The 72,089-nt window shown below is 33.9% G+C and overlaps 5 protein-coding genes across 6 annotated transcripts in view; 4 read left to right on the plus strand and 1 right to left on the minus strand.

The window, feature by feature from the left end:
- The window catches only part of LOC7487131 (flavin-containing monooxygenase FMO GS-OX-like 9), a 3,020-nt gene extending 238 nt beyond the window's left edge, over positions 1-2,782 (plus strand). Inside the window, exons 1-7 of the mRNA XM_002317934.4 lie at positions 1-455; positions 695-765; positions 866-1,024; positions 1,104-1,186; positions 1,745-1,880; positions 2,015-2,188; positions 2,340-2,782. The exon at positions 1-455 is cut by the window's left edge and continues 238 nt beyond it. Of these exons, the coding sequence (XP_002317970.1) occupies positions 1-455; positions 695-765; positions 866-1,024; positions 1,104-1,186; positions 1,745-1,880; positions 2,015-2,188; positions 2,340-2,537 (1,276 nt within the window). The 3' untranslated portion in view covers positions 2,538-2,782. The remainder of the gene's footprint in view (positions 456-694; positions 766-865; positions 1,025-1,103; positions 1,187-1,744; positions 1,881-2,014; positions 2,189-2,339) is intronic.
- A 14,001-nt stretch (positions 2,783-16,783) lies between these two features.
- Positions 16,784-20,112, plus strand: LOC112323659 (uncharacterized). Its single transcript, XM_052446061.1, has 5 exons — positions 16,784-16,803; positions 17,422-17,425; positions 17,570-18,596; positions 18,732-19,675; positions 20,104-20,112. Exons 1-5 carry the CDS (start codon positions 16,784-16,786, stop codon positions 20,110-20,112), a joined length of 2,004 nt encoding a protein of 667 aa, XP_052302021.1.
- Positions 20,113-28,404: 8,292 nt separating this feature from the next.
- On the minus strand, positions 28,405-32,499 carry LOC7487132 (probable LRR receptor-like serine/threonine-protein kinase At1g74360). The gene is given in 2 exon segments (XM_024581912.2): positions 28,405-31,768; positions 32,143-32,499. Coding segments are annotated over 2 exon segments (3,327 nt in total). The 5' UTR covers positions 32,213-32,499; the 3' UTR covers positions 28,405-28,511.
- An 11,571-nt stretch (positions 32,500-44,070) lies between these two features.
- On the plus strand, positions 44,071-46,752 carry LOC7484739 (uncharacterized). Its single transcript, XM_002317935.4, has 3 exons — positions 44,071-44,367; positions 44,654-44,776; positions 46,393-46,752. The coding sequence occupies exons 1-3, from the start codon at positions 44,106-44,108 to the stop codon at positions 46,548-46,550; spliced, it is 543 nt and encodes a 180-aa protein (XP_002317971.2). The 5' UTR covers positions 44,071-44,105; the 3' UTR covers positions 46,551-46,752.
- Positions 46,753-65,512: 18,760 nt separating this feature from the next.
- LOC7487133 (protein IMPAIRED IN BABA-INDUCED STERILITY 1) lies at positions 65,513-71,454 on the plus strand. Of its 2 annotated transcripts, none has more exons than XM_024581902.1 (9): positions 65,513-66,046; positions 66,192-66,476; positions 66,676-66,993; positions 67,681-67,908; positions 68,270-68,367; positions 68,914-69,001; positions 69,093-69,620; positions 70,308-70,440; positions 70,921-71,454. In XM_024581902.1, the coding sequence occupies exons 1-9, from the start codon at positions 65,687-65,689 to the stop codon at positions 70,944-70,946; spliced, it is 2,064 nt and encodes a 687-aa protein (XP_024437670.1). In that variant the 5' UTR covers positions 65,513-65,686; the 3' UTR covers positions 70,947-71,454. The 2 variants fall into 2 exon arrangements, with proteins under 2 accessions (XP_024437670.1, XP_002317972.1); XM_002317936.3 differs by having other exon boundaries at positions 65,514-66,046; positions 70,927-71,454.
- The last annotated feature ends 635 nt before the right edge of the window (positions 71,455-72,089 follow it).

Below are 72,089 nucleotides of genomic sequence, written 5' to 3' on the forward strand. Positions count from 1 at the left end.
TGTGGTTTTAGAACAAAGATACGATGTTGGTGGTCAATGGTTATATGAGCCTAATGTAGAGAGTGAGGATCCGTTAGGTAAGAAAAAGTTTTTACAAGTGCATAGTAGTATTTATGCCTCTCTTAGGTTAATATCTCCTAGGGAGATCATGGGTTTCACTGATTTCCCATTTTTGGTCAAGAAAGGTAGAGACACTAGGAGGTTTCCTGGGCATAGGGAACTTTGGTTGTACCTTAAGGATTTTTGTGAGCACTTTGGTTTGAGGGAAATGATCAGGTTTAACACTAGTGTAGAATACGTACGGATGTTAGAGTATGATGAGATCGGGAAAGACTTGAAATGGATGGTGAAGAGCAGAGACAAAAGCAGCGAAGAAATGGCGGTGGAAGAGGTTTTTGATGCGGTTGTCGTGGCTACTGGTCACTACTCTCATCCTAGGTTGCCTACCATTAAAGGTTTGCTAAAAGAAATCCCTCTTCCTTCAATTGTACTACTTCGAAAAAGAATGGGAAAAAGAGCTATTGACTTTAGACGAAAGAATCTATGATCATGAATTTTCTTCACGCTCACGTCATACAGACCGCCACCAAACGAAGATCAATCAAAAGCTATTCTCCCTTTCCTTCTTTTTATGACATGCTCATGTTTACTTTCAAATTAATGATTTTGTTTATTTTCATGCATTAATTTCAAGGGATGGATACTTGGAAAAGGAAGCAAATGCATAGTCACATTTACAGGGTTCCAGAGCCGTTCCGCAATGAGGTAATGCAAAAATGCCTTCTCCTTAATTTCAAGTCCCTCCAAATTCCTAAAAGGGATGATAACAAAATCAATTCTAATTAATTAATTATCACTACTGCAGGTTGTTGTGGTTGTGGGAAATTCGCTAAGCGGACAGGATATATCAATGGAGCTTGTGGAAGTGGCCAAGGAAGTCCACCTTAGTGCCAAATCTCTTAATATTACAGAGGGTTTATCGAAAGTCATCTCTAAACACGAGAACTTGCATCTCCATCCACAGGTGATATATATTACTGTTTTTTTTTTTCACAATCTTATAAATATTTACTATGATATATTTATGATCAATTTAATTGCAGATCGAGACTCTCCAAGAAGATGGTCGAGTTGTGTTTGTAGATGGCTCTTGGCTCATTGCCGACACTATCTTACACTGCACAGGGTAAAATCAAAATTCAAAATGGAATCCATACTTTAATTGTTTTGGTGAACTTCACGTAGAGAGTAGATTAAGTTTTGTGATGCTCAAGTTGTAAATACTGAATATCATTGCTAAGAAATCTGATAAAATCAAATGAGAAATATATGTAGTCTGGAGGATATATATTCAGATCATCAAACTTGGGATCCTGAAAAGCGCTAATTGATTATTTTTACTTATCAACCTTTTTTAAATCATAAGAATACATTTTAAGATTTCATAAAAAATGAAAATTAATTTCATCGAGGTTATGTTAGTGGCAGTCAAATAAAAGGTCTGTCTCCCAGCCAAAAAAACATTGCTTGATTGAATTATCATGATCTTGACTGTGAGATGCTCTTCAGTATTGGGACCCTACATTCACATAAAGCTAGGGGGGCAATCTTGCAGAACTACCCATGTCGCGTATCATGACGAATCCATCTTCTTCTTCTTCGTCTTATTATTATTAATTTCAGGGATGCATTGTTGTAATAAAACAATGATGGTTCAAATTCGGTCGTGTAATTATGCATGTAGGTATTCATACACATTCCCATTTCTTGACACCAAAGGGATGGTAGCTGTGGATGATGATAGAGTGGGACCCTTGTATGAGCACACCTTCCCTCCAGCGCTTGCTCCTTCTCTTTCTTTTGTAGGCATACCCAGAAAGGTAAACATCTTATCATTCCCTTCCAACGTACCATCATCCTTGGCTCACATTATTTATTTATTTGGTCGTTAGAGATTACATCTTTCCAGTAAAGTGGACAGTATAATCTCAAGCGTTTAATCTCGTTAATGCAGATCATAGGGTTCCCTTTCTTTGAGGCCCAAGCAAAATGGATTGCTCAACTACTTTCAGGGAAAAGAACGTTGCCATCACGGGAGGAAATGATGCACTCCATTGAGGAATTCTATAGATCAAGGGATGCTGCTGCCATTCCAAAGCATTATACCCATGACATTGGAGATTTTGAGGTACTCCTCTTGATTTCTTGGATACATGGTCAATTCACTTAATTGGCCATCAGCACTGATCATAAATACAAGATGCTAAGGCCATCAGCACTTTGTAGTCCTCTTGCTCTTGGATACATGGTCATTTCACTTAATTGGCTTTTACTTGCAGTACTGTGATAGATATGGCGATCATATTGGGTTCCCACACTTGGAAGAATGGAGAAAACAACTTTGCTTGTCGGCCTTGGTAAATGCTGATGCCAACTTGGAGGCGTACCGTGACTCGTGGGAGGATCATGAGCTGCTTCAAGAGGCTCTTCAAAGTCCTCATTTCACTCAACTTGGAGCTGAAGACCTCACATTTTAAAGCCATTTGGTTTTGTTTGGACCATTCCTTCTTTTTCCTTTTTCTTTTGGGTTCAATTCGGACCACCATTTCAATTGCAAGAAAAAAGAAGCCCTTGTATTCTTGAAAAAAAGAAAAGAAAAGGGCGATTCTTGTTTAATTAGCAAAATAGTACTTAAGTTAAAAAGAGATATTAAAATATCGACATGCTACTCATTTCCCCCGATCATTTGGGCAAATATACTATAAATGTGTTTGCTTAGCAATGTAGGATTCCTAGAAAAGTATTGTTTTTTTTCTTTGTTTATTGCTTTCTTAAGAATTCTAGAGTTATATGAGGTAAATAATTTTATTATTATTATTATCATTATTATTATTATTAACCAATACAACAATATATACAACTTATTAAAAGAATAAAATAATACCTTAAGCAAATTTGATCTATTATAAAAAACAAATTGTAAGTATTTTTTTAAATAATCTTTTATATTTTTACTTTTTATGATAATTTTTTAAAATATATTTTTAAAATGAAAACACATTCATCACAATATTCAATTTTACTTTTATAACATTTGTAAAAGTTTTCATTTTATAATAAATCATAAAAAAAAAATTGCATTACAGATAATATATTCTACTCCATATTAAATTTTATTTTTCCCAACACTTGAGAATGAGGAGAAAGTGAAATTCTCTTGAAAGTTGGATTCATGTGGTAATCCAAAAATAATAATATTTAAGAATCTCATCTTTCACTTTTCCATCCCATTTTGTGAATTTAAGATCAAGTGAGATAAGTTTCCTTATGGGCCAAAAGAGCATGCGTAATGTTTTGAAAACTTTTCGTGTAATTATTTTCTTTTCAATTATCAATTATCATGTATATAAAATTTGGAGTTAATTTGGGTTTTAGAATTCTATTAATATATTATTTATACTTGATATTAATACAGTTAAAACCTTTATAAATCACATCCATAAACTTGATTTCAATATAATCATTAAAAAATATTAGAATCTATCAGATAAAAAATACTAGATAGCTCGATAACTATTTTATAAGAATTAAAGCCTTAAAAAAAAAACACTTATAAGACACAAAAAATCATAGAAATTTTCATATTTATCTCATCATGATTACTATATTTTTACAATCATCAATTTGTATCATTTTTAAATTAATTTTCTTCATCAATCACTAATGAACTTTTATTTTTCATTAAACACATTATACTATTGTAGTTACATATATAACAATTCCTTGATTTATCATATATTCTATAGCTCATCTCAATATAACTTTTCATTCACTATTTTTATGTACATCAAATTATTATAATATTTCCAAATCATATTGTAATTTATCTATACCCCATTTCATCTCTCATTAGAGTATTTAGTTGATGCCAATTTTTATCTCTCAATTCTCATCTCAGCTCTCACAAGCATTTACTTCATCTTATAAAACTAATTTTATTAGTTCATCTCATCATCCATTATATTACTATTAGCTCATCAATTCTAATTTCATTTCCAATGTTTATTATATTCATTCTAGCTCATTCATATAAATTTTTGAGCTTAATATGTTTTTGGTTCGTTTCTAGCTAGCTTATAAATATTTCTCGTGTTTATTTCAGGCAAATTATATTATTTATTCAACTTAAATATTTATCGTGTCCATTTATGGTATAATTCAATATCTTTCCATCTTATAGTACTTTCTTTATGTCCATTTATGTTGTATTCAAATATCACATAATATATTCTCCTATTATAAACAATTCATTTTTCTCATTTGTAAGTCATAATCTACTTATCTCATTTCCTTTCATTTCATTTTATAAAGAACTTATCAAATTCTTTTACTTTAATAAAAGTTCTAATAGTGTAACAACCCATATTTTGGGATGAAATTTAAAAATTAAATATAAAATACATATGAAAATTAAGGCAATATTTTTATATGTACTAACTTATTCCGACAAATTCTTTCATTTTATATTGTTCTCCTAATCCATTGTTCCTTTTCTTTCTTTCTTTTAACCTTTCCTTTATGTTTCATTTTAACACTTCAAATATATTTCATTTATATTCATAACTTTCATGTTCTTAGACTTACTGAATTCATTTCCTTGGAAAATATCCATATTACCCTTCTACGCTTTTTTTTCCACAATATTAATGGTTTATCAAGTTAGATTGGTAAATCTATCTAATTTAATAAAATTTTGGCAGAGTCCCCTGTACAGGACTCTACCTAAAATTTTATCCCACTAATTCCCTCATTTATTGAATCATATTTGACATTTAATACAACAAAAGGCACAATAAACACAAGACATTAAGGCCTAGTTTGTTTGCTGGAAAGTAGTTTCTTTTTGGAAAATGGTTTCCTTAAAAAATGAATTCCTGAAAAGTGAATTATTTTCTAATGCTTGATAGTGTCATGAAAAATAAGTTGGAAAACACTTTTCAGTGTTTGGCTATGTCATGGAAAATAAACTGAAAAATAATTTATTAATGTTTTATTTTTTTTCAAGTTTATTAAAATAATAAGGAACAAATCTTACAAATTAAAAAGTTGAATGAAAATGAAATTGCAAAAAAAAAAACTTATTTCATAAATTATCTCAAATAAAATAAATAACAATCAAAATAATTGAGATTAAATCTAATAGATAAAAAAGTTGAAAAATGATGAAATTAAAAAAATAATAATAAATAACAATTTCATAAATTATTTCAAATAAAATAAATAACATTTTAAAAAATAAGGATCAAATATGATAGATAAAAAAATTCAATTAAAAAATGATAAGAGAAAAGCAAATAACAATCATAAAAATCAGGACTAAAGTTGATATAAAAATCAAATTAAATAAAATTCTAAGGGATGAAATTGAAGAAAAAAACAAAATATATAGCAATTAAAAGTGTTTTAATTTGAAGACCAAATTTAATATGATCAGCAAATAACATGATATTTCTAATTTTTTCACAACTTCTAGAAAGTGTTTTTCGTCCAAAATAAAAGGAAAACATTTTCCTAGAAACCAAGCTAAATTTTCCTGTAACTAGAAAGTGTTTTCCGTTGACCAATTTTCTTGATAACAAACAAACGTAAAAAAATCTGGAAAGTGGTTTCTAAAAAACCACTTTCCATGAAAACAAACTAGGCATAGAGTACAAAAGAGTTAAGTTAATTATGGTTATAAAATGATTAATTACAACAAAATATGAAATCCTACACATTATACATAAGAAAGTGCACGCGGACAAAAGACATCTAGTTAACTAAACCATTACTAAAGTCAGAATCACCTTGTCCAACTGTAAGTGATAAAACTACAACACATACAACCACGTAATGATAGACTGGTTAATATTCAATTTAATAATTCAAATACAATCATTAAAAGACATGACCAATATTTCTTTAACATATGCATCTATATTATAGCTTTCAAATTCAAACCTTCTTATAATTTCACTCAATTCCAATTTAATTATATTCACATCCTAACCAGGAACCATATACTCATTCTTTAGTATCCATAATTACATTTCAAATGTCAAACTATGATACTTTATTAATCCATTGGTCTACTTTTAAAACAACAGACTACTCATATCATTAGTCTCCATCTAAGACGACAAACTAGTCATATCATTGGTCTCCATTCGAGAAGGAAAACTACTCATATCATTAGTCTATGTCCGAAACGACAAACTACTCATTTCATTGGCCTACGTCCGAGTAGACAAACTACTCATATCATTGACTTTTCACCTTTCTCTTTTCTTTTATTTTTCCTCCATTTCTATACTATTTCATTCTCACCTACATATATCTTTCTGAATCTCCCTTTTAAATACATAACAAATTACACAAAATCAATTTAAGAGAATAAATAAAGAAATTTAAAAAGGATAAGGTGCATAAGCATCTACTTGCTCCTCCATCTCTAGCTAAACGAATCCCTTCAACTACATATGATCTAGTACTTGACGCCTCCCTTGATCAAGGAGATACCAAACTAAGCATCTTATAAAACTCATCATGTATTCATATACATCAATGTTCATGTTATTATATATGATGTGAATCTCGTGATTATGTGGCTCGAACTCATAATCAAGATTGAGATCTGATATAAAAAAGCTGAAAGTAAAGGAGTGTAACATAATGAAAACTTATCTCAAGGCACTAGCACTATCAAAATGAAGTCGAATGATACCACGAAGCTAGTTAATCTTCGATAAGTTAGATTGAGTTTGTTCAAGAACCAAAGAATATAAGAATCTCTCACACACATTAAACTGAAAAGTTTAGACGTGTTATTCATCAAAGTTTTTCCAAAACTTAGGCTTACAAGAGTTTAAGTACTATTGAAAAATTAACCCTAATGAATCTACCATTGTGGGTTGAATTGATCCACTTACAAAACTGACCAAAAACTATACTAGTAAGCCCAAATCCTAATCCAAACAAGCATTGGATCCTAGTAGAAGACAAAGTATTAATCAAGCTCAAACAAGCATTGGGATATAGCTGAAATAATAAAAATAAAATAAATTAATTCCTTATATTGTTGTGAGAAGAGAAGAAAAAAAGAAAACAATACAAGTCTAATATAAGGCTTATTTATAGCTTACAATGTTGCCCAATGATTCTAGAAACTAATTTTTTATTAAATATCATCAGCCCTTCTTTCATTCTGTAGCTAGGATGAATAAGAAATCATTGTAAGAAAAGGATTTTGGAACATTAATGAATCCTTGTCACACTTGAAAATTATGTTGTAGCCCATTAAATATCCTTGTAGAACTAGAAAATTCTCAAAACAAGCCGCCACATCCTTATATGAAAAAGATGTATTAATTATCAAATAATGATGACAACATGTATTAATTAACTACGTCAACTAAATAAATTTGCAAAAATATTGGTTTAGCTCAAGATTATCCAACCTACTTTAATATTTCTCTTAATTCATTATCAATTATCTACATATATACAAATTTATACACATTTACAGAAATTACAACTCAGTAATAAAATTGACAAAATATAAAACATGCCCGTTAAACAAGCCATTATTTATTTCATCATAACACACCTAAATTGGTAATTCGACATAAGTTTCAATAATTTACAAGCAAATACAATTTTACAAAATCTAAAACAAACCATAATATGCACAAAATCATAAATCCATACAACAAGTTTGTTTGAGAAAAAACAATAAAACAAGTAAACACCTAAACAAAATCCATATACTACAAAAATATGCAATAAAAAATAAACATTTTAAAAGTGTTCAAAATTTAAAAAATGGTATATCACTACAAGATTTCACAGTTTTACCGACGGAAAAATTCTGTCGGTCTGTGATTAGAAGTTCGTCGGTGATTTTTTTACCGACGTCATCACCGACGGAATACGTCCGCCGGCTTTACCTTCGTCGGTGATTCCCCATTCCGTCGGTATATCAGTCGGAAAAACAAAAAAAATATTTACCGACGGTTTTACAGACGGAACATGCGCGCCAAAAAAAAAAAGATTCCCGCTTGAAATATACCGACGGATTTTCATTCCGTCGGTGAAGTTACAATTACCGACGGAAAATAGCCGTCGTTAAATCGGTCGGTGAATGTATGAAATACCGACGGAATATTTCCGTCTGTAACTTCGTCGGTAATGGTAGAAGCTACTGTTAAATGGCGACGAAATAATTTCGTCGGTAATTCTGTCGGTGAAAGTTTAAAACACCGACCGAATTCATCCGTCGGTGAAATCCTTGGTAATAGTTTTTTTCTTAATTTGTTTTTAAAAAATTATTTAGGATATATAATATAAAACTATATAAATTAATTGTTATTCAAACCAATTATGCAAATAAAATTTTTATTAAACATTAAAAAAAAAAACAAAGTTAAATAATATTCATTACAAACTGAATATGTTTCAAGAAAAATAATAAATGAAGTTTTAAAGGTAAATAATGTTGATTACAAATTAATATAAAGATGATGGAGCTTGAGGAGGAGGAGGAGATCCTGGCGGAGGCTGGTGGTTATACGGCCAAAAAGGATTAGGCGCACATGTTCCACTATTTGACAATTTCATAATCATTTCGTAAAGCTGGTCATAAGCCGTTTTTTGCTGTTCCTGAGCCGCTTTTTGCTGTTCCTGAGCCGCTTCATACTCTGCTTTTTGTTGTGCTTGAGACGCTTTGAATTGCTTAGACTCCGCTCTTTGTTCCGCTCTTTGTTGTGCATGAGACGCTTTGAGTTGTGCGTACTCCGCTTGTAGGTTATCGTATTTCTCGGTGAGTTGCTGCAAAGCCACGGACTCCTTAGATTGGGAGCTCGATATTGATTGGGAGCTCCCAACGGTTGAAAAACTACGGGTCGACCGCAAGTTGTCGGCCGTAGTGTTGGAGAGCCCGTAAACCCGATTTTAGTGGGTCCACCTGACGAGCCAACCTCCATCCACAAATCCGGATCGAATTCCGGATGGGTCAAAGTATCGTCCCCGTATCTCTCCCTCAACCGATTATTGTAGGTCTCCTGAAAATAAAATAAAAAAGTAATCATCATATTCAATACAATAAACATAATAACTTACAAAATAAAATGGTTGAACAAACATACCACGAAATACTGAGCACGGTTATCAACGAACTGTTGCGCCCCCTTCTGGCGGTCTTGACTCCGCACGTGCGTCTCCACAAACAGCTCCATCGGGCTCGGCTCACGTCCAAGAGACGCAGCCTATAATGAAAAAAGATATATTAACAACAACTGAATTTAACGATATATTTCATTTAAATTAATCTTACCATCCGTTTCGCATGTGCAGCAAACGGAACGGAGCCGCCAGTGTGAGTTGTCACCCCGCCTTGAATTGGCCGATTCCGGTTGCCAGCACCGGACTGTGAGCGTCGTGTGAACCACTCAGACGTCACGTGCTCAAGATAGTGCGGCCATATATCTTCCGGGATGTATATCGGTTTGAAATCCCTCCAAACCGCAACATCGTTCCAGCCTTGGAAACCCCTATCCCTCGCCGTTTTTTTTTGCCTTTTTCTGTGCTTCATACCAAAAATCACGCAACCTGCTTCACGCAACCAAAAATTACATTTCGAAACATAAAATTTTGTCTAAAAAATCCTGTATTGTTTTCGATCTTACCTAGTTGCCGCGTGATTTTCCCACACCCTCTTCACAACAGCGATATGCTCAATGTCCCAGCAGAATTTGTGCTTTGTATAAATAAACAAGTTTAAATAAAAATAATAATTTATTTACAATTATATTAATAAGCTGAAAATTATAAATTAATACCAACCTCAAACCTGTTAAACCATGCATTGATTTGAGGCATCCATTCAGGATGCTTGGATATCTGACTCCATTGAAACAATGGAATCTCCATCGACGATTTAAACGCCGATGATATTACTCGGGCGGCTTCAATGTTTGTGAACCTGAAAATAAATGAAATAAATTCAATAGTGATTACTTGATAAATTATGTTGTAATTTTTAAAAAAAAAAACTAAAACCTTAACAAACTTACATTGAAAGGTCGTCCTTCCACTGTGCCTCGTACTTGCGGGTAAATTGATTCCGCTGCGAAGGCACGCCGCCTCTGCGCTGTGAAGTACCGCTGGAAGAGGCAGCATCGGTTGACGGCGCAGGTGGTGTAGGTGCCTCTTCTTGAGAGGCACCTAAGGAAATATCATCCTCGCTGCTAGACGAACTAGCTGCGACCGCACCTAAGCGACCAGCTCTGGTTTTTGTTCTACGCATCTACACAATTTGATACAAATAATTATATAATTAAATTCAAATGAAAAAAAAAATTCGACAGCACCTCCCCTATAACGGATACTACCCAAAACCACAAACCTGCACATATTAACAATAGCCACAACCAATTTACCCAATCTATACTAATTATTCCAACATATTCAATTACTAATTCTAAGGTAAATTCAACATTAAGAATTACAATTCAAGTAATTATTCAATAATTATGCCAATACAACAAAATAATAATAAAAAAAAACTCTAGAATAACAATCAAAATAAATGGAAAAAATTAAACACAAAGCATGCAATAATAGAGTAAAACTAATAATTATTCCAACATATTCAATTTCTAATTCTACGGTAAATTCAACATTAACAATTACAATTCAAGTAATTATTCAATAATTATGCCAATACAACAAAATAATAAATTAAAAAAAAAAACTCTAGAATAACAATCAAAATAAATGGAACAAATTAAACACAAATCATGCAATAATAAAGTAAAATTAATAATTATTCCAACATATTCAATTACTAATTCTATGGTAAATTCAACATTAACAATAAAAATTCAACAAATTAACTAATAATAATTATGCCAATACAACAATAAAAAATATTCAAAAAATTCAAAAAAAAAAAACTATATACTTTAGCAATGAATTATGCAAAAAAAACTATAGACTTTATCTACATTACAAAAAATACACCAAAACAAAAAACAATAACCAAAAAAATAGCAAAAAAAAACTATTAAAGTAAAATGACATAGAGAAAACACTAACCTTTTAAACTGATGAAGATGATGAAGAAAACTTACTAGAGATTGGAGGTGAAAGCTTTGAAGAATGGAGAGGAAAAAAATCAAAAGCTTAAGGTGAGAAACGAAGGAGAAGAAAAAATGAACTGAACGGGCGGTCACTTGAACTTATATGGCAGTTTTACCGACGGCTTCACCGACGGATATAAAATTAATTATTATTTTAATTTATTCCGTCGGTGATGTGCTAAAAATCCATCGGCAAATTTTGAATTTCGCACCAAAATTTTTAATGACCCTCCATATTTTTCGTTGTCCGTCGGTAATTCCGTCGGCAATATTACGCGGTCAGAGGCGCATTTAATGCGCAACCCTTTGAAATTCGCGCAGTTCGTCGGTAATCTTGTCGGTAAAATTAAACCACCGACAACTTACCGACGTATTTAAATTCGTCGGTGTGTCCGTCGGTGATGTGGTGGCATTTCAAGTAATTATTTTCGAACTCTCTGTGAAACACCGACGGAATTAGTCCGTCGGTGTTGCCGTCTGTAATTGGGTGGCATTTCAAGTAATTATTTTCGAATTCTCTGTGAAACTCCGACGGAATTAGTCCGTCGGTGTTGCCGTCTGTAATTGGGTGGCATTTCAAGTAATTATTTTCGAACTCTCTGTGAAACACCGACGGACTTAAGGCCGTCGGTGTGGCCGTCGGTGATATGGTGGCATTTCAAGTAATTATTTCATGTCACAAAATATATTATCCATCATAATTGTGGCATTTCAACTAATTATTTCAAGTGATAAATATTTTGTGTTTCAAAATATATATATCATTCATAATCTAAATTACATGTAAAAAAGGGTTTTACATAGGGCTTCATTTTGGTAGTTAGTCAGAATTTTCTTCTTCTTCATCATCAATTGAATTGTCATCACCTTCATCGCAATCTTCAATATGAAAACATCAACAAGACTATCATCGAAAACACGAAAATTTGAATTTTCTTCCAATTCAATCGAAGGAGCAACTCGATATGGTTCAACCACCTCACTAACTTGAAAGACTTCATCTCGCACACTTGTGTCTTCGTTCTCATCCTGAACAACCTCGACACGACCCCGGGGTTTCGTTTTTAAAACGGACAACCAATCCACTCTTGATCGATCCTTTCTAAATGAAGGGGTGTATGTGTAATAAACTTGTTGACATTGCTTTGCGAAAACAAAGACATCGTGTATGTTGCGGAGTCTAGCTTTTGAGTTGATTTCGACCAGACCATAGTGCGGATCAACTCTGATTCCTCTGTCAGTCATGTCATACCAATAGCATTTGAATAAAAACACTATATTCTGCTCGTTATGATATTGCAGTTCGACGACCTCTTCTAATCTACCATAGTAGTCAACTTCTAACTCACTACTAGTGGATCCCTTAACACAAACACCGCTGTTGTATCATCAATCAACGGTCGAAGACAAACATCTATATTCCGCCCCGGGCTTCTTGGACCGGGTATGACAGTAGATAAAAACATGAACTCCGGCCTCATACACATTCCCGGTGGCAAGTTATAAACTGTGAGTATGACCGGCCAACAAGAATAAGGAGCAGCAAATGACCCAAATGGGTTGAATCCGTCTGTACACAACCCAAGACGCACATTCCTTGATTCAGCTGAAAAGTGAGGATGAACACTGTTAAAGCGTTTCCACGCTTCGCCGTCAGAAGGATGAACCATCACTCCATCAACCGCATGGTGTGCTTGGTGCCATGTCATGTGCTCAGCAGTCCTTGGTGACATGAATAACCTCTGCAGTCTAGGTGTGATCGGGAAGTATCTAAGTTTTTTATATGCCACTAGAGTCTTTCCCCTGCCAGTTCTAGGTTTGTAACGGGAATGCCCGCATGTCATGCACTCGGTCATCTCAGCATTATAAAGGAAGTATAACATGCAGAAGTTAGGGCATATGTCAATTTTCTGGTATCCTAAACCGAGGGGTTTCATCATGGACTTCGCAGCATAGAAGTTCTCTTTCAGCCTGTTCCCTTCAGGTAAAATGCTTCTTGCCCATTCAATAATCTTGTCATACCCGGCCTCACTCAACCCGTGATCTGACTTGATGGTGAACACCTGTGCTACGGCCGATAATTTACTGTGGTTCGTGCAGCCATCCCATAATGGTTCGTCAGAATCTTTCAACAAATCAAAAAACCTAGCTGCATCTACATTAGGTTCTTCTTCTACGATTGGACATTGACTGCCATTACCTTGATTCATTCTCATTGCATCCATAACCATATTTCTGTAAGGATTAGTGTTGTCATTTGCCGTTTCATGCACGTTGCTAGCACTAGAAGTAGACCCAACCACCGTTTCTTCCATTCTCCTCTCACTCTCGCTAACAAATACTTCTCCATGTGCATACCAACACTGGTAATTCTCCATAAACCCTTTGTGTAGAAGATGCATCATTACAACATCTGGATGCAGATACTTTTTATTTTCACACTTCCTGCATGGACACCTAATACCGCCTCCAGTAAAATTTCTGGGAATAGATGTTACGAAATTAATAAAACCCTGAACCCCATTACAATAATCCATCCTCCGCAATCCTTGGGGTGAATCTCGATACATCCATGAACGATCATCCATGACTTATATCGAACCTCTATAAAATTATGATGACATCATGTATTAATTAACTAAGTTAGGTAAATAAACTTGTACAGATATTACTTTAACTCGAGATTATCCAACAAACCAATCACAACTTCTCATAAATATTAAATATTCATTATCATTTATCAACGTTCATATGAATTAAAAAATATACATTTACAGAAATTACCACTCCGCAATACCATTGATAAAACTTTAAACGGACCCATTAAGCAAGCTATTAATTATTTCAAAATAGCACATGTAATTCGGTAATTCCATAAAGAAATAACAATTTACAAACAAATATAATCTTACAAAATCTAAAACAAACCATAACAGGTACAAAATTATACATTCATATACTACAAGTTTGTTTGAGAAATAACAATAAAACATGTACATCTACTAACAAAATACATATACTTAAAAAACAATAAAATTGACATTTAATTAAATGTTAAAATTTAAAAAGATATAATTACTTACAAAAATTGATAAAATCCGTCGGTAAATCAGAACACGCGCGGATGCTGTGACCACAAAACTTCAAGAAATATAACTTGTTGTGCTGATATGAGGAAGATTTTTTTTTTGGGGGGGGGAGGGGGGCTGGTTGTTTGCAGATGGGGAGAGTTGGGATGAGGAAGAAGAAGGAGAAATACCTCATTTGATGGGGAGTATAAATACAAGGAGGAGAGAGAGGATGATCCATCCTCTTCCCAAACAGCAGCTGCATGTCGTTCTTCCCTTCCTCTTTCACAACAAAAACCTAAACCAAACCAGTAGAGAGTGCTTTGTGAACGTGTGAGGGAAAGATGAGACCTTGAGAGAAGATTGGACAGCTGCCTAGAGGGAAAGGAAAAAGAGGGCTGGAAAACGTGAGAGGAAGAAGAAGGAGGAGAACCAGCAGGAGAAGAGAAAGAATAGTGTCAAACCTTCCTCAAACTTAGTTAGATTTGAAAGGTATGAGTCATGAAACTCCCTTCCTCTTCTCCTTAAGACCAGAAACGGAAATGAAGAAGAAAACCCTAAGAAAATTGACCTAAGACCTAAGCTAGCTGTGAAGGAAACTGAAATTAACTAGGTGGACAAGGAAACAGAAATGAAATGAAGCCAATTTCAGAACATCTAACAAAGAAAAATGAATAAAATGAAAATAACAAATCATCGTAGAGGGCTGGCTTTAACTATGGGGTTGGCCAGCATGTATGTGTGTGTTCTGCTGGGATTTGTTGAAGGATTATGTGCTGAAATTGATGGTTTCAATGTGTGTGTTGTGCTGGAATTTATTGAAAGATTATATGATGTAATTGATGGTTTTCAATGTGTGTGTTTTGCTGGGATTTTGTTGAAGGATTATGTGCTGAAATTGATGGTTTCAATGTGTGTGTTCTGCTAGAACTTCGTGACAGTGTATATGTTGGTGTTGTTACAGCATGTGTGGTGTGTGTTCATGCCAAAATGTGTGTTGTGCAGCAAAACTGTGATTCGCTGCCGAAACTGCGTCGGCTGCAGCGAATTAGCATTCGTTGCCGAAACTGAGTTGTCTGCAGCGAATTTGTGATTCGCTGCCGAAACTGAGTCTTCTGCAGCGAATTAGCATTCACTGCCGAATTGTGTGTTGTGCAGCGAAACTGTGATTCGCTGCCGAAACTGCGTCGGCTGCAGCGAATTAGCATTCACTGCGGAAACTGAGTTGTCTGCAGCGAATTTGTGATTCGCTGTCAAAACTGAGTCTTCTGCAGTGAATTAGCATTCGCTGCTGAATTGTGTGTTGTGTAGCGAAACTGTGATTCACTGCTGAAACTGTGTCGGCTGCAGCGAATTAGCATTCGCTGCCGAATTGTGTGTTGTGCAGCGAAACTGTGATTCACTGCCAAGTGGCGTGTTATGCAGTGAAGTTGTGATTCGCTGCCGAAGTTGAGTTGGCTGCAGCGAAATTGTGATTCGCTGCCGAAACTGAGTTGTCTGCTACGAGTTAGCATTTGCTGCCGAAATTGTGGCGCCAGCAGCGAAACAATTTTCACTGCAGAATTGGCTGCATGCAGCGAACCAGTTCTCGCTGCCGATTTCTACAATAAGCCTCCTAGGCAGAAATGACTTAAATGCTAGTAACAATTTCATGGTATGATGGTGTAAAATATGGAACACTTGAATGTGAACATATGAACTCTTGAAACAAGTGTGATGACGAATGTGATTCAAAAATACAAATGTACTGATTTGTGACCATTGATGTCTTAGGTGGTGCGGTCGGGATTGGACCATCGTCAAGACAAGAACAACCCACAGGTGGAGCAGGTAGGTGACTTGCACCTTCCTTTTTCATACGTTGAATAATGAAATACTTTATCATGAATATTACCATATTGCGTTAGAACCGATATTAGATTGTCGAACGCTTAAATGTTGACAAATGGTTAATTAGCTTTGGCTAATGGCATCCGAATGAATTGTCGGGACAAATGATTGATTAGCTTCGACTAATGGCATCCGAACGGATGATCGGGATGAACGATTGATTAGCTTCGGTTAATGGCATCCGAATGGGTGGCCGGGACGAACGATTGATTAGCTTCGGCTAATGGCATCTGAATGGATGAACGGGACGAACGACTGATTAGCTTCGGCTAATGGCATCCGAATGGATGGCCGGGACAAAGAATGATTAGCTTCGGCTAATGACATCCGAATGGATGGCCGGGACGAACGACTGATTAGCTTCGGCTAATGGCATCTGAATGGATGGCCGGGACAAAGAATGATTAGCTTCGGCTAATGGCATCCAAATGGATGGCCGGGACGAACGACTGATTAGCTTCGGCTAATGGCATCTGAATGGATGGCCGGGACAAATGAATGATTAGCTTCGGCTAATGGTATCCAAATGGATGACCGGGATGAACGATTGATTAGCTTTGGCTAATGGCATCCGAAGTGGATGACCGGGGTGAGTGAACGATTAACCTCAGCAAATGATGCCTTAAGAGGATAGTCGGGTTTAAGATTATGGTTGATTGCAAAAATTGGTGCATTTATATGTACTACAAGCTGTTTATACCAAGTACATGAAGAAATTGTAAATGTTAATGCTTCATTTAACTGCCAGACCGTTTAGTTACCATTATTATTATTATTAAGTAATTGCATTCTCTTAAATGTTTTGTACTGCAGCAGGGACGTCACACCAACGAGATGTCTAGGAAACCCAATACACGGGAACCTACTTTTGCAAGGAATCATGTAGATGCATTCTAAATCACAATGTATTTTGTATGAATCAATGTACTGAATGTATAACTTTTATTAGATCTTTTTGTTTAAATTTGTAATGGCTATTAGTAGGATAGGAATGCAAACTCATGTCTATGTATGTATATTTTTAATATGAACTTCTAATCATGCAACCATAATATTATGTGTTTATGTAAGATTCACTTTTAAATGAAATGTTGATTATATGGATTGTATTTTGATGATGTGAGGGATCAGGTTCGTTGATTACCGGCACCATGTGTGTCAGGTATATATAAAAAAAATTCATTGTTGTTTTGGGCTTGAAAAGCCGGGTTGTTACAGTTGGTATCAGAGCAGCTGGTCTGGATCCTGAGGATCACTGATAATTGTGTTGTTGTGGTGAATTTCAGGATGGTACGCACCCGACAAGGGACATGAACTGAGCCGCCCTCCTTAGAAAGGAGGGGCGGGAACCAAGGTGCCCAAGGTTGGCAAGACGAAGATCCCTTGGATGATACGGCATCTCATGCTCCGGTAATACCACCCGAAACCTTGCAGGGGGAAGCTGCGGTAGCGGGGGAAGGCGAGAGGCCTAACCAGACAGAGGGAGTACCCCCAGTTGCAGCGGAGCAGCAAGAAAGATCAGAAGCACAACCATCAACTATTCCAACTGGTGTGCTCCCACAATATGTAGACGCGGGACTCCTTGTACAAATAGTTAAAGCAGTGATGGAGGGCATGACTGGTTCGGCGACACAAACAACTCCCACCACGCAGATTCCACAGGCAGCCCCTATGACTAGCATGACCACGGATAACGTGGTGCCACTGGTGCGACTAGTCAAGAGTATGAGGGAAATGGGTTGTGAACCGTATATGAGGGAACAAGATGCAGAGATAACTGGAAGATGGATTAGGAAGGTAGAAAAGACCATGATTCAAATAAGCATACCCGAGGGTTTGAGGGTAAATTGTGCAACCCAGTTACTGTCTGATAGGGCCATGACATGGTGGGAAACAGTTCAGCTGAGGCATGCAACCGAGACATTAACTTGGAGTGATTTCAAGACAGAGTTTGAGAATCAGTTTTATTCCAGGTACCATCGCAAGGTGAAAGAACAAGAGTTCTTGGCATTAAGACAGGGTGATATGTCGGTATCGGAGTACGAAAGGAGGTTCCATGATCTCTCATTGTTCACCCCACACTATGTGCCGACAGAGGAACATATGATTGAGAAGTTGAGAGATGGTTTGCGACAGGATTTGAGACAAGGATTGATCGCCTTACGATTTAAATCTGTGAGAGAGTTGATTGAGGCTGCCCAAGCTCTGGAGGCTTGTATTGGAGAAAGCCAAGGGGGACATCAGGGTATAGGCAAAAAGAGAGATGGGGACTATTTCAGCGGCAGACCACCACTCCCGAAGAAAGGAAAAAGTGGAGTGTTTGAGCAGTACAGGAAAAAAGGGAGCTTGATGTTACCGCCCCACCAACAGTCAAGTGGGAGAGTGATGGTTGGACAGTCGCACTCGAGGGAAAACTCTTCAACTGGGACTGGTGACTGCAAGGGTGTTGACTATCCTTTTTGTATAAAATGTGGACAAAAACACCCTGGGGACTGCTCAGTTTCCCCCGGGCGATGCTTTGTGTGCAGATGAGAAGGTCATAGGTGGAGGAACTGCCAGTATTTGAGTCAAGGCTGTCATTACTGTGGTGGAAGAGGTCATTTCAAGAGGGACTGCCCTAAAAGGAACACTGGACAGGTACAAAGCTATAGGCAGCCCAGTCAGAGCCACCAACAGTCAGTCACCGTGAATAGGCCAGTGAGATCTTCTCAATCAGGAGCAAACTCCAGTCGAGGGAGACCGAGAGCACAAAATGATCGGACCCCGGGGAGGGTCTTCCACCTGACACAGGAGGAGGTCAGGGCTGCATCGGATGTGGTGGCAGGTACACTACTATTGAATGATTTTAATATGCATGTGTTGTTTTATCCGGGTACCACCCACTCATTCATTGCTAAGAGAATTGTCATTAAACTGAGAAAGGGAGTAGAAATAGTAGAGAAGGGATTCTTAATTGGAACTCCAATGGGAAACATGGTTGAAACAAATATTGTGTATGTGGATGTGGGGGTTAGTCTATCTGGGTATGAAACAGAAGTAGACTTGATTCCCTTAGAGCTGCATGATTTTGACATAATCCTAGGCATGAATTGGTTGAGTAAATACAAGGCTCGAATAGATTGTTATGCTAAAACTGTTACTTTCCAAACCCCTAAGGGTGAGAGAATGATTTTTAAAGGAGAGAGAATTCTCAAACCGATTGCCTTAATATCGGTGGTAACAGCCCAAAAACTTTTAAGAAAGGGATGTATGGGATACCTCACATACATCTTAAACTTTGATGATGAAGGTCCACGACTGAAGGATATTCCTGTGGTGAAGGAATTCCCAGATGTGTTTCCCAAAGAACTACCGGGACTACCTCCGAAGCGAGAGGTAGAGGTGTCCATAGACACTTTTCCTGGAGTCCCACCCATAGCCCAACAACCGTACCGGGTGGCTCCGGCAGAACTGAACGAGTTAAAGACTCAACTACAAGAATTGTTAGATAAAGGGTACATACGGCCCAGTAATTCTCCTTGGGGAGCACCGGTCCTATTTGTAAGAAAGAAAGATGGAACCCATAGACTTTGTATTGACTATCGACAGTTGAACAAAATAACAATGAAAAATAAGTATCCGTTACCTCGAATAGATGATTTGTTCGATCAATTAAAGGGAGCGAGGGCATTTTCGAAGATAGATCTGAGATCAGGGAACCTACTTTTGCAAGGAATCATATAGATGCATTCTAAATCACAATGTATTTTGTATGAATCAATGTACTGAATGTATAACTTTTATTAGATCCTTTTGTTTAAATTCGTAATGGCTATTAGTAGGATAGGAATGCAAACTCATGTCTATGTATGTATATTTTTAATATGAACTTCTAATCATGCAACCATAATATTATGTGTTTATGTAAGATTCACTTTTAAATGAAATGTTGATTGTATGGATTGTATTTTGATGATGTGAGGGATCAGGTTCGCTGATTACAGGCACCATGTGTGTCAGGTATATATATAAAAAAATCATTGTTGTTTTGGGCTTGAAAAGCCGGGTTGTTACAAATACCAACGGAAAAAATTCGTCAGTGATTCCTTTTGTATTTGTAGATTTTTTGGTAGTGACCGTCATTTTTCTTCGTCTTGGATTACAAAATAAATTTCCTATCTAAATTCCTACCTTTCTAAATTACATAACATTTACATAATTAATTAAGAAAATTCGAGTTACATTCGAGGAAAATTAAATGAGAAAAGAATTTTACAACTTATAAGAAAAATAGAGAAAAGACAAGACATGCAAGCCCTATTTAATATTACCACCATTCAATCATAAAAACACAATCACATTGATCTTTAATGTCCATAATCATCCATCATGCATAAGAACATATTAATATGCATAATAAAATTATTATACAAAGACTAAGGAAATGATGTTTCACTATAGTAATTGCAACATTATTTCATTCTTCTGCTACGTCCAAAATTAGCTTGAGATATTACATGTTTTTATTAACATATATGATCTTTACTATATTTTATTATATATAAGCATCGATTTTTTTATTCACAGTTATATTTGTTACTCAATGTCAAAAAACATGCTAATAACACCTACACATTAGTTCTTTTGAGTAAAAAAAATTATTTGACCTTTGTTTTTTTAAAAAAAAAATTATTCGACCCGCGGCGAAGCGCAGTTAAAATAATTAGTAGAATTTAAATACAAACAAATATCATCGAAATATTATTATATTATAAAAAAATAATGTGTGGCAATTTTGCATAATTGATTAGAAGAAGAATAAGTTGTATGTAGACTTGCATTTACATATTATTAAAATTAAAGAATGAAAATTCAGCAAATACATAACAAGGAATTAATATAATAATAATAATACTATATACTTGACCTCCAAATTCAACTCCAATGGTATGAGCTCTTTGAAAAAGAATGCATCATGACATGGTAATTTGGCAAGTTTTGCCAACTCTTTTTGAATAGTAAGCTCCACTAACATCATCATCATCATCCACAAATCTTCAATATAATAATATTATATATGTATTATTTGTGGTACCAAACCACTTAATATGGGGTGGGTTAACAATTAATCAAGAAAGACTAAAAAAAGAGAGGCAAATTGTACTTGCCCACAAATCCAAATTTAACCAAGAAACAGAGTTTTGTGTGTGTGTGTGTAAGCTAAATAGTGAAGAGATAAACCTTGCAAAACATAACAACTTTAATAACCCATTTTCCAGAGAGAGAGAGAGAGAGAGAGGAACGACATTAGAGGATAGAGTTAGTTTAGCTCAAAGTTTTGTTGTTCACTTCAATCGATACATGGGCAATTTAGTCATTTAGATTGGAACTGTGTATTTGATTCACTTCCCTGTGATAGTAAGTGACGCTACCGCCAATGCATTGTACTTATTCGGAGGTGTTTGAAAATGTATTGGGGCTATATTTTACAGTATTTATTATTTAAAATAATTTTTTAAAAAAAAAAATTTATTTTTTATAACAACACATCAAAACAATCGAAAACTATTAAAAAAATTAATTTAAAACAAAAAAAATCAAAAATTTTCAAATGCATTTTTTTAACGCAAAAACAAATATTTTTTTAGTAAGTTAAGATGTATATAAGAAAAAATATTAATAGGGATACGAGGGGCATACCTTAAGAAATACAATGAATTTGTTATTCGGATTCAAAAGTCATAAAGTCTATAAGATTAGGGGAAATAGACTACAAGAAAGCTCAAAAAGCTAAACAACATCAAACCAAAATGAAACAATATAAATAAATACAGAAATCAAAGCTACCAAGTAGATATGATCTCTGCAGATATCTGGTACTGGGCTTTTATGTCTAGAAGTCGTAATCTTAACAAGCTAAAGATCTTTTCCACCATATCATGCTGTGATCGGTAGCGTTGGTTAAAGACACAAGTATTCTTTTCATACCACATGAGGTAAACTATGGTAGAGAGTGACAATTATGCTAGAATATGTGTGAAGTCCTTTCTCTCCCAAAATCGAAGGGAAGCCCACTAAAGAAAAAGGTGTTATGACATAGAAGACCAAGGAAATAAAGTCATGTCTAAGATCTCTCTCTATATTGAAGCTGAGATAAAGCACTAAAAAAATAGATGAGCATGGGTCTCCAAATGTGAACCACATAAGATACATATTGCAGAGGTGATGATCTGAAAAATATGTAGTTTGTCCATAGTGTGTAGACGACCCAAAAAGGGCAAGCTACAAGATGAAAGAGTGTCGTGGGACATGTCCTGAAAACTAGAGAAGATGGTGCATAGTATTTTTGGGCCGGTATCCCGAAGTGCCTTCCAAGTTAAATCAATAGTTAACCTCCCCGTAGGATGACCTGTCTAGACATAGTGATCCGAAAACTAACTCGGGGTGGGATTTAATGCAGTCCCAGATCTGCTGGAGGTCCTTATTACCTGAAGGAAAGTCCCAGCCACCATCCTCAATAATGTCTACAACCTTTGCATCCCAAGACAATCCAGTAGATGATAGAGTCTTGAAAGGAAAAAGGTCACAAAAACACTATCCATCTGGCAACCAATAATCTAACCATAAAGAAGTTAGAGAGCCATCACCAATGCAAGAGACAAACATACTCTTACATCAATCTCAACTCTGAAGAATCTTCCACCATGACCGAGAAGATATCTAAGGTAGATTGACATGACAAAATGATCAACCTCTAAGCAGTACAAAATGCACCCAAGCTGGCCAAACTAAGGATCTATCTGAAAGTAGCCTCTAAACATACTTGAGGATAGTTATTCTATTCCAAGTCTTGACCCTTTTAATCCTAAGCCCACCTACCTATAAAGGATAATAAACTGAAGCTCAAGCCACCTTTGCCCCTAAAGGGGAAATAGATGAACCTTTCCAGAGGAAGGCAGCTAACAAGCCCTCAATTTTCTTGATAATAGATTAAAGAAGGATAAACATAGTAGACTAATATATCTGGATGGAAAAGAGAACGAATTTGATTAGTTGCAAATGGCCAGCATATGTAAGAGATGTTGAGTTCCACAACCTGATCATAAAGAGAATCCATTCAACTAAAGCCATGTAGTCACTATGTTTCAGCCGGGAAGCAATCAAATGGACCCCCAAGAATCTGACTGGAAGGGAGCCCAATCTAAAACCCAAGAGATCCAAGAGAGATGCTTTCAAATCATCATCCATACTTGATAAGAAAACATGACTCTTTTTTGGGTTGATTACCAATTATGATAACATAACAAAGTCATCCAGAGCCCTCCTCGCAACTCTCATTGAATCCATGTCTACCTGACAGAATATCATAAGGTCATCAGGAAAGCATAAATGAGTAATACTTTCCTACTGACACCTTTAGTGATAATGATATCTTTGTTCCTAAGTAGCCTATCTAAGAATACCCTTCAAGCCCTCCACAACCATCACAAATAAATAAGGGAACAAAGGATCACCCTGTCGAATATCCCTAGCTGACTAAAAAAAACCATGCAGCTCTTGCTCCCCATTCATAGCCATTGAGAAATGTACAGTGGACATGCCGACCTTAATCCATCTAATCATGGAGTTAGGGACTCCAATTATTTTTAAACCTAAGAGGATGAATTCCCAATTGACTGTATCAAAAGCTTTCTTGATGTCTATTTGCAAAGCACATCTAAACATAATATCGGGTAAATAATAGTTATGCATGAGCTCATGTGTCAATAAAATGACATCTGATATCTGTCTCTCAAACACAAAAGCAGTATGAGAAAGCCCTATAACATCAAGCAGTATCAACTGCAACATGCTCACAATGACTTTAGATATGCACTTATACATCACATTACAACAAAATACAGGCCTAAAGTCATTCATAGTAAGAGGATTCTCTATTTTTGGTACCAAAGCTATCCTAGTAGCATTAACATATCTAGGTAGAGTAGAGAATTCAAAGAAATACTTCACTGCAGCAAAAAAATCACTACAAAAAATCCCTCAACTCCTTTTGAAAAACAATGAAATCACTACCAAGAATTCCCCAACTCCTTTTGAAAAATAGTGAAGTATATTCATCCGGGCTTGGTGTATTATCATCTGGTATGGAGAACAAAGCCTCCTTAATCTCATCATTTATAATAATAGTCTCTAGAGACGGTAGCATATCAGGTGAAATATAACAAAAAAAGTACCTAAAGACATCAGTTAAGGGGGTGGTCGAATGGGTAGATAGCAAGCCCTGAAAATATCTAACTACCATCTGATCTAAATCTTATTGATCTGTCACTTGAGATCATGTCTCATCAGTCAAACCATGAATCATATTCCTAACCTATCTATAAAGCAATGATCTGTGGAAGAATTTGGTATTTCTATCACCCATGTTTAGCCATTAAACCCGAGACCTCTACTTATAAAAAGCCTCTTCATCCTTACATAAATGAGCATACTATTTAGCAAGGCCCCTCTTAGCATCCATATACTCTTCATAATAAAGAGACCCATCAAGTAGAACCCGTGTTGCATCCCACTAAGCCTTCATCTCTATCACACTGCTATATACGTGGCTTGTGTGATAATGATGTAGAGACTCCAGTTTAGGCTTCAACAAATTTAATCTTCTGGTGAGCCTATACATAGGGGTACCCTCTACAGGAGTACGCCACACATCCTCAATAATTCCCAAGAAATCAACCTTGTCAGCCCAAACATTTAAGAACTTAAGGAATTTCTTCCCTTAGGAATTGATGTACCAAACTACACCACCACAACACTATGATCTGAATGCTCTTTAAGCAAGAATTCTGAATAAGTAGTAGGCCATATAGTGAACTAGGTAGAGTTGCCAAAAACCTAATCTAACTTCTCTAAAATAGTCTTTGTATCCTGCTGATTATTATGCCATGAGAATTTCAAACCTGTATAAGGAACTTTAACCAGTTCTGCATCTTATATACATGCACCAAAATCATCCATATATCCATGCCAAACAGGATCACCCTCACACTTATTTGAAGAGCTAAAAATACATTAAAGTCACCTAATATCAACCAAGACCTATTGTGATAACCTACTGCATGCAATCTTAAATACTCTCATAGATCTTTTTAGCCAATAAGTGTATTCAAACCATAAACATAAGTCATAATGAAAACACATCCATCATGCAAATTATAAACCTCATAAGTAACTCACTGATAGGATAAGTCCAAACATGCAATATTATAAACTAAAGGATCCCAACCAACAAGAATATGACAATTAATATCAAGAGTGACATTAGATAAATAACATCATGATGTAGGATTAAATGTGGTCTTAAATATCCCTATCTTATTAGAAACAACTTTTGTTTCCAACAATCTAATTAAATGAAGATTAAATTTATTTATCCAAGCCTTAATATCCCTTTGTTTTTTTAAACCATTAAGGCCTCATATATTCCAGCTTCCTAGCATAAATATAATAAAATGGAAAAGATAGATAAATAAATAAATCACTAACCTCTAGAGCCCTTTCCTCTCTTCTCTTTACTCTTTGCTCTAGTACTTGAAGGGGAGAACTTAGTACCTAGAGACATAGCTTGGATGAGGGCTACTGAAACCAAATCATCAAATGAGGTTAGAACATCCCTTGTCGATGAGGATGTGTTAGCCTCACTAGTGCTCAATGTTGGTGCTAACATGCTAACGATGCATCTTGGTATCTCCATCAAAGCTTGTTGGTCTTTCTCAACATGGGTAATATCATTATTAGGGTTATATGCTGATTCTAAACCATAATCTGCCATATCACCCCAGGGGCAGCCAATTGCCTCATTTCCTATCAAAACACTTTGATCCACCTCAATTTTGACCTTAAGCATCCCAGCCCCTTTACCCATTAAGGTTTTCATAACACTGTTATCTGTTAAAAGCATGGCATTAGGAGCTTTATAAACCAAAGACTTAACCAACCTTTATTAGTTGAATTTTGACCATCCACTATCACAACCTCATCCAATATTTGTCCTGCTATCTCACTAGGTCCATCAAGACCCACACTATACTCCTTGGTCGAATAGGTTACAATCCTATTCGTGCTCAAGTTCTCAACAGGAATTGTACTAGTTGTCAAAGCATCACCTTCATTGTTAAACTTAGACAAGTCAATCTTATTCAAATCATGCTTATTAATCTCACATGAATGTCCAAAGACTTGGCAAGTACTGTATATTTTTTGTTACCATTCATATTCAATATGAACTGAGATAGGCTTAGTTGATAAGCTGCAAGTAAACAAAAAAATCATCAATATCAACACATACCCTTGCGAAGTCAAGTCTAGTGCACCCTAAAGTCTACTCATCACATGAAAGAGGCCTCCTAACCATGGTTGACACCTTGCTCAAACCCTTTATTGTCCATAAAGGGAATGGTAAGCCATGTAGTCTCACTCATACTGATAACCTCTTGATTTTGTTCTTATCAAATACAATGTAAGGATTCCATTATTGTAGCACAATCGCCTTCCCTCCAAATATCCATAGCTCTTTTTTAAGAACCAAATAGACATCATCCTCAATTTTAAAATGAAATATCATGAAACCATTTTTCATCATCATGACATCCTCCAAACCTAAGATCTTTCATACTTAAAAAGCTAAAATTTTCATGGCATGATAAGGCATCTTGTAACCAAGGAAAAATCCAACAACACTTCTCTGCCATAACAAATTGCTCTCATTAACAACATCATCCAAGACATCCATAGTTTTCCCTATTTCATGTTTAGGTAATGGTTCCAAGGTACACCTTTGATGGGTACCGATGATTCAAATCTTTCCAGCCTATAAGGACAGGGCTTGTGAGGTGGCAGGGGGCTATTTAGTATTTAGTTTTGTGGTGTTTAAGGGTTGTTTTGTGGTGGTGGTGGTTTTGGGATGCTTGGTCGTGAGGTGGGCTACCTTGGCTGGGGGGTTGAAGTGATGGGTTGGGCGAGTTTTGTGAAGGGTGAAAGAGGTTGAGGGTGGTGGCAAGGAGGAGTTTTGGTCGGCAATGGTGGTGTTTGTAGTGTTTATGTTATAGTTTAGGGGTTGCGGGTTGTTATGGTTTTTTTGGCTAGAGAATGGGGATGGGATATGGGTGATGGGTTGGGGTGGTTGTCTAGAGGCTGGGGCGGGGTTCTGTAGTAGTGGATGAGTTTTGCATAGTGGTGGTGGGGTTTGCAGTGATGGTGAAGGAGGTGAAGGCAGGCTATTCTGGGGAGATAAGGCTTTTTGAAGAATATAAAATTTCAAATATGGCTCCCAAAAGGAATCAAATAATATAATCTCCACCAACCAGAATGAAGGGTATATAGAGATGAATCTTCGCTCAAATTTTGAGGCTGATCAGATGGTGGAGGGTAGTGGAACAGGGCGATGAAGGCAAAAAACCTTGATTTGTCTCCTTTTTTTTCATCAGGTTGCGTAGCTTGTGGTGGCTAGATGGGATCTGGGATTCAGATCTCCACCATTCAAATGGTAAAGGGCTTGATGTTGAACAAAATATCCAACATTGAGATAGATCCAACGATGGTCAGAGTCGGATTAGGGCGGCGAAGATGGTTGTTTAACCACCTATCTTGTTTTTCACTCTTCGCAAAAACAAACACTCTTAGTCATTATACTACTACCAATCCAGACAACAAGTCATTCAAATAGCAAATATACTAAAAGGAAAGGGGGGGTTTAAACAATAGCTTTATTATAGCATTAGAGACATTTTACTATCGATTACAACAATAAAATAATTATTTTGACCCTTAATTATGTAACATTTATCTTGAATGATAGGGGTAATTGGGTAATTGGGTCTTTTTTTAAAAATGAATAGTAAAAATGCTAAAATACATTTAGAGACAAAAAAAATATATTCCTTGCATGTAGGGGTAGTTTTGGTTTTTTAATTTTGGATGAATAGTGAGATTACTTAAGTGCCTTTAAAGTCAAAAATGAAAATTTAGGTTATTTTTGGCTTTTCAAGATAGTTTTTTTGTTGTTTGTTGTATGATTGAGGGTATTATGGTATTTTCATACAAATTGATTAATGTTTAATTTCAAAAATCTATGTGGGCAGCGCCCGCACACTTTGATCACGTGTGTGGCATTGTCCGGTGGTGTAACTTACCCTTCCATCATCTCTTTGGATACCCTGCTGCGTCTTTAAAGAATTATACAAAGTTAAAGAAGATCATATCTTCAGGTAATAAATTTGGGATCGTAGGTATTTCTAAATAATTTTGTTTTATTATTTTTGTTGTGTGTATGATATTTGTGAACCCAATACAGACAGTACAAACGACAACCAACCAACTGACTAGCCTATCTGTTCATTTATCTCATTTCATCTTGAAAATCAGCCTGAGAGAGGAATGAAATCTCCCCGCGGCCTGGTCTGCTGCATGATAATTTTATTAGCATAGCTAGCACCTCCTTCATGTTGGGTCTAGACTGTGGTGCCTCTGCAGTACATCTTATCCCAATCTTTAGTAGCTCAAACATCTCCTCTGCTTCCTCGACTAACCCAGAGCCCAGAAGCACTACTGGTATCATAGCTCTACTGAATCCATATCTCCAGCTTCCCATCACTCTTCTAGCCCATTCCAATAGACATTCTTCCCCTCCATCCACAGCTCGCCTCCCTGTTGCCAGTTCCATTGCCAATACCCCAAAACTGTACACATCACCTTTGGTGGTCGCATGCAAACTTTGACCATATTCCGGCGCAACATACCCAATAGTGCCAGCCACCGTTGTACTAACATGGCTATCCCCAACATCAACAAATCTAGCGAGGCCAAAATCTGTGACTCGTGCTCTGCCATCTTTATCTAGGAGGACATTGCTAGCCTTGACATCACGGTGCACAATAGCAAGGGAGCACTCGTGGTGAAGATATACTAATGCTTGTCCAACATCGATTGCTATGTCAATACGCCTCCTCCATGGCAGCCTCATCCTATCTGATATAACATCCTCCAAGCTTCCACCCTCCATGTACTCGTACACCAATATTTTCTCTGCACCATAAAGACACCACCCATAAAGTGCCACAAGGTTTGGGTGAGGCCAGCCGAAGCCATTTCCGGTTAGAACTTCCATTTCAGCTCTAAACTCCTTTTCACCTTCAATTCCTTCTCTTTGTAGCTTCTTAATTGCTACCTCTCTTCCATCAGGCAATACTCCCCTGTAAACTGTTCCAAATCCTCCCTTTCCGATGATTCTACTTTCTGAAAAACTGTCTGTTGCCTTCAAAATGTCAGCATGAGTGAATGCTGTTCTGTCCAAACGTATGACCTTAACTGTATCTGAAAAACATGGAGATGAACTCCCTGAACTTGATTCAAAGTCATGCTGGCGGTATTTGGTATCCTCAAAGAGGTATCTTGGTGATTCTGGTGGGCTTTTCACCAGCATGCAAACAAAAAGTGAAACCAGTCCGCAGATTAAGAAAGCCATAGTCATTGTTAACAGCACCAAAACTGCAACCCACTTTTTATTCTCCTTCTTCTTGATTTTGGGATATTCATTGGGCGGAGGATCCATCGAGTTGATGATAAAATTGGGAAGTTTCAGGAGTGGATCACCAAGGTAGGATTCTTTCTCAAATGTTGCCATCTGCCCAGTTGTTGGGACTGTACCAGAAATTAAAGGATTGTATGAGATGTTGAACTTGCTCACCTCACTCAAGTTGTTTAAGCTAACAGGAAACGTGCCTGAGAAGTTGTTGTAAGATAAATCCAGATTCTGTAAGCATTTGGTGTTCCCAATTTCATTTGGAATTTCACCTGAGAACTTGTTTTTGGTGAGGTTTAGGACTACAAGTGGCAATTTTCCAATCTGGGGAGGGAGCCTACCATTGAGCTCATTGAAACCCAAATGCAACATACTGAAACTCTGCATCTTACCAATATCTCCTGGGACCTCTCCAGAAAGCTGGTTGCCGCTCAATTGAAGATAACCTGAGATTTGAAACGTACGGACAGTAGATCCTGCAGCGCATACAGGGAAAAGGCCAACCCCTTTAAGCAACCTATCCCATATGCTCCTGCATGTCTTCCGATTTAGGATTGTGTATACAAAACTGAATGGGGGATAATCTGCAGGAATCCACCTCTTCATTGTCAAACACTCACCAGAGCCAGCAATGATGCCTTCATCCTGCTTGTTTGATTCAAATGTTGGTGTGGGGTCCCTTCCAACATTCATCAATTCATGTGGAATACTGCCAGAGAGCTGGTTGTTGGCAAGGTTCAACCACAACAAACTACTGCAGTTTCCCAATTCAGGTGGAATTTCACCTGTCAACTTATTGTTTGCAAGCATTAACCACAAGAGCGACCTCAACTTTCCAAGAGAAGATGGTATTTGACCAGTTAGGTTGTTGAAGGAGAGATCGAGAGCTTGCAAGTTTTGAAAATTTCCGTACTCTTGTGGAATAGTGATGTTAAATCGATTATACGCTAGGATCAAGAACTTCAAGCTGTGCATTTCAGAGATTTCAACAGGCAATGGACCCGTGAAGTTGTTGTTGCTCAGGTCTAATCGAACAAGATTAGCTAGTTTGAGGATGCCTGAAGAATATAAGCCACCGGTATATGAATTCCCATGTAACACTAGAAACTTCAGCTGTGTGAATCTCCCCATTATCTTTTGTATGTCACCCCCAAAATTGTTTCTGCTCAAATCCAAAAAGACCAAGTTACGCAAGTTCAAAAGAGACTCTGGTATGGTGGGAGAAAATGTGTTGTTCCCCAGGAACAAACCTTTAAGACTTGAAATCAAGCCTATCTCTGATGGAATTTGTCCATTGAAATTGTTTCCCCACAGATTCAAAATATCCAAATTTCTGCAATTTGATACGTTGCTTGGTACCTTACCGGTGAAATTGTTTCCTGACAAGTCCAATACTTGCAGGCTACAATTATTCTTAGAAAAGAATGACTCTGAAACTTCTCCGCTGAGATAATTCTCAGATACAGAGAACTCCTTGAGCCTCGAAAAACCTTTCCATATTTCCCCACTGAAAAAGTTCGTGCTTAAATCAAGGAACTGCAATTTCAAACAGCCATCAAAGACGTTGTCAATCCTACCACTGAATTTATTCGCTGAAACATTTGCCACAACTAAGTTACTACAAATTTCTGGAAAGCTGAACTGAATTCACCCAAAAATCCTATTCATAGACAAGTCAAGGGTCTCCAATTTAGACAAGCCAGTCAAGTTGAGTTCACCCTCAAGGATGTTATGTGAGAGGTTGAGATAAACAAGATTCTGACAGTTGCTCAAATCACTAGGAACAGCACCAGTAAAAGTGTTTCGAGAAAGATCAAGGTAAGTGAGTGCCGTCAGAGACGAGAAGTTGTTATAAAGATCTCCAGAGATGTTACTGGCAGTGAAGTTAATGGCACTAACTCTTGAACCATCATGTGTGCATAGGATTCCAGACCAGTTGCAGGGATTTGAGCTCTGCCGGTTCCACTGAGAGTACTGTCCTCTGTTTACTTGGTTACGTTCTTCGAGGAATGATTTCAGGTCTAGAAGGACTTGTCTATCCGTCTCAAGAGAATCTCCAGCCACAACCACTGAACCTGCAATTAATTTGCAGGACAAGAACATTCTAGTCAAGTCAACACCATCTTAATTCCTTGAATATGAATCATTCTTGGGGGTTGCAAATACTCACAACGTTAAAATCCTGAAGAAATCCTATGCATATGCACGTGTACAGTGCATGTAAAACTCTTAGGAAAGCTTTTTGAACACCATGAAAGAATATTAAACACCAACAAATTAATTATTAATAATTAATGATGTTAGAGAAATGTGATGGACTCATGTCTGAACACTCGTACTATCAATCAAAGAAATGATACAGGCATAAAGGAATACTATCATCATCTAATCCTAGAAATTAGAATAAACCAAGAAAGGAATCTGAGCAAATTTTTTAATTAGAACGTACCTGTAATCAAGATTAAGAGCACGAATACTACAACCTGCCAAAAATTATCAGTTTTTTCTTCTTCTTTCATGATTAGTCCTGCTAACTTTTTCTTTTTTATACCTTCAGCTTCATAAAAGATGGAGTTTTGATAACTTCCTTACAGCCCCATTTAGAAAAAAATACAGCCTATTTGAAAATGGTTGAAGTTATCCAAACTATATTAGTCTTGGTTGAAGCAGAGGACCTGCAAGCTGCAGTTAGACCAAACCCAACATGGAAGAAATGATTGCCATACTTTTATGTATATTCTATTTGTTTGTATTTTTTTTCTTAAATAACAACTATTATACTATACCATAGCAAGAGGGATTGATTATATCAAGAGAGTAATTAATAATCAATTTTAAGTAATGATATTCTCTCCTACTTTTTGTATGTGCTCTGGATGGGAGAACGAAAAGGCATAGAAGCAACTATGGGCAGGTAAGCCGCCCCTGTTGACCTGAAAATGTATATTGGCCGCCGTTTGACGACTCGCTCAAAGAAAATTAAGGGGAAACACACAGATTAGATTATGCTTGTCAATGATTCTTCGATTTGTTTCTAGAAATCAAAGTTTTCGCCCTTTTGGTAAAAGTTTGAACGAGGAAAACTTGATATTGAATATGATTAATGAGTGCATGAAGACAATGGTACACAAACAAATATATGATGATGTAGCTTTAGAATTTAGCATATAATAATACTAGACGGTACCGCCTGGGTTCGTAAACAATCATGTTCAGGTGTACAAGCATGTCTTATAAAATGAAGAAAAATTTGCAACGCCGGTTATAGATATAATATAACTAGATCAGAGAAATTAATTTTATTTTAATTAGATAATAACAAAAATAGATATTAATAATTTTTCATTTCTTTTTATTTTTTATTTTATATATATGGTTAAAAAAATTGCACCGCCAGTTATAAATATAATATAACTAGATAAAATAAATTAATTTTATTTTAATTAAATAATAACAAAAATAGATAACAATAAATTTTCATTTCCTTTGATTTTTTTTTATTTTATATATATAGTTTTTTGATGTACTACCTAGTTCGCGGTTGGTGGTTCCTAGCAACTTGAAATTAAAACCTTCCTATAGATAAATTAGAGTGCTAAACATAATTGAAAAATGAATGATAACAGTATTTATTATAAGTCAAGTTCTTCAAAGATTAACTCCTAGTGTACCCTACCTAAGGTGAGTTGCATTGTTGATTGATTGCTAATCTAAGTTATGTTTTTATCTGTTAGTCTCATATAAGACTCAAGGCAAAACTTCCTCTATGATGAAATCTTTATTTTATCAGGTTAAATCATAATTGTTTCAAGGCTTAAATTTTAGTATCGCATTTATTTTCTAGATACAATTGATTCCTAACAAATTAATTGTTATGGGATTTTTAGTATTTTAGTCAAATCCTAATGGATAATCATAAACTAGTTATAATATTCATTTTATATTTTTTTCAAAACATGCTGAAAATACAATTTTGTTTTTTAAAAAAATATGTATGAAAAAACTTTTAAAATTTGGCCGTATGCAATAAAAACATTTGGTTAATTAATTTTTTTAATCTTTTTATTTATTTTTTTTCGTTTTTTAACCATCTATTTAACACATGATAAAAAAAATAAAAAGAAAATGCAGCACACACACTCTTTTTTACTATATGTTTTTTACTCACACACCCCACAATTACATATTTATAAAAAATCAAAAATCAAAATTTAAAAATAAATAAAACACACATCAAACTTCTAGAATTTGCAAAATAAACCTCCTAAAATTCAGAAAATGATCTAAAGAAGTTGTTGGAACATGGGAACCACACTGAAAGCTTCTAGCACTGCAGGAAAAGTGGCAATGCATGGATCTCACGCGCCACCGTCACTGGCAGCGCGTGAGCCCACACATTGTCACCGGTTAAGCGAAAATATAGGTGGATCAAGAATGTCTTTTTCTTCTCTTTCTTCCTGCATTAACGGTGAGTGTCACCGCTACATGCAAAAGCGCAAAATCAAACAAGATAGTTAATTTTATTTTATTTTTCTTTTTTCAGATCTGTTCTTGATTTCCCTTTCTTCTTTTCCTTTGCAAACAATCAATGGGTCTATTATGAAGAAGCCACTAACAGTGGTTGCTGGGAGGAGGTGATGGTGTCGATCGTGATAGGAAAAAAAAGAGATTTTGCTATCATTTGTGATGTTAAGGAGAGAGGGGAAAAGTTGTTGGATTGGTTTTGGGGTTGTTTTAAGGGTTGTTGAAAGATGGATTTATGGTTGTTTTTCGCTGGATATATGGAAAAAATTACTAGCAGTATTGTCTTTTGAAAGTAACCATGCGAGGAGGACAAGATGTGAAGCTAAGTTTCAGTTGTGTTTGGACTGGTGGTGTGGAGAGGGTGGTCACTAGCATTGTGGTAGTTGGCCGATGGTTGAAAGAAAGAGTTAGAAGAGGTGAAAGGGTCTCTTTTACTACTATAGTGAGGAGACATTAGTTGTGAAAAGGGATGTCGATTGGATGTTGGACTCACGACTAGCGTTGGTGGTTTATAACGGTGGGAGGTTGACCAACAGTTGATATTAATGGTAAAGGTTTGGACCGTGTAAGAAGGGAAAGATAGATGAGGGGTTTTTGGTTTGTGTGTGCCTTTTAGGGGGAAAGAGGTTGTGGGTGGTTTTGGTGTACATGTCTCAAAAGGAAGAAAATGGGAAATGTGGTAACTAGGTGGCTACGCAAGGGAAGGAATGGAGCTGTGACTCTTGGGTTTAAGTGGTTGTCTTGAGAGTGTTATTTAGGATAGTGGAGATGGTGCTTGGTCGCGGTGACAATGACTGGTGATTGTGAGGGAGAGAAGGTGTGTGGTAGCCGATGATAAGGAAGAGAAAATGAGAGTGAAAAATAATAGGTTTTTTGGTCTTCCTAATAGTTAGGTTTAAGTTTTTTAGGGCTAGGATTTTTTTTTGTTCCTAACAGCTAGGTTTAGGTTTTTAAGGGGCCAAGGTTTTTTTGTGTTGGAGATTTGGAGAGAAAAGTATAGGATAAATGGTTTTTTCTTTTCTTTTTTTGGCTTCCTCCCCTTTTTGTGTGAGATAACCACCTATTTATAAGCAAATTGATTTGTCTTTTTTCTCCCCATTTCTTGGTTCCAAAAACATTTTGGTCCCTCATTTTCTTCCTTTGCATTTTGGTCCTTTTTTCCAAATGCTTTTTTATTTTTCTTATTTTTTTGGATTTTGATTTTTTGAAAAAGGCAAAGTCAAAGTCAACTCGATGAGAAAGATCAATGATTTTGAAAATGGCACGTTAAAAGTTGAACGTGTTGAGAAGAAATTTTAATTTTAAATTCTTTTGAGAAGACGTTGAAAATGTTAAAAATGACGCAAATACGCCAAGAACATCTTTTTTATTATTATTTTTGTATTTTGATAATACTTAGAAAAAATAAGGGGTTAAAAATTAGGTTATGATAGTTGCTCCTTTTCTTTATAATGTTTACGATAGAAAGTCTCATGGGAGACTTTAGATATTAGGCTTGTAAGGAAAAAATAATAAAAGAATATGGATTTACCAAATCAGGAAGTGATTAATCCTTCCAAAATTTTTCATACTCATAGATATGTCGTAGATTGACAAATCTTTAACGAAAGTTTAAGAAGCGAGGGTTAGAAAGTGCACTAAAAAAGAAAATAGATTAGGCTTACAGGTGCACTGTTTGATATGTGAGAGCTAGAAAGAGCACTAAGAAACGAAATAGATATGGCTTGATTGACTATCTTGTATATGAGGGCTAGAAAGCGTATACAAAAAAATAGATAGGGCTTGCTAAACTATCTAGTTGTGAAGGCTAGAAAGTGCACTTAGAAAGGATATAGATAGGGTTTGCTAGCATATTATCCTGTATGTGATGGCTGGAAAGCGTACTTCGAAGAAAATAGATAGGACTTGTTGGTTTACTATCTGGTTATAAGGGTTAGAAAGCAAACTCAGAAAAGAAATAAATAGGACTTGCTAGCGCACCATCTGGTTGTGAGGGCTAGAAAACACACTGAGAAGAAATAGATATGGACAAAAAGTACATCATCTGATGGTTGAAGGTTAGAAAGCGCATTCGAAAGAAAATGAATAGGGTAAGAAAACACATTCAGAAGGAGAGAGATTGTGCTAGAAAGTGCATTATCTAATAGTTGAGGGCTAGAAAGCACACTCAAAAGAAAATAGATAGGGCTAGAAAACGCACTACCTAGTATGCGAGGGCTAGAAAGTGCACTTAGAAAAAAATATATATGGTTAGAAAACACATTATCTTATGGTTGAAGGCTAGAAGACGCACTAAAAATATAATGCTTGAAATTACCTTGTGTTGTAACAGGGACATCATACCAACATGGTGCGTAAGGAAATCTGTTTCGCGATTCACACTTTTTGAAAAGAACTATATATTCGCATGTTATGGGTGATATGAGTTATGTATGAACATACGTGTTAATCGCTCAATTAGTCGTCCGACCTCTTTTGTAAAGACTTGTAATGAAAAATTAAAATAGAACACAAATGTGTATGTGCGAACATGTAGATATGATGTGTATGAATATATGTATGTGGTATTCTTCTTATGAGGATGTTATGTTGTGAAAATACATGAGGTTAGGATAACGAAAGTACTAATTGTGTAACTTGTTGTTCAGCCCTTTTGTATGAACTTATGATGATAACGAGACTAGAACAGGAATGTGAATTTATGAGTATGTTAATATGATGTAATGTAAACTTATGAGTATGAAAATATAATAGTATGGGCATATGTATTGAGAATCCATTTTATGGGAATATTGATTTACATTATCCTATATGGATTGCGCCTTGTTAATGAATGGAATGCAATTATAAATCTGCAGAATGATATGGTGAAAAAATCCAAAACCTGACAACTTATATAAAAAAAAATTCATCGATTTTGGCTTTGAAAAAGCCGGGTTGTTGCACAACATTTCTAATATGCTAGGTGATGTGCTTTAATAGTGGCAGTGTATGGTTCCATGCACTAGCAGTAGTGGTGGCGCATGACTACATGCACCAGTACTGCCCAAATTGACATCACTATTCCAACCAATTTCTAATTCTCCTAGGCAATACCACCAGCTTCTAACATGAACTACATACACCAGCACTGCCCAAATGTTTTTAACCTTAAATGAATATTTTATTATTTTTGAATAATTTTTAAAGCATTATTAATTTGTTGTCGATGATTATCATGAATATTTAAAGTGTTGAGGTCCACATCGTTACGTGGCAACCCCAAGGGTTTGCTACCACTAAGGATTTATTTTTAAGGTGGACTAAGGATGGAAATCAATACCCTACAATGAGATTGGAAGGATCGAGATTGATTTTTTTTTTATCTAATACATAATGTTTTGGTCTCGGTGTGAAATATGATGTATGTTGATGTTTTTTTAAATTGTTATATTTTATACGGATATTGTTTTTTATTTATTTTGTTGTGTGATGATGGTGTTTTTTATTTGTTATGTTGATGTTTGTTTTGAATTGTTATGTTGTGTGTGGATGTTGTTGATTTATTATGTTGATATTGTTTCTTATTTGTGATGTCATATATTGATTTTTTATTTATTTGTTATGTTGCGTGAATTGCGTGGTTTTGTCACGTATTAATGATTTTATTGTTAATCGATCCTACATATGAAAAATATACCATCACCGGGAAGTGTCATAAGGTGTGATTAGTATAAAATAAAATCACTTAATACATTACATTATTTTATTTAAATCATTTCCAAGATTGTTTTCCTCGTAAATTTATCACGTATTAATGATTATATTACTCAAATGTATTGTCACTTATTAGTGTTATAGATTGTGATTAATAAATAATAAAATCACTTAATATGTTAAATTATTATATTTAAAATATTTTCAAGAGCATTTTTTTCTAGCGATTTTTTCATGTATTAATAATTTTATTGTTCACCAATCCTTCCTATGACAAATGTACTATCTATAAGCAGTGTCATAAAAGTAATAACATGCGAACGTGTTTTCAACAAATGAAGGAAAGAAAATGAAAAGGCATCAAAACACATAAATTCCAATATATGTAAGTGAATGGTAAAATAGATCGAACAAAAAAAAGTAGTTGTCAAAAGAAAAACATTACATTACATGTACGTGGAATAGGCAATGAGTGAGGTCCTAATATGAAATGGCAAAGCTATTATTGAGATCAACCTTGTCTATATTAACAGAGAGAAAAATGAAAAAGAAGATAATTAGGAAAGAAATAATGCAAAAGTCCATGAGAATATATCTAATTTTTTAAACAAAGGAAAAGCTAAAAAAGTTAAAATAAAGAGTAATGGAAATGGGATTTATAAAATAAATTAAAAAAAATATAGGAAAGAAAGCAACACTTAAAGTGACAAATACAACAAAATAAACAAAAAAGGAAAATAAAAAGGAATTAAAGTAACCATATACATGTATGACCTTGGACAATTTTAGCAGCTAAAGAGGTAGAGAATCACAAAAAAAAAAAAAACCTAAACAACAAGGAAGGGGAAAGCCATAATTAACTTAACATTCTAACAACAAAGAAAAATTATTGGTAGCTAAGGTTGAAAAGGACAAAAATAAAGGATTTTATAAAATAAAAGTGAAAAAAAATATTTTTTTCTTTTATGAAGAGCAAAAGAGTTCGTGATGCAAATCTCATGGTCACACAACTCTCAACAAAGATGATAACTTCCTCAAGAAAGCCGAATAATCAGGTTTGGTTGAACCTTGACCCATAATTAACCTGTAACTAAAAAACAAAGATATTATATGATTGCGAATGACACTACAAGGTAAGTTATGCCTTGATAAGTTGGATTTACTCTGTCCCATCAAAGAAAAAGAAGTTTACTTATGCAAAATTAAATTTCATTAATGTCTAAAGGTTGCCCAAACTTACAGCAAAAGAAAACATAATATAGTCATAATATAATAACCCTAATGGTCCCATATAGAGTTGCAAACTAATGGGTCTTAACTAAAACTCAGCTAAGCACAAGCTTAATGCCTTAAACAAGCCTGAACATTGATTTTGGAAACCCAACAACAATAAAAACCCTAAAACTGAGATATAATTATCCCAAATATTAATTAAAACAATAAATAAATCTCAAGGAATATTTAGATTAATACAAGTTATCAAAATAGCCCCAAAATTGCATCTCCTTGAATTGGATCCCTTGTAGTTGATTCTAAGACTTCTAGAAGAAAGAGTGTCTCTTTGTGTCATTCATTAATCATCTTTCCTTTCCTGAAAGATGTTGTCTTGAATGTTGAAGCTTCTTTTCTTTTCCATATATTATTTAAAATATGAAAGAAAGTGGTTGAAATATCTTCTTTAAGTAGTCTCTCATAATCTCCTATATGAATAAGAAAATCCTGTAAAATAAGGAAAAGAAAAACAAAAGAATCCCAAGCCTCCTTGGCACCACATATATTCCATAATAGATATGAGATTCTTGCAAACTATGGATAATAGTTGTTGTCATAAATGTCTCCTTATTTGACATGGAATCCATGTAAAATAGGTAAGCCAATATCTACCACACATGTTTCTAAGACAATTAAAGAATCCTTGTATTGACTAGAATCCATAATACATAAGAAAACAACGTTTCTTTAATTTTCGCACATTCCTAGCAGATTTCAGTCCTAATTTCAAACATGTTGTTCTCTCTAGTCTAGATGAATTAGCAGGCCTACCATATATTCACGGAAAGGTGAGGATGCCTATTTTTCAATCCAATTGGAATATTAGCATAATTCCTTATGTATCTATAGATATAGTCTAGAAAGTAGAATAAGGTCCAGATAGACAAATTTAACAAGATTCGTCCAGTAAATTCAACCCTCTAAAACAATCCATTACCAAACTCCGATTTACCTAAACTTTTAACCCAATTTTCATCTCGATCTAGTTATCTAATTGAAAGTTATGCTCAATAATAGAAATTTTTACACCAAAATCTGAATCTGGCTTTTTTTGAATCGAATCAGTTTGAATGCAAAATAAATTATCAAGTTTGATTCTTAACCCATTAAAGTGAGGAGAATAAGACAAAAATGTGTTTAGCTAGAATTTATTTTTGCTTGCTGCTGCACTTGTTTTCACTTTGAAAAGCTTCATGTTGAATTTTAAATGAATAAAAAAATTATTGGATACTAAATTTCAAATAAAAAATCTAAATCTTTCCTTTTTAAGGGAAGAGTTTTAAACTTTTGTAATTATAACTACATTATAATGGTTGATCCTACTCTCTCAACAAGGATCTAAAAAACTTTAAATGAATAGATATTGTCTATTGTAATTGTTTGATAAAGTACCTTGTAAAAAATGATTATCCTCTCAAAGATCATATAAGTTTTTAGAAAATGAGTCATCATGTTCTTACTTAGAGGCTGAAGCAATAAACAATTGAAAATAAAGCAAAGCCAACCAATAAACACAATACAAAGACATAGGAAAGAAGAAAACGACTAGAAAAATAATAGAAAAACAATTGAACAAAGTGAAGCACAATATAATAACAAAGAAGATGGATATTGTAATATAAAATAAGGGTTGATTGGTTAACAAACTCCAATAAAATCAATTAAAAAAACCAAAAGAGACAAACCTATACAAGCACCACAGGAAACAAAAGGCAAGGATAAATTGAGAAACATAAAACAAAACCAAAACACATATAAATAAGGTAAAAGCATAAATCAAGATAAAGGAAGAAAAACAAAATAGTGTAGCAAAAAAGCATTAACCAAAATTAAGCAAAGAAGAAAATGAATTGAAAATAAAAGATTCTTAATGATCAAATCTAGTAGTAGTAATTAAAATATTTTCAGAAAGTTTTTTATGTCATTATTGTAACAAAAGCTTGAAAGTGCAAGAAAAGAAATCTTTTTTTTAAAAAGGGAGTAAATTGAAGGAAGAAACCACCTAAAAAGTTAAAGAAATGGAGATTGACACTTAAATTAAACAAAAAAAATGATATTCACCCTTTTGTATAGCATATTCTTTTACTAGTTGATGCTAGATTATATAGGATCTCTTATTAGACCAATTAGTAAATTTGATTTCACATGGTTATAAAGTTTCATTGAATAAAATAATGAATTTTTTTACAAATATTTAAGTGATCAAATTATCTTAAGACATATAATTAAGGAACACATTGGGTGCATATGTATACAATAAAAAATCTAGAATGTTACTAAATTCTCTTGATTCTCAAGTTAGGATTTTGTAGGGTAGGTGTATGATGCCTCATTCCAAGTTATCATATAGAAAACATTAAACATAAATTGGCTTAAATACTTTTCTATTATTAGTGATTGTGCATTAAACTGGATAGTAGAAGAAAAATTCAAATAGAAAAGGCAATGGATACGCATGGTGAGATTAAGATCCAAACCCAAATTCAAACGCAAAATAACTATCTAAATAGTTTTTTGATACTCATTGGATATTCATAACTCGAAAATAGATGTTATAATTTCTAACTATTTAGTAGATAATTAACTTGGTATATATGTATTTTTTCAACAAAAAAAAAACAAATAAAATGCACATACACAAGTCAAAAGAAAAACCCAAGAAAATAATTAAAAATAAAACAGTTCCATAGAAACAAAAGAGCACTAGGGATTTCACATGATGAGCGACCACCAAAATCAAGGAAGTAGCCAACAATAAAGTAACATCACCATCCCTGCCAAGACTAAAAAAACCAGAAATGTGAGGGAGAAGTTAACGATTTTGTCCATAGGAAAAACACGCCCCGTTTATTTTTCTTGGTAATATTGAAATTGTTTTGAGAAAATCTCAATTTATTAGATTTGATTGCAAAAATATTCAAACTTTTATTAAATGAAAACCCGTGAGATTATTTAAGCATTAGTCAAAGGTTCAAAAAAAAATTTATTGATGATAAGGCATCTCTCTATTTAAAAGTATTTTTGTCTTATTAATGTGCTCTATTTTTTAACCATAATATTTTCTTGACATCTTATTATATTTATAATTTTAATTAAAAAATAATATTATAATATATATTTTTTAAAAAACATATATTAATAATACAACTCTTACACATTGCCTCGGAAAATATTTTGGAAATGCCACCAAACCCAGCTCAGTTCAGCAGATCAACATGGAAGCGACCTAACCCGAGACCCTATCTACTCGAGCTTCGAATCAAACTGAATGGAAGATGACCTGATATGACCGAGTCAACCTAACTAGTTAAAATATATCCCGGTTAAAATCTAGTTTGACTTAAAAAAAATTAAACATGATGTCATTCTAGCCTTTTTATATATATATACTAAGATAATAATATCTTTGACTGACTCGGGTCCATCTAAATACACCTAACTTGTTTAAAAAGAGGTTAGGTCTATTGACTTACAAGGCTAAGCTCATATGCCTAACTTTCCTTTTTTCATAAAATAGGTGGACAATGTGCAATATTTTGTTTCAAACGACTATTGTTTGCTTGTGTAGGCTCTAGCCATCAAAATGGTAGAAATTGGGTTGGGTTTTTTTAATCCAGAAAAACTATTTTTTTAATTTATTTTCATCTAATAACTTAATAAACTAATTTCTCAACTCAAAAAACATCTAAATTGGTTTTAAAAATATAAAATTAAACTGAAAAAAATCTATCAACTATGATCTAGTTTTTTCAACAAAATAGAAATTCAAAAACACCTTAATGACACTCCTCTAGTAAAAAAGAACACATCGATATCAAATTCAGTTGTTTTAGTCAATAGAATTTCACCAACCAATCACTCTCTCTCGTCTGTCATATTTTGTTGACTCTCTTTACATTCTTTCAAACTTAATGACTAAAATGTGAACAAAATAAAGTTTTAGACTAAAATGTAAAAGTTTCAAACAAAAGGACCAAAAAGAAAAACAAAAGGATTATATAGATCAAAATCTTTGAAAAGACGCTAAATGAACAATTTAAAAGAAAAATCCTTTTATATTCACCTCGTTAACAATTTTAATTTTTTTATTTTTAATTTTCATAAATGATTTTTTTCAGCATTATTGGACCAAATGTCAGATTTTTTTATATCATGGTAACTACATAAAAAATTAAATAAATTATTAAGTTTAATTTTCAACTAACATTAAAAAAGATTAAATTAAAAAGAAATTAATGATCAAAGAAAAAAATTAAAGAAAACATTATTACAATTCAAAGTATTTATCCCCACGCGATGCAATGTTGCAATGCATGTACATAAAAACACCACACCGTTAAGGTTTCTTGTAATTTAATTTAGGCATAATTACAAAAAAAAAAAAAAAAAACTCTTATAATTTGGTTTATGTTTCGTTTTCAATCTAAGAATTAGAAAATTAAAGTTTAAATCTTGTTTTTCTCTCCCCAAACATAATTTTCCTCTCCAATCTCTCTGTATAAAACACGACACACCCACAAACACTAAATATAAAGTAAGATATTTATTGTTTTAACATTTAATCTCTTCGGGTGATAGGAGTCAGAAATATCTTGTTGATGTTATTTTGTTCAACTTTTTTTTAAATCATGAAAACTCTCAATTTGTAAATAATGGTTAATTTTTATTTTTAAGTTGAAATATAGAATCTAAAATACATTGAAGTTACTAAAATTTTAGATTAAAAAAACCCAAAATATGGGAGGTTTTTTATAATTATTCATTTAATTTAATTTAATTTAACTAGAAAAAAATTAAAAAACTATTTTGTGTAAATATTTTTTGTAAAATAAAGTCCCCCAATGCTTGAATTTTATTACAAATTCGCTGGGAATGGGGGGGGGGGGGGGGCAATAGGAGAAAGGAAAAGGCAGAAAGAGAATGAGCTCTTCTTCCTCCCCTTCTTCGCCGCAGCGTTACAGGGGTGGCAATAGTAACGGTGGCGGTGGAGGAGAGGATCAGAGGCCTAGATTCTTTGATAAAATGGTGAAAAAAATGTGCTGGCAAAATGCAGAAATAGTGCCTGGTCGACACCCAGAGAGATGGCGCAAGGACGCTGCTGGAAATATTGTTTGCAAGCGCTTTTGCAACTGTCATGGTTGTCTCTGTTACGAATACGATCATATCCTTCCCTTCTCTAAAGGTCTTCTTTGCTTCGCTATCTCTCTCTCTCTTTCTCTAACTAATGTTTAGAAAATATTGAGATTAAAATAGCATGAGAATTTGTTAGGAAGGAACTGGGTGAGCAAGTTAACAACTCAAGGTGAAGGGATAGCGACTGACTGATGCAATACTAATATTCCCTTTAGAACATGAATTTAGTTTAAAGTATGTTTGTTACATAATCAGTATCAGTTTACTTGGAAACCGGAATGAGAGAATTGTTTAAAGTTTTTGTGTTGAGAGCTTGTTGGGTTTTGTTTCTGTAGGTGGTGAATCTACTGTAGATAATTGTCAAATTCTTCAAACAAGGGTCAATAGGTTTAAATCTAACAAACAAGAGTTGGACAAAACTCAATTGAAAGGTTACTCTTGCGAAATCAATTTCACTGGTATGCATTTTTCTATTTTCTTTTTCATTCTCTGCGATTCTGTCCACTGATTTTTCTTTGTTTGCCTTTTACCTTCCTATTTTGTTTGCTATGGAATTCATCATGGAATTTCAAAGAGTTTAGTTGAGACCAATGAAGGAAGGTCTGTTGCTACCCAACTATCATTCAATTTTGTATCTAAACTGAAAGGATTCTGATGATCATTTATAATTTGTGATTTGAGTTGATAGAAACTGTTTTAAGTATATTGCCTACGGCCATCTATTCTTTGAGTGTGGTGGGGTTAACAGTGATTGTGAAGCTGGTTTGGTTTCTAGAGCAGCTTAGTAAATGGGAAGCTGGCCTTGTTTTCTTGATAAATGGCTTGTTTGTATTTCTGTGAGGTCAAAGGAGATCAGTATTTTCTTGGGATAACCAGCTTTAGCAACTTTATAAATTGTCAATCTACCTAATTTGGCTGGGGATTTCTAACGTAAGCTGGGTTGGGGTCTCTATAGTTAAGTTGTTTTCTGTATCACCTATCTCATTTGTATCAGTTCCCCACTTTCTAGAAATTGAAGGACCATATTTTAGTCTGAAAATCTATTCAGTCATTAGATGTCCTGGTTTTCTTATTGATACAGAAGAGTCAAGCACGCACATGAAAACTAGGGACAGGTTTTGGAAAGATGCTCTTCCTTTCATCTGTCCTCTAGGCACACTTTTCCTTCTCTTAGATATGCCAGATCCATGCCATAATTTACCAGATACTAAATACTAGCCAGCGCATGTTTCACTATGTAGATAATTATTACTTGTTCCTCAATAAAAAAGAACAGGAAAGCAAGCAAAAAGCGCATGGGACATTAATGAGTAGTCTGTCTCCCTTTCAGTTTCGAATTGGAAAATGGCACTCTTAAATCCTACATAAATTTCTTGCTACAGGACATGGCTAGTGATGTTTTATTTTTTAAGTGATTGCAACCTTGTTGGCTGTGATGCCACGTCTCAGTTTGTGAGCACTTCTTCTTTTTCTATTTCTTTTCTAAAGATTTTATCATTTGTCAACCATATTGAATGATCCTAAGTGTTCCCTTCTTCCCCAATCCAGCATTCCATTTGACTTTCAGTGCACATTAGACTTGAACTTTTTCAATGAATGATGTGTTTTCAGGAGTCCTTTTGTGCTGGATATGTATCTGAATAATTTGAAATGCTAGAGGATATTAAATAGTTTATAACTTCAGGATGCTTGTTTAACTTTGACTAAACAAAATATATTCCCTGAAAGTAAGCATCATAGTGGGACATTAATGATGTTGTAGCAGGAGGTGCAATAGATATCAAGCTCAAGTTCCTGTAGTAGGAGTATGTATATGTGCTTTGGACCTAACACATCATCCTGTTAGGATGTTTTAAACTTATGGCCTGTTTTCCTAGCTTGTTCAGCATTCAGGTCGCCCTGGTACCCCCACCCAATCTCTCCTCACTTCCCAGTCTGAAAAGGATCTTGTGCTAGTGGTCATCATGTTTTGTGCATTGTCTTCATAATGTGCTTTTCTAATGGTCTCTTTTCTTTTCTTTTTTTTCAAATGGTTTACTCTTGGATGCAAAATGACACCTTTTTCAACTTCAAGATAAGGAGCTTGACATAATCGAAATGGCTGTTTATGGGGATGTCATCAGGCCTGGAAACCAGTGTCGTTGCAGAACTATTGCTGAAATGCTTGGCCAACTCAAGTCAAAAGACCGTGTGGCTGCTTGCAAATTGCCATTTAGCAACGAATCTTTGTAGAGGGTTAAAATTCCGTTTTGGAACTAAGTTGAACAACTTATTATTTGCATCTGGCCTCATAAAATTTCATCCATGAGGTTTGCACACACCATCTCGATATACCTTTCTTTGATATGCTATCTGTTGACTGAAACTGTATCATCACCTAGACGAATGTTTGAATGCAATTGATTGAATTGGACCCTTGTAATTTCTTACGCTACCTTCATCTTCTTCATATGCTTTTTTCCCTGGGAGTGTTTGTTGGTCCAAGATGGGATGAATCATTATCGTGGAAGACTCTTTGCATCTGCATTTTTCAAAAAGACCAGCACATTTACTTCCCTTTATCCCTCTTATTTTTTTTTTCTTTTTTTTTTTTCATTTTTGGGATGACTGATTTAATCATTCATTGGAAGGGCTTAGGGCCAAGGGCTTGATAAATTATTTTGTAGCAGAATCCACCACCATATTCAATAAACTATACCACCACTAGATGGTGATAAAATCACATCTACTTTTTTTTTTCTTTTTTCTTTTTGCCTATCTTTTATGTTTGTTGGTTTCATGTACATAAAAAAAAAACCATGAAAAATCATCCAAAATTAATTAAATTAATGTTTTCCAAATCCAATCATGTTTTAGAAAGTATTCTAAACACAACTCCCAACATTGTTTAATCAATGAATGATATAGTCTATTTTGTACACATTAAATTTCTAGCTTAATTTCTTTGACAAATTTCAAACTTTAATTTCTAAAAATGCAAAAAATATATATAAAAAATATTCTTATCGCATTTTTTATATTTTTACAAACTTTAAACCTTTTTATTTTATTTGGCTTTCAAATTAATTTCTATTTTATATTGCTATTAAAAGAGAGAGAGAGCAAAAATAATAAAATAAAAAGTTAAAATAAAAAAAATGATAAGAAAAGAAGAGGACATTTCATTCATTCTTGTCGCTAAATAATTTTAAGAGGCTACAAGGAATTATAGACTTTGGACCCTTAATAAATAAAGAAAACCATATGGAAAAAAAAGATAAAATTGCAAGAATTTTGAATATGTGGGGTTGATAATTGTTAATAGTAGTATTTGGTTCTATTTACATTGTTACAGAGTTTGAATCTTATTTACATAAGTAATCCTAATTTTATATAGATATTTGTATCAAATAAAGAGATTTATTAAACCATAATACAAGCTAAATTCTTTTTATATTGACTCATAAGTGAATCCTAGTTTAATTTCAGACTTTTAATTAGTTATTTAGTTGACGACTCGCGCTTTGAATAGGACTATGCATCTCTAGTTATGTACATGTTCAATCTATGTTGGTTGATCGTTTCTTATTGGTCGATCTTGATTTCCTAAATTGTTCCTTCAAATCTCTTAATCCATCAATGACTCTTCCAACTCGATCAATTCTTTTGATTCATGATCTATTTCAGCTCTTTTTCCTTGTTTTGTGATGAACAATCATTGTTCTCTACATTTGACAATTGTTTGTTTTATTTTAGGTGTAAATAACACATTTATATTGTTTTATTTCTCAAAAGAAGAAATATTAACCTTATCACACTTGTACTAAAATTGATTGATCAAGTCAACCAGTTATAATGTGGTAAATAACATTCTTCATCTAAAATTAGTAATTATTTTTTAAAACATGTCTAACATGTTAAACACTTCAACCAATCAATTTAGGTTTCTTGAATTGCACCCAATGTTTTAGAAGCAATGTTTAGGTTTCTTGAATTGCACTCAATTCTTCATCTTTTACACAAAATCTCAAATTCTTTAAGAACCCTAGAAATGTTTCTACAAATACTCAATCAAGAACCCTAAACACTTTTCTTGCTATTAAAAACAAGAATGTCAGTCTCAAACTCTACTTCATCAAAATCCACAATCGTCTCTCATTACTAGTCCATCATTAGTACTACACCAAAAGACATGAATGGACAATATCTCGACCTATTTTGGAAAAAGTGCCATAAAAAATAGAAGACCAAAACTTTGTTATGGATATTAAGAAAGAAAGGATTCCCTTTTACGACGACCATATAAATCTCAATATATAGATCAAGCCAATCTTAGTATGGCCGAGCACTGCCTCTACCAATTACATCATATGGTTAGGTAGGATGGAAGAAAGTCTTGACGAACAATGGAAGCATAAAAAATCTTTAATGTTATTCAACTATCCATAATCACCACTAAACCTAAGATAGAGCTATTAGTCGCTCTTTTTTTTATTCTGGTCAAAATCCAATAACACCTCCTTTTTAAGTAAGGGATGCAAACTATTATTTTGTACAACTTGACCTTAATTGAAGGCCTATACCCAATAAGTGAGGAACTTTGTGGTTCCATCGAAATTTCTACGAGCCCCTTCAAAGACTTCTTGCTAGGTGCTCTTTAATTCGATGCCTTGTTGAAAAGAGAAAAATAGAAGACAAACTTTCCCTCTTACAAGGATCATGTGGCCTTCCTACTTGTTGGATATATAGATACTTAATCTAATTTAGGTCACTAAAGCCTATACGAAGATGGTAGTAACTTTAGCCAAAAATAGGATAGTTCCCATATGACCCTTTATATTAAGTCATATATATAGGGTATTAGGAGGATATCAGGTTAGATATGAAGATCATCATTTTGTGATGAAAGATAATGTTTACAGAGTCCTATGGTGGGTATAAGCATAAACCACTGTTTATTTTAAAGAATTTAGAGACTTTAAAACAATTCTAAATCCAAATTTTATTTACATAGGAAATAGACTCCTTCAAGCTTCTTTTAAGAACTCTTATTTCACAAGATACACAAAAACCCTCCAAATTTTTACCCAAAGAACTGGTGTTTATTGAAAAAAAATTTATATGTTGGTATGTATTAATTGATAAGTTATTTTTCTTAACTATTACCTTTTATTATTATTATTATTATTATTATATAAAAGTTGTTTTCATTCAACTGTAAAATTATAGGTGCAAGACATCATTTTGAATAATACAGGAAATAGAAATAGAATATCTTACACTATCACTACTTTCTTGTTATAGAATCCTGCTAAACTTACTAAATGATGAGAAGCTTTATTATTTACTAGATAAGTGTTTTGTATTACGCTACGAGTCGACCTAAATTTTTTTCAATGTAAAAAAATAATGCTAAAACAATGCAAATGTTTTAAAAAAAACAAAAGAAAAATCTAAGACTCGGATCATTGACTTGAATGAGTTTAATACACTTGGATAATTTAATAACATGAATAAAAAAATACAATGACATTAAATAATCTGGAAAAAAATTGACAACAAAAAAAAAAGTTAAAGAAATTCAATATGAGTCCATCCAAGTTAGCATGTATAATCTATAACCTAGTTATGATACCAAGACAACCACGTCGAAAAAAAAATTAAATTAAACTATAAAACTTAATTATCAAACAACCCAATGTTGAAAGACGAGATAACCCATATCATTTTTAAAATCAATGAAAAATTATATAGAAAGAAAAAAAATTGCATAGTTCAATCTCCAATTAAATAAATGTTAAGGGATGAAACTGAAAAAATATGATCTTAAAAAAGAAGAAAAAACCCAAGCAAACTTAAGCAAATCTTCTAAACTTCGGTTAATCTCTTAGACTCATAACTTGTGAAATCCAAGACATCGGCTCATTTAAAAAGTTCAATTCCTAACCAATTTAATATTGAAGGATGAAACAAAAAAAAATATTGATGGGAACCCCGTGAGCACTTGGTCACATAACTCATACACAAACAATACAACTCCCATAAAGCCAAGAAATCAGGTTTGACAGCGTGACACGAAGATTAACTTGAACTTTAGCACCCGTACTGTTGGAACTTGAAACCCCCACCTAAAAAATAGCAATACACGAACGAGAACTATAAGATGACGCCACGAAGATAGTTGTTCTTCGATAAGTCGATTCAGTTCATTAAAGAACCACAATAGGAGAAAAAACTCACCCTCACACACTCACAAAAAGAGATGTGGCAATCTGAATTATTATTAAGCAAAAATATGAAAACAAAAACTTAGGTTATAGAGGTGTTTTTATATATGTAATAACCTAAGCTAAACCCTAGAATACTCAAGTTGTGAACTTGTATAAGGTCTACTTATAATTAGATCCAAACTCTTAATTAAACAAGCCAATTACTGATAATCAAGCACAAAACATGAAAACAAAAATTAAAATAAAGGTCTGAAGCATGCTGTCTCAAATAACAAAAAAAAATAACATAAAAAAGTTTTATTTCCTAGCCTAAATAGTCATATTGGCCGAATAATCCTTCGTTGTAGCTTTAGGATTAGTTGTCAACTTGAGAAATTCCAACTAGACTAGAAAAGTCAATCCTGACTTAGAAATATTTGTTGTTGTCTCTAACTTTTTCTTGTGAATCTTTGTTTCCTTGTTTTACTATGACAAACATAATTATTCTTTTCTCCTTGATTGATGACTTTATTAGATTTTTTTGTAGACTAGGAAAATCATAAGCTAAATCGTAGAATACTCAAATTACGGTCTTGTATAAGGCCTACTTATAATTAGATTGAAACCCTTAATTAAACAAGCCCAAATATTGATAATCAAGCCCAAAACATGAAAACAAAAATTAAAATAAAGGTTTGAAGCATGCTACCTCAAATAATAAAACAAATAACATAAAAGAATCTTATTTCCTAGCCTAAATAGTTTAATTGGCCGAATAATCCTTCCTTGTAGCTTTAGGATTAGTTGCCGACTTTAGGATTTCCAACTAGACTATAAAAGTCAATTCTGACTTAGAAATCTTTGTTGTCGTCTCTAACTTTTCCATGTAGATCTTGGTTTCCTTGCTTTACTAGGACAAAATAATTATTCTTTCCTCCTTAAGGATCACTTTAGAAGTTTTTTTTCTAGACTAGAAAAATCATTAAATAATTCTCCTTAACTTAGGAAACTAATTTATCGCCCTTTAGTTTTCTTAGAGGACTACGAATTTTTTTTTAATGCTAAGAATCCTCTCTCATTAAGGATCTGATCTGGCTAAATTTACCTTGTACAAAAGGAAAATAATTGCTGACTTTTAATCCTTGTAATATTGGGAAGTCTTGCACAAATAAGGTTGTCATATGGCCAGACATATCAAACCCATGTTGCACGTGGATTGGACCCTTTTTGCACTTGGATTAGATGAATCAAGGTTGCTCTTTAAGCTTCATAGACACCACTTGATCTCTTAAGTCCATCTTGGCCCAAACATGCTAAACAAACTCATTCAATGCTTCATTAAGTTTCTTTACTCTAGTCCTTGTAATTGACTCACTTGGCACCTCCAATGGGTCAATGGCATGTTTAGTCATGATGTTGGGCTAGTCCTCATCATCCCCTATCTCTTCAAAATGATTTGACCTCGAATAATCACTTACATCAAATAGAGTAAGATCATAAACATTAAAGGTAGCACTAACACCATACTCATCTAGCAATCAACTTTAAAGCATTGTCATTGATTCTCTCTAAAATCTAAAATGGTTCATCTCCTCTTGGTTGTAACTTGGATTTCTTATGGGTCAAAAACATTTTCTTGTGCATATGCACCCAAACCTAATCTTTGGGATGAAAGACAACATATTTGCACTCTTTATTTGTTTTAGTTGTATACACACGGTTCCTCTTCTCTATTTGCTATATGTTATAGTACATTTTCATGGAGTGATTTTATCACTTGTCATTTACGATTTTCATCTAAACTATCCCTTTTATCAACAGGTAAATGAAGGAGTTAAAGGGTTAAAACCATACACAATCTCAAACAATGAAAATTAGTGGTAAAATGCACAAAATTATTATGTGCAAACTCTATGAATGGTAGACAATCTTTCAAAATCTTTAGGTTCTTTTGAATGATAGTGTGTAATAATTTTGTTAAGGTTTTATTAACTACCTTAGTTTGTCCATCTGTATAGGGGTGACACATAGTTGAAAATAATAATTTAGTACCTAATTTTCTCCACAACACTTTCCAAAAATAGTTAAGAAACTTAACATCTTTATCAGAAACAATGCTCCTAGAAACCCCATGAAGCCATACTACCTCCCTGAAGAACAAATCAGCAATATTGGTTGCATTATCAATTTGATATACAATGAAATGCATCATTTTCAGAAACCTATCAATAACTATAAAAATCAAATTGCTACCCTATTTAGACCTAGACAAACCTAATACAAAGTCCATAGAAATGTCTACATAAGGTTCCATAGGTATAGGCAAAGAGGTATGCAATCCATGTGGTTAAATCCTAGACTTTGCTTTTCTACAAGTTATGCATTTTTTGCATATGTGTTGCACATCCTTTTTCATTTTAGGCCAGTAAAAAGGCTTATGCAACACACAAACAATTTTCTTTAAACAAGTATTTATCAAGCCTATAAAACTTACTAAAGGCTGAATTGTCATAAGCATTATAAACATTGTCAAAGTCATTATCTTCATTGTACAATTCTTTTATATTTTCAAATCTTAGTAATCTAGCAATCAAAGTAAATAAGAGAACATACCTACGCGAAAGTGCATCAGCCACAATGTTTTATTTCCCTTACTTGTATTTGATCACATAAGGAAATGTCTTAAAAAATTCAACTCGTTTGGCATATCGTCTACTTAACTTGCCTTGTCATTTCAAGTGCTTCAAGGATTCATGATCATAATGAATAACAAACTCATTGGGCCAAAGGTAATGTTGCAACGTCTCCAACATTCTCATTATGGCATAAAACTCATTATCATATGTTAGGTAGTTCAATGTTGCCTCATTGAGCTTTTTACTGAAATAGACAATGGACCTCTTATCTTGTATTAACTCGGCTTCAATACCTTTACCTGAAATATCACATTCAATCTCGAAAGCCTTTGTAAAATTTAGTAAAGCTAAAATAAGAAAAGTACATAATTTATCTTTCAATAAGTTTAAAGCCATATCATGTTCGTCACCCCATTTAAAACTAACAAACATTTTTACAATATCAGTTAATGGTGTAGTTATGGTATTAAAATCCTTCATAAAACATGTATCAAAGCTAGCTAAACCATGAAAACTCCTTACCTCAGTCAAAGATTTAAGTGCAAGTCCATCTTAGATGGCCTTAACCTTGTTTTCATACATCTCGATATCCTATGCAGTTACAACATATCTAAGAAACATAATTTTCTCCATGTAAAAAGTACACTTCTTATTTTTAACATACAATCTCTCATTATGCAATACACTACAAACATTACGCAAATGATCAAGATGCTCATTTATGTTCTTGTTATAGATCAGGATGTCATCAAAATACACAACCCAAGTTTATTTATAAATGCATGCAACACATGATTCATTAGCCTTATAAACATACTTGTTCTATTTGTAAGTCCAAACATCATAACTAACCATTCAAACAAAATCATGCTTAGTCTTAAATGCAGTTTTTCATTCATACTCTTTTTTCATCATAATTTGATGGTACTCACTTTTCAAATCAATTTTAGAGAAAATATATGATCCATATAAGTCATCTAACATTATGGTGTTAATGGCTCGGCAATCAACTCAAATCCTCCATTTTCCATCTTGCTAAAGCATAAGTAACATTGGCATAACACAATGGCTCATACTCTCATGAATGTAACCTTTCATCATATGCTCATCAACTTGCCTTTGAAGTTCATTCATCTCATCGGGATTGCTTCTATAGGCTGGTCAGTTAGGAATCACAGCTCTGGGTATAAGGTCAATCTAATGTTTTGTTCCTTTCAATGGTGGTAATACGCTAGGAACTTCTTCAGGTAATACATTATCAAACTCATGTAATAAAGAAATGGACACACTAGGAACAACATGATTAAGGTCATTAGTATTAAAGTAAGTCTCCTTATACACAAGCAAAATCATTGGCTTGTTAGTATAAAACACAAATTTAATCTCATCCTCTCTAGCATAGAAATTTGGTTGTTTCTTTAATTTTTCCACACAATAATCATTACTCACACTTACTTTCTTCACTACTCAGGTCCTACCTCCACTCTCAACCAGTTTAATTATTGATTTAAAATTAATTGAATCTGATGGTCTTCTCTCACCATTGTCTTCACATGAATTTTCACTCTTCCTAACCTCCCATTCCTTTTTCAACTTTAATTGATCATCATAGACTTGTTTTAAATATAACGGTATAAAAATGATGGTTTTACCATCTTTTAAAATAGTGTATCTATTTCTAAATCCATCATAAATAACTCTCCTATCAAACTGCTATAGACGCCCTAAAAGTAAGTAATTAGCATGCATAAGGACCATATCACACATAACATCATCGGAATTTCTACCAATAACAAAGGAAATCAGCACTTTTTAAGTCACTTTCACCTCACCACATTCATTCAACCACTACAATCTATAAGGCTTACGATGTTTTACAATATTAAAATTCAATTTCCTAAAAAGAGTAATATTAGCTACATTGGCACAACTGCTCCATCAATATCATACTAAATACCTTACTTTGGTTATGACATTTAGTATGAAAGATGTTTTTCTTTTCCTGACTACATCATCTTTTTTGACTTGTGCATTCAAAACACGCCTTACAACCAAGTCCTCCCCCTCAACTGGATATGCAATCTTCACATCATTACAATCCTCTAAATGTGGCATCTTATCAACATCAAATTTATCACTTTCAGATTTAATCTCACTATGTTTCATGATCATTGTTCTTTTATTTGGACACTAAAAAGCAATGTGTCCACTCTCCAAACACCTAAAACATTTTATATGACAATTATGCATAGGTTGTGAATTAGTTTTACCTTTCCCATCAGTAGGCATCTTTTTTTTTTTTGCCTTAGATGGTTCGACCTTAGCTCGCACAAAGGACTTCGGTTGGGCCACCTTCGGCCTTTAAGCTGATGAAAAAGATTTTGAACTGATCTATGGTCTTATACTACCCCTTCTCTTTATTTGTCTCTCCATCTTTGTTACTATATGTACCATGTTTTCCAACTCCATATAATATTGTAACTCCATGATATTAACAATGTTCCTATTAAACCTATAAGAAATCTAGCTATGGTGGCTTATTTATCCTCAACAATATTAGCTTGAATCATTGTTATCTCCATCTCCTTGAGATATTCATTTATTGTCTTAAAACCCTGAGTTAGACCTTTACCTTTTAGCTTCAAATATAAATTCCTAATAATGATTAGAAATAAAACACTTCTTCATCAAAACTTGCATGTCCTCCTATGTCTCTACAGGTCGCTCCATGTTCTTCTACCTACTGATCATGATTTGATCCAACCAAATTAATGTGTAATTTGTAAATTCAATGACCACCAACTTCACCTTTTTCTTGTTTAGAATAGCTATGGAAATAAATAAAAAATCCAATCAACTTTTTTCTCCCAATCCAAATAAGCCTCAATAATTTTTTTTACCTTGGAAATTAAGAATTTTCAGTTTAATAAAGTCCAATTCCTTATCTACATCGTCATGCTTCCCTATATTACAAAAATCTCCCTTCTGGCTGAATTGGCCTCTTTATCTAATACCAAAATCCCTTTGATTTCTAAGCTACCAGAAACCTTCTCTTTATCCTAAAGTCTCAGCCTTAAAACCTTCATGCCTAAAGTCATCATTATCCTCCCTAAAATCACTAAAATCAGCCTTCACATGCCTTTTAACTTTATTATGATGGCTCACTCTCCTTTCAGCCCCTACTTTACGTACATCATGATTATTAGAATTATAGTCATCCCTATGTTTTTTAGCCTTCTCAAGTTTGTCACTCATGTCTCCTAACATCATTTGCATATTTGCTAACATATGCGTTAAGTGTTTAATTTAAAGCTTTATGTCACTCACAGGAGTAATTGGTGCACTATTTTGATATGACATATTTGTACCTGTATAAATTGGTTGGTGGTGATAAAATACCCTCACGTCTCTCACGTTTCGCTCAAATATTAGGCTTTTCACTCTAATATGCTCGCTATGTTTTTTTCCTCTCGTCTCACCTTATTTTAGCGCTTACAGAACTGAAATCAACATCAAATAAAATCACTTAGCAGTGTGATCCAAAAGAGTAAATATGACTCAAAAATCAAGAAAACTATGAATACAAGCAAAAACAAAACTATGATTACAATCTCAAGAGTAGAAAGTGAATTTGTACGAAATATGGACAACATGAAGACAAGAACAAAAAAAATGCCAAATATATGAAAATAATGTAAATAGTACCCAAATTTGTCAAATATGATGATAGCATACTAAAAGATAAAAACAAAAGAAAAGAAACAAAACAAGTTTTAAAAGTTTACGCAAAATAGACCCATTACGACAAGCTTGAACCCAAATCTGGACCCCAAAGTAAACAATGTCCAAATAACCCCAAATTAATATATAGTGTAATTAGGATCCCAGTAAACAGAATATCAAGTTGGAGTTAATTTCGAGTTGTTTTAATATATGGATGCAAAACTACGTGAAATAACTGTTTTAATACCCGAATTTCGAACCTAAAGAAAATAATGTTTAAATGACCCCAAATTTAATATATAGTGTGATTAGGACTCCAATAACCATAACATAAAATTTGAGCTAATTCTGAGTTAAGTTGATCCAATTTCCCCTTTTTTAGTTTTTTGCGATAGAATCTGAAACTAATCTTTTGAATGATTTTTTTACTTTTATGCTACTGATATGTTGAGAAATAGTAACAAATTGAAATAAATCTCTTTTTTTGTACTAAAAAGATGCCACTATTGAAATGAAGAGAAGAGGATTGGAACAAGTAGTTTGGTGTCAAACAAGAGAAAAATAAAAATAACAAAAAGGATATAGCCTGATCAATGGAGTCAAGCTCTAATACAAAATGATGTGAACCCGTGACTATTTGGTAATAACCTATATGCAAATGATACAAATCCTGAAAAGCCAAGAAACTAGGTTTGAAAGTGTGATATAAAGATTACCTTGAACCTAAGCACCAACACTATTGAAACTTGAAACCCCTACCCAATAAATAGCAATTCACGAACGAGAATTATAGGATGACATTTCAAAGATAGTTATTCTTCAATAAGTCGATTCAATTCTTTAAAGAATCAAAGTATGAGAGAAAACTCACTCTCAGACACTCACAAATGGCAATCTGAATTATTATTATTAAGCAAAAACATGAAAAAATAAAACTTAGGTTACCAAGACTATTTGAATGTCGCCTCAAAACCAACCATCAGTTGTCATACCAACCCTCACACCTCGCCTAAATGGCACGGCCTCAACCCACGCGCTGACACATCTTTTTTAAAATAATATTTATATTTATTCAATTACTAAAATTTATCAATTTGATTATTAGCAAAAAAAACCACATTGAAAAGATGAAAAAGCCTGTGGACATTAGTTCAAAAACATGTGTGTGAGGGTAAATAAGTCTTTTTTTATTATGCTTTAAAAATTAAAAATGTGAAAAAAAACCCTTAGATGTTAGGGTTTTTTAAAGGTGATTAAGTTATTTTCCTATACTAATAAAATGTGGAAAGACCTCCTAACCTCATTCAATTAAAAAATGACATTTAAGCCATAAAGAAAAGATTGCATTACCCTTAATAAAGGATTAATGATTTTTTTCATGGAATGACAAAATAGTCGTTTCATTATTCCAATCCACAATAATATGTATCTTGATATACAATGAAAAACGTAGCACTCATAGTTGTTTTTCTAATTCTTCTAATAGCAGGGCATTCGAAATACTGGAAGCAGGAACTTATGGCTGAGATATCTTCTAGTGTTAGCATGGTTTGCAGCTTTGTCAAGGTAGCCCAAGTTGTCCCGATTTATGAATTTGGTGTAGTGCTTTTTTTTCTTTTTCTTTTTAATTGAACTTGATTTTTTTATAGCCTTTTCCCTTTATAATTAAAAAGAAACAGTTTGATAGAGAAGTCATGTTAGTAAACTCTATAAAGTAACAAAAACTAAAGGACATGGGGAAACCAATATTCACTCATGCCCATTATACTGTGGATTACAATGTTTTGCTTCTTCTTTTCCTTGTTTTTTTTTTTTGTTATGATGTTTTTTCAAATTTATTTTTATCAATTTCATCTTTTAATATTTGAATGGTTGATAATTTGGCTTTGTAATTTGTTTCTTTATATTTTTCCATTTTATAGTGTTAACGTGGTTTGGGGGTTTACTAGAGTAACCTAAGTTGCCCCAGTTTATAGGTTTGGTGGGTTGTTCTTTTTTATATATATAAATTAAAGTATTAAACTTGATTTTTTTTTCTATTTTTTCTCATATAGAAAAAAATTAGAGAAAAACCATGTTATTAAATTTTATAAAGTCATTGAACCTATTCATAAGTTTGGTTTGTTGACATGGTTCGCAGGTCTAACGAGTTTGTAATGAATCTTTTTTTTATTTCATCCTTACATATTATGTTAATTGGGAATTTATTTTTATAATTGGTTTCGTTTTGCTTTTTCTAAGGTTATTGTGATCTAAAAAAAAGTCTCGATATTAAGTTGATGTTATTTTGCGATCATTTATGTTTTTTTATTATATAGTAAAATAAAAAATAGTTTAAAAAAGTATAATCTCGTTAGAGTCCACAACCCGGTTTGCAAGTTTAGCATGCTAGTCTGGGTTGCTCGATTCACAGGTTTGACAAGTTTACCCACCGACTGAATATGTTTTTTTTTGTCTTTTAGTTGTTTTTAATTTATTTATTTATTATTTTATTCTTCAATATTGGATTGATTGGAAAATAGATTGAATGATTTATTTATTTTTTGCTTTATCTAGGGTTATCACTATCTCAAGTAAATGTCTATTTTTAGGTTGGTGTTCAATATAAAAAATATTATAAAAAAATATTATTAAATTCAATAGAGTTTATGATCTAGATCGCAGGGGGATTAAAATCGATTGAATCTATCATTGTCTCAATATTAAAAAAAAAAATTGTCATCTTGAAGTTTTTAAAACAAGTTAAATCATGTTTTTACTGATCATCAAGGTTGCATTTAGATCCATGAAATCAATCGATTTAAATTGAATCAATTCCCATGGAGTTTAATTGAAAACTTGAGTTAGTAAAGAGCCGAGTTAAAAGATTTTAAAATTAACATGTTTAAGCATGTCTAATGATATTGTTAAAAAAATTGAGCTGACTCGCAGCAAAGCACGGGTAATGAAATGGTGCTTATGTTGATGAGGTTGCAAGCAACTGTCTCCACTATAACTGCATTCTACCCCATGATATGAGCAAGACCAAAGAGCTGTGTAATTACAACCAAGCTACAAAAGTGGAGAACCCACGCGGCACACACAAAGCACAAAACACACTGAAAAATCCAGGAAACGCAAGGCAGCGCACATGAATTGTTAATTTACTACACTAGCCCATGAAAAATATATTGCGAGGGGATGAACAATATAAACTTAGTAAAACCTCTCATAATTTTTTATTAATTAATAATAATTTTAATTATTAATATTATACCAATTTATTAATTATTAATGTTAATGTGTTAATATTGACTTAGTCTTATACGCGTTTGGAAAAAATGGACCCATCTCAAAAAGTTTAATTTGTTTATTTCGATGACTTTGTAACTTTGCGCAGGAAAATAAGAAAATTGATTGAGCAGTGTAAATTCCAAGGACGTTCCATGCACGTATGAACATTGTCCCTGTCTAGTTTAATTTTGTTCACTAGGGAAATGTTTTCCGTTCAAGTGCTTGCGTGAATTGCGATAGGTATTGTTTTTTTTAAGTATTTCTTATTTAAAAATATATTTTTTTTATTTTATAAAATTTATTTTTAAAATTAGTAAATTAAAAATATTAAAAATGCAAAAGATAATTTTAAATTAAAATAAATAAAATTATTTTAAAACAAGATTGGACTGTATCAAACATTATCTAAATCTAACCTAGTATATCTTTTATATAGATGCATTAAAAAATAGTATTAATTCCACCTTTTCGTTTATTTCTTTCTTTTCATTAATTATATTTTTTCTTTTCAACTTCCTTATCATAAATTATAGAATGACCAAATTGTATATCCATTATTAAATTTAAATTTAGAAATACTGTTTCAAAATATTTTATTCGACCAAAATATCTCTAGATTTTAAAAGCTATCATATGTATAGAAAAAAGTTTTATTATTAAATACTAAATATTTTTTCTTACTTTAAAAAGATTTAACTTGCCAAATTAAAAAAAAAACTTATATTCTATACATGAGGCATATTTATCTTCTTTTTTTTTGTTTATGACTGTACAAAATAAATGTTTATATTAATATGTAAAAATGCTCAACTCCATATAAAGAAAATATTTATTTTTTTATATGTGACAATAAAAAATAAAAAAAAATTATGTAAATATTTTATATGTTAAGACTTAAGGTGTGTTTATTTTCAAGTTACAATTGTTTTTCAAACTATTTTTATTTGAATATATATATATATATATATATATATATATATATAATTAGGAAATATATTGAAATTTCTGCAAAGTCTTCCCTATATTGAAAGGTCCCAAATTATCGACTAAAAATATGTTACGCTTCAATACTTAACAATTTCACATCTCAAACATTGTTCAATCATCCTGGACTCATCATATCACTAAATCAAGGTATCTCAAATCTCAAGTTTTCAATTTTTCATTCATCACATTCATTATATATTTCTATACACATAACGCTTGCGCAATTAATCAGTTGATGTAAAATTAGCATAATACAATCACATGCAATAATAATTTTAACACAATAAAGGAAACTAATAAGATATCCCAAGTTTACATAAGCAATCTAATTAAATCAACCTGAACTTCAAAGCGATTATTAATTGTTACATAACTCATTACAGTACAAAAGGGTTTTTATTACATGATCATTCAAAATTAACAAAACGCCACCCTAAAATATCTATTATTCGGCTCGTGGTTGTGAGGTACCTATAAATAATTTGTACAATAAAAAGTAGTGTTACTGCATGAAAAAAAATATCAAGTAGAATAAACATAACAACGCATTTAAATTGCAAAATCGTCATCATCAACAATTACATTTTATTAATCAATGGAATTCATTCATCATATTGAAATTTCCTAATCATCATCAACCTGATGTGACCCACTCATTTCCGGCAATAGCCTTTTTTTGTTAGTTATCAAATTTTCAAAGCCCAATTTTCAAGGTAATATCTTTCGCCCATGTCCGGGCATTAATTTCATTATCGAGAAACTAATTCCTTCTTCTTTTACATGGAATTAGTTATATTACCGGGAAACTAATTCATTCGCCTCTTACCGGACATTAGTTCAATTATTAGGAAATTAAATTCATCTTTCTTAAATCACAATTACAAACACGATATATCATTACATTTTTTTAAAAAAAATTATTACAATAAATTGAGTAAAGAAAAATGATAAAATGCATAACACCTACATGTTGTTGGAGCTCGAGTGGTACCTCTCTATTGTTGCACAACTCTCGTGGCCTTTTCTGTACCAACAAGTTTACCCTGTTATTTTTCATTTCATACTCGTACCATTATACATAAAACTAAAACATGTGGGGAAATCACTATTTATCAAGACTCATTTCACTGTGGATTATAATAGTGCTAAAATGGGCACTGTTCACCAAAGCTCATTGCACTGTGGATTGCACAATTTGTGGGGACATTGTGTGCTGCAACTCCAGGCACAAACACCTGGCGCAAAGGCAGCCCATTCCCAGCCACAAAACTTCCAAGGCTGCAGGGGGGAGGGGTTGCGCCCCGCTCCAACGCCACGTGGTACTTGAGCAAACCCGAGCGCCACCTGGCGCTTGGGCGACCCTACCCTTGAGCGAGGCGGACCAGAGCGCCACCTGGCGCTTTGGCGGCTCAATGCGGCAAGTAGACCTCAGCGCCACCTGTTGCTCGGGTCATGGCAAAAGGCCAGATTAGCTATGGCAGCCCCAACGGCACGTGGCGCTACGCCGCCCAAACACCACGTGGCGCACGGGCCGCCTAAACCGCTTCTCATTGTTATTATAATATTATTACTCGTAATAAAAATATTAATGTTTATACCACAACTGATAATATTTTTCATATTCATACTATTAATTATAAATAAAATAATAATATTTATAGCACAAATAATACTATTTTTTATATGAATATTTTAAATTTTACTAAAAATAATAATATTTTTAACGCACATACTATTCATGATAATAAAATAATAATATTTGAGCACCAATTATACTATTTTTATGAGTAATACTTTTAATTATAATAAAAATTAAAATATTTATACCACAACTAAAACTACTTTTGATGTTCATAGTTTTAATTATAATAAAAATTAAAATATGCAGAACACAAATGATACTATTTTTTATAGTAACACTTTTAATTATAATAAAAATTAAAATATTTAAAACCCTTCACCGAGACTCAATAGAATTGGGTCACGTAAGACCCATTGAGCTGGGTATGGCAACCTCGAAACCCAACTCCTTTGGGTCTGTACTACGAACTCCACCTAAAACCCTTTGGGTCTCGACACACTTCCAAGGCTGCAGGGGGGAGGGGTTGCGCCCCAACGCCACGTGGCGCTTGGGCAGCCCTGCCCTTGGGCGGTGCGAACCCGAGTGCCACCTGGCGATCGGGCGACTTAATGCGCGAAGGAGACCCCAGTGTCACCTGGCGCTCGGGCGGCTCAATACGCGGAGCAGACCCCAGCGCCACCTGCCGCTCGGGTCATGGCAAAAGGCCAGATTGGCTATGACATCCCCAACGCCACGTGACACTACGCAGCCCAATCGCCATATGGCGCAAGGCAGCCCAAACCGCTTCTCATTGTTATTATAATATTATTACTTATAATAAAAATATTAATATTTGTGCCACAACTTATAATATTTTTCATATTCATATTATTAATTATAAATAAAATAATAATATTTATAGCATAAATAATACTATTTTTTCCATTGTCACATTTTCATATCCCCTCCACAAAGCCTCTAGATTCTGCCCATATTCAAACATAATTTTATCCATCGAATCTGCAATGCTTAGGAAACCTTGATAGTCCTATTGTCAACTATTTTTCCAACCAAATTGTGACTTTGTTCTTCTTTGAAGTCCTATTTGTTTATCAATAGAGTCAAACCAGATTTTAAGACCATCCTAAAGTGTTGAAAACCAATCCATCGATCTCCATCTTTGACAAACCCATCACACCGTCACATGTTGCCATATTTGCCATAATTATATACAAGTCCCTTAAAGTTACAAACAACAATAATCATCTCCTTGGCAAACTTATATGCCAAGTTCATTCACCTATAAACTGTCTTCATGAAATTCAGACACTTCCCACAACATCCTATAGATTTTGTTCTCTTCATCAACAACATCACATAAAACCACTTTAAAGAATCACATGAACCCCATAATCTCACCCAAATTTCTTAGCAATCCCATGTGTAACTTGCAAGTATGGAAATGAATAAAATCCAGTTTCAGTGATCAACATCATCTCGTGTTGAAGTTCTCTTGGCAAGTCCCAACCTTGCATAAGCATACACACATAGCATCCTAACATCAAATCCATCTGACCTGGTCTTCCATATGCTACTAATGTACCCAAGATACTTTACTATTATCCACAAGCATATTCATTTTTTTTGCGTTAAAAAAACATTTGATCCTACCCATGACACAACGCTTCTCAACTAACTAGATTTTAAAATTAATTGTTGAAATTTTACTTGCAAATGAAAAAAAAATGATAGTAATGTTTATATATATTCTCTATTTTATTTTATGCTAAAGAAATTGATTCCACCCACAATAACTATCAGTTATCTAGTAGCCACTTAAAAAAAAATCTTAAACTTTTGAAGTTGTTCGGAATCAATTCTTTACTATAATTGATAAATAAGTTGAATTCAATGTTTGAAAAAATAAAATTGAATTCATTTTGTTTCCTATATTATTCTCATTAACTTGATCTTTTTTCTTCAAAGATTTTTTTTAAAAGGGTTAAATAGGTATATTGAAAATGTTTTTTTTAAACCATGAAATTAACTCACTGATATTTTATTACACTATTAGAAGTTGATTGCTATAGATACTTTGGATGGAATGTTTCTTTATAATATGAAATAAACTTTATTTATGGACCGATTAGATGCATCGCTTTTTGAAGAAAATAAATGTCACGTGAAATCATTTACAATAATAAATGGGGGAAGTGGTTATAGGAATGAGACATCACCATCAACTGAATTCAATAAAATCAAAATCCAAAGGAAGAGAGAGTGATTGATCATCATAATTGTTTTAGGTTTGCCTCCGTTGATCCCGCTGATTCTAATAAATTGTGTATCCTATCCACCATCCATCATTATGAGTCCTCCGCGATTGCTGCAGAATTCCAGACACAAAAATAAAAATAAATAAAATAAAAAACCCTACTTTTTGTTAATCCAAATATATATATATATATATGTGAATAATAATAATAATTTTATGTGAATCCTATTAAAATTTTATTTTTAAAACTTATATTATAAAAAGCTATAATTTATTTTCTTAAACTATTATAATGGTAAAAACTACCATGATATAAAATATATAATTAAGATTGTTTATTTTTACGGTTTAATTTAAATTTAAAATTATTTTTTATTCTAAAAAATTAAATTATTATTCTTTAATAATTTTGACATTTTACTTAAAAATATTTTGATATATTTTTAATTTAAAAAATATTCTTACAGGAACATAGTCAACACTTAATTTTCAGTATATCTATAAAAAACGACAAACTACCAAACATTCCAAAGCTTTTCTTCTTCTTCTTCTTCTGGTTGGTATAAAATATAAATAGCAAACCAACCCCTTTGTTTTCTTTTGAAGAAATCTGGGCATCCGAACCTTCATTTTCGTTTTTGAAGCTCCGCCTTCTTGGCTCTTGTTTTTTATCCAATTCACTGACCCGACTCCCTTACAACCCGAACCCGACTTCCAACTCAAAAATGGGCTGCGTGAGCGCGAAGCAGGCGGTGTCCGTCACACCAGCGTTGGACCATTCCGGAGCGTTCAACACGGGTCGGATTCGGGTCGGCGTGGACCAGCACCCAAGTTTCAAGAAGAATGGGGATCGCCGTCACCATCATGAGATGGTGGTGAGTTGCGGAGGGAGCGAGTTGGGTGAGTCAGGAAGAGCTCCAAGTTCAAATGGCGAGTCGTTGAGCTTTAGATTGAGGAATTTGCACAAGTACATTGAAGGTGAGCAGGTGGCAGCAGGTTGGCCGGCCTGGCTAAGTGCCGTCGCTGGCGAAGCCATTCACGGTTGGGTCCCTCTGAATGCTGATGGTTTTGAGAAATTGGACAAGGTTGTTAATTATATGTTAATAGAAAATACTGTCTTACTCATCTGAAACTGGACAAGGCTCTGCTATTTCATTTTAGTTTATAAATGCATGCATAGCTAGTTCCCCTGGATAGTCAACTTATACTTATGCCCAATTGCTTTGGTAGATAGGACAGGGTACATATAGCAGTGTGTTCCGGGCACGTGAGACTGAAACTGGGAGGATCGTTGCTCTGAAGAAGGTTCGGTTCGACAATTTTGAGCCTGAGAGTGTCCGATTTATGGCCAGAGAGATATTGATTCTTCGTAGACTCGACCACCCCAATATCATGAAATTGGACGGATTAATCACTTCGCGATTGTCATGTAGCTTATACCTTGTCTTTGAGTACATGGAGCATGATATCACTGGACTCCTGTCATGCCCTGATGTCAGGTTCAGTGAGTCACAGGTTTTAACTCTGCCTTTCTAGAATTTGTGTTTTTTCCTCAAGACCACTTGGAAATAATTAAATAAATAAATAAAAAAGATTCTCTTAATCTGTAGCATCATATGAACAGTTTACTTTACAAAACAAAGCATGTTAAGGTGCCCGTTGATTGCGGTTTATTTCTGTCCTCTGAATTGCATAAATTACTCTTCTTTTGCAGATTAAGTGCTACATGAGGCAATTATTATCAGGACTTGATCACTGTCACTCAAAGGGTGTAATGCATCGGGACATCAAAGGGTCAAATCTTCTCGTAAACAATGAAGGAATACTCAAGGTAGGAGATTTTGGATTGGCAAACTTCTGTACTTCCGGGCACAGACAACCTTTAACCAGTCGTGTAGTGACTCTGTGGTACCGTCCTCCTGAACTTTTGTTGGGTTCTACCGATTATGGAGCATCTGTGGATCTCTGGAGTGTAGGCTGTGTATTTGCAGAACTTCTTCTTGGAAAACCTATCCTTCAAGGGAGAACAGAGGTAAGCACGTACATGGTTGTGCATTATTATTCATCTAGTCTTTTTTTGTACGATCGGTGTAATACATTAAGAACCAAGGTGCTAAAGATTTATATTGGTTTCCGTGAGTACTTCTATTCCCATATCTTTCTTAGGTTAGAATTAATAGAAGCTAAGTTTATTCATATCTTGTACAATTCTTCGATTCATGAATGGATTGTACAAGTAAAATTCCTTAAAGATTACTCTATTATGATGCTAGTTATGCTTTTCTTTTGTCCTCACCGCTACGTGATATGGCAGTGAGGAGAACCAGTTTGTATCTATTACATAATTTCTGTTACTGGTACCAGCCAATTTGGTGTGCAGCTGTTCTTTTATCTAAGAGTGAAATTTAAGGAGGTAAAAAAAAAAAATCAAGAAGTTACAACCATCCACCACGAAGCAATATCTAGAATATGGAAATAAAACTTGGTAATCTGCACAGACTTCCATTTGATTATGTGAGTTTGTGCTTCATTTAACAGTAGAGCGTGGCAAATCGCTAACATGCCAAGTTGGGATGATCAGATATAGCTGTTTCCCATTTTTGTTGTTGTTGCAGACTACTAAAGCATTAGATTTAACAAAAATTAGCTGTTCTTGTAATTTCTGTTGATTTGCTTTTTTCTTCGAGATTTTGTATGAATGCTCTTCTTTTCCCTCCAGGTTGAACAGTTACACAAAATTTTCAAGCTCTGTGGATCCCCGCCTGATGAATACTGGAAAAAGTCTAAACTTCCTCATGCAACTTTATTCAAACCACAACAACCTTATGACAGTTGTCTTCGTGAGACCTTTAAAGATTTGCCAACAACTGCTGTGAACCTGATTGAAACTCTTCTCTCTGTAGAGCCTTACAACCGTGGGACTGCTTTTTCTGCTCTTGCATCTGAGGTGATTATTACCTCCCATTGCATTTGATATGCTAATTGAAATAGATGACCTTAATTCATATAGCCATGGAAATTGGTATACTTCATGAAGTTCTATTTGAATCCTCTTACACTGGTGGATCTCATTTCAGCCATTCTTTCCATTCTCACCAAGAAAAAGAAAAAGAAAAAGAAAAAAAACAGAGATTTCTTGTCTAACCTTCATGTACTTCCATTTTAGTTTTCAAGTGTTTTCTCTTTTATTGTAGTAAATCAGACGCAAATAGCAGTGGTGTTTCTTTATGGAAATTGTGTGACTTGGTGCCTTAGGTTTGCCTCAGTAGGATTCTTTAAGTACAAGCTTCTTACCTACCATTTTTCAGTATTTCAGCACAAAACCTTATGCGTGTGATCCATCAAGCTTGCCAAAATACCCACCTAGCAAAGAGATTGATGCAAAAAAACACGAGGAGGCAGGGAGGTGAGGATTCTCATTTTTCTCATCCAATTTTCTAATAAAAGATTTGTCTCTCCTCTATATTAAACCTTAGTTTTGGCAGCATTACTTTTTCAAATCAATGAAGTCAATTCCATATCTGTGGTAACAACTAAGACACGTAATTAGCTGGATTTTTCTAGATAAGAGATTTAGGATTCAAGCAACTTATGGCCATAGATTTAGCATTCAAGCAACTTATGGCCATGGAGTTAAATGACAATCAAAATTCGTCCATTATGCTTCAAAGTTGCATCAAACAGCATTTGTCAGCCATGTGACCACTGGTATTACCAAGAAAATGAAACAGATGCCACTCATTAAAATCGTATACCTTAGGAAAAGTCTATAATTGCTAGCGTTGGACATTCAAATACCTGTCAATTTACAAACCACATGTAGACAGCACTTGAAAATTTATGTCTAGAAACTCTATTGACTAGAGGCTTATAATTTAAAACTCTTGAAATCTCCAGGATTGTAGGTTATACGCTTATACTGACATCCAATATATTGGCTCTGAAATTTCAGGAAAAAGATCAGTGGGAGAGGTCGTGGCACTGAAACAAGAAAGTGTACAAGAAAACCATACGGAATCAGTAAATTGGCACCAGCAGAGGTCTCGCTTGCACACGCGCATGCACACACACATGCAGTTGTTTGTGGAAGCTGATTCACACTGATAGTGACAAGTTCCTTTCTGTCTCCAGGATCTAGCAGCTAGAATACAATGCGGTCAAATCAATACCAGTAATATGCGCATTCCAAAGGTAAGAGATGGCAAGTCCGGTGGAGAGGCACGGAAGCCATCACTTGATAAATTGGAAGAGATTTTCCACATAAAGAATGCATCCCAAGGAGACATTCCCTTTTCTGGCCCATTACAAGTTTCTAGTTCAAGTGGTTTTGCTTGGGCAAAAAGACGAAATGGCGATGCATCCATAAGATCCCACAGTAGGTCTATTTCAAGAGGTCATTCTAATAATGGATTAGAACCCTCCTCTGAAGAGAAAAATAATTCTGACTCAAAACAGCATAATAATGGGGATCTCATATATGGAGTTCGTACCAATTCTAGAGGTCATAATTCATATGAGATTTCTAAGTTCGCATTGCAGAAACAATGGAGTCAGTTTGAACGTCCAGATTCTTTTGATGCTTCTGAGGAGTACCATTCTCAAGAGCTATCATTGGCACTTTATCAAAGAGAAGGAATGGAATCCAAGAGAAGTAATTTGGTATGTGTGTAAATATTAAGCCCGCATCTAACTTCATTTACATTTTTTGTTGAAGATGAAACGAGATAAATTTCTTCATTTTTGCCTGAAAATGCATGTAACTTGTCATATTTTAAAATTGAATGAAATTTCAAGTTGGGGATAACTGGGAGGCGGTGATGAACACAGTCAGCAGCAGGGTTCAAGTCACCTAATTGCTGGCTGTTGCAGTGGGGAACTGCTAATTGGGTTTAAGTGGTGGTGTGCTTTAGCAAAGACAGCAACAGGGGCAATGATTTTTCATGATTTATATCTCCTTTTCTATTGAGAGAATCTTGAAACCTCAAAATTTTGTATTTATTCAACTGGAGGTTTTTTTTTTTTTTAATTGTATCTCTATACGTTGAAAGAAAAAGCAAAGATCAGGCTTACTAAATAAGATTTCTACTTTGTCATGGTTAATCCAAGAGTCAGCAAACTTCGACACCAATATCACACTGGGATGATTAACTCTTTGTCCATAGTTCCAGTCGCTTGTAGAGTGTTTGAACTGCACAGAATTTGAGATATGAAATTACCTTTAATCCTTTTCTATGTCGTTGTTATGTTAGTGAATTGAAAGGAAAAAAAAAACATTAGAGAGGTGCCAATTAAAGTTTAACCGTTAACTCTCTACTGATTTTCTAACTTGAAGTTTAACATGAACAGGTTTTTCAAGATCAAATGGACAAGGTTGACTTTTCTGGACCCCTGTTATCTCAATCACACAGAGTGGATGAACTCTTAGAAAGACACGAGCGCCACATTCGCCAGGCAGTCCGAAAATCATGGTTTCATAGAGGTATGGAGATGATAACACTAGTCCCCCCACTTTTTATAATATTTTTTAAGGTTTTTAGATCATCATCAAACATACCAACTTGGTCTATGTTCATTGCATTGAATCATGTAAGACCCTAGTTTCATTCCTTTCTTAACCCTGTTGTTATAACGTAAAAATATGATTAATTGATGTAAGGTGTTGAGTTATACCTAAATAATGAAAGTAAATTGAATCTAGATAATTGATCGGGGACAAGAGGTGGCTAATTAATCATTGACTATCAATTCCCATTATGATGGTCATAACTGATGCTGTCATCTATGAAATTCTACTTCTCATAAATTGGTAGTGAAATTATAGAGGAAACTTGAACTCTGGTATAGTGGGGCTAGCATTACACATTATTTTTATTAATTGTGATAGTAGTTGCCCGTTGCCACCGCACATGGAACTTCATGAAGTTCCATAATACCCAATTTGACTAATTTTTTCTACTAGTTATAGGTAAGAAGCATGGAAAGTGATCATTATTATGAATGCCCGGCGAAGCCGAAGTCCTTTTTATATGATGGATGGGTTTCTCTCCAAGCAAAACTTGAGAAACCTTGTACAAGAGGCCACTTATCAGGAATCCCACCCTCAAGGAGACAAGTTTAAACTGAACCGTTGTACCCAACAATGACCACCATTGAACCATCAGCTGAATGGAAAGTCCCGCATAAGAATGGCGAGGAATGGAAATCTGGAAGCTAAATGTTGATTGCTTTCCTGTATATCCAAAAAAGAGGAGGAAATGGGGATTAAAGAGAGGTACATAATGGTGGTTTGCTCTCTTCTTTTTCCCCTATTCCTTTTGTATGTTAAATTATCACCTTTCTTTATTTTATTTCATCTTTAGTCTGTTTTGTCAGCCCTTTTCTTTTTCCTTTCCTTTTATTATGATTTGACCTATCCTGCCAATGTTAAAAGTGTAATGATTAGTGATCCCGAGATTAATTTATGTAAATGCGCAGAGTTTTCAGGTTTGCAGCATATGTTTCTCTTTTTAATATTCCTATCTGATACATGAAGCGATTCTTAAATGCAATTAATGGACATTTGGCAATTAGATCATAACATGAGCAAGTGTAATTTCTTTTAGGCAATAGCAGGGGAGCCAGGATGCCGTTCAGATGGACAAGTTACAGATTAATCGAAGTCAATAGTTAATTGTTATCCAATTATTTCACTAATTATGAATGATATGGACAATTAATTTTCATATATTATGAAAATTAAGTTTAAGTTCACATGGTAAATGAACGGTTTGTATGGTTCCAATATCTATAAAAGCAAAATGATTTTTTTTTCTTTTTAATATTTGTATGAACTTGAGACATCTTGTGCTTTGGTCAAGTTTTTGAAGGATTTTTAATGGGAAAAAAAAAATCAAGGTTTAGATTTTGAGATAAAGATGATTGTATTTTATCATTTAATAAGACTTAGATGAGGTTGTTGTTTTTCTTTTTGTTTGGTTATGTATTTATCATACCTATTTAATGGAGCAATTGAATTGAGGTAATTTACTAGGATAAAATTTGTGTGAATTTATTCAATAAAACCTGGTATAGTTACTTCACACTTATAAAAATGGCTTTGCTTGGTATTATAATAAAATACCTGATTTA

Source organism: Populus trichocarpa, chromosome 12 (assembly GCF_000002775.5).
Source record: "Populus trichocarpa isolate Nisqually-1 chromosome 12, P.trichocarpa_v4.1, whole genome shotgun sequence".
NCBI lineage: Eukaryota > Viridiplantae > Streptophyta > Magnoliopsida > Malpighiales > Salicaceae > Populus > Populus trichocarpa.

Bases quoted from the DNA above. Each gene is read 5' to 3' on its own strand.
- LOC7487133 (XM_024581902.1), top strand. From the start codon at position 65,687: ATGGGCTGCGTGAGCGCGAAGCAGGCGGTGTCCGTCACACCAGCGTTG. The intron at 66,477-66,675 runs GTTTTAACTCTG...CTTCTTTTGCAG, and splicing joins TCAGGTTCAGTGAGTCACAG to ATTAAGTGCTACATGAGGCA. The intron at 68,368-68,913 runs GTGAGGATTCTC...CTGAAATTTCAG, and splicing joins AAACACGAGGAGGCAGGGAG to GAAAAAGATCAGTGGGAGAG.
- LOC112323659 (XM_052446061.1), top strand. From the start codon at position 16,784: ATGGTTGATTGCAAAAATTG. The intron at 18,597-18,731 runs GTATAAAATGTG...GTGGTGGAAGAG, and splicing joins GGGTGTTGACTATCCTTTTT to GTCATTTCAAGAGGGACTGC.
- LOC7484739 (XM_002317935.4), top strand. From the start codon at position 44,106: ATGAGCTCTTCTTCCTCCCCTTCTTCGCCGCAGCGTTACAGGGGTGGC. The intron at 44,368-44,653 runs GTCTTCTTTGCT...TTGTTTCTGTAG, and splicing joins TATCCTTCCCTTCTCTAAAG to GTGGTGAATCTACTGTAGAT. The intron at 44,777-46,392 runs GTATGCATTTTT...TTCAACTTCAAG, and splicing joins TTGCGAAATCAATTTCACTG to ATAAGGAGCTTGACATAATC.